The 72089-nt window shown below is 36.2% G+C and overlaps 1 protein-coding gene across 4 annotated transcripts; it reads left to right on the top strand.

The window, feature by feature from the left end:
• Positions 1-11781: 11781 nt before the first annotated feature.
• Positions 11782-34224, top strand: LOC149843041 (chromatin modification-related protein EAF1 B-like). 4 transcript variants are annotated; one of them, XM_089999555.1, is made up of 22 exons: positions 11782-12690; positions 12815-13050; positions 13147-13201; positions 13296-13393; positions 13473-14886; positions 14964-15083; positions 15310-15573; positions 16610-16798; positions 18219-18299; positions 18638-18701; positions 18782-19362; positions 19437-19490; positions 21099-21156; positions 21231-21427; positions 23564-23617; positions 23707-23787; positions 23963-24100; positions 24248-24364; positions 30126-30226; positions 30308-30523; positions 30609-31008; positions 32043-34224. In XM_089999555.1, the coding sequence occupies exons 2-22, from the start codon at positions 12962-12964 to the stop codon at positions 33807-33809; spliced, it is 6138 nt and encodes a 2045-aa protein (XP_089855681.1). In that variant the 5' UTR covers positions 11782-12690; positions 12815-12961; the 3' UTR covers positions 33810-34224. The 4 variants fall into 4 exon arrangements, with proteins under 4 accessions (XP_089855681.1, XP_089855684.1, XP_089855682.1 ...); XM_089999558.1 differs by having other exon boundaries at positions 12390-12690; positions 12944-13050; XM_089999556.1 differs by having other exon boundaries at positions 12390-12690; positions 12853-13050.
• The last annotated feature ends 37865 nt before the right edge of the window (positions 34225-72089 follow it).

Genomic DNA, 72089 nt, shown 5'->3' with positions numbered 1-72089 from the left:
TAAAATTGGGTTTTTAAAACATTTTCTCATGAAATCATGCATATTTTAGTACGAAATACATCCAAAAATATATGCATGATCAGTTATCCGTGTGTCCTAGATGATAGATCCTCAAATACTACAGTTAGTCTAAGATGCATCATAATTTTTCTTCTGCCTTAACGGTGATTTCTCTTGATCACGAACCACCCACTCTGGGTCTACTACAGTCAATCATCGATGTTTAAAATATCTAAGAATAATGTACCCCCAGAATGTAAAACCCAAGATTTTTCCTTGATAATTAAAATAAATAAATGATGAATTATTGGTACATTTATGACTATAAATGTGAATTCTTGATTTTCTTGATTTTGATTAATTATGAACCTTTGTCTAAAGTTATGAAAAATATTTCAAGAATAATTGAAAAAGCTAAATTATAAAGACTAAATAAGTTTGTATGGTTTTGGATCTTAGACTTCGATTTTGGATCCAAAATCGCCATTTGGATCCAATATGGATCATAGGTGTTTTTTGGATTGGATTCAATTTAAAATACTAGTTGGATCCAATGGTTATGGATTGGACCCTCATAAAGGATGTCATATGTGGACCCCATTTGGATCCAGGAATCCATATGAATTAAAATATTATCTAGTTTTTATTAAGACAAATAATTAAATAAATATATAAAAGTGATAATTAAGATTCTTAATTAGAAAGTTTATTTAAATCACTAATTGAGAGATTTAAGAGGGTGGAACATCACACACCTCTTGAAGAGCTAATAATTGTTAGAATTGTTAATGGTTAGTTGTTGAATAATCAAACCTAAAAATCTTACTTAAATAAAATTAGAAAAAAATTAAATAACTAGAGAGGTAGGAGTCTAGAAGTTAGATTTTTTTCTAGAAAGGACTCATCTCTCCCTCCACACAAATTTGGAGAGGGCGAATCTTCAACAATGTTGTTAGAGTGGTGATTTTCTAACGATGCCACTAGGGTGGTGAATCCCTAACAATGTCATATGAGTAACAATTCTCTTTATTTTGGTGTGTTAGAGTGGTGATTCTCTAACGATAGTCGTCTAGAATGGTGACTTTCTAGCGATAGCGGCCTTGTATGGTGTCACTTGAGGTTGTTCAAGGAACATGCTTATATGTAGTGTTGCTGCATGATTAAGTTGTGACGTATTTTGCTTGAATTGTGTGTAGTGCGCCCAATGATTTTTGAATGATTACTGCGATTATCATTTAGCGAGCATGGTTGTCAGACCTATCGATTAATTATTATGTCTTTTTGTCAAGATAGATGACTTGGAAGACCAAATACAACGATATTATGGGCACTGTGAGCAACCTTGCAGAGGTTGTGCAACAACAAGTGGTTGCAATGCAATAGATGGGTGTGAACCTTCAACGCATAGACCAAGGTGGGCAGAACATAAGTACGGTTACCTATAAGCGTTTCATAGAATTGGATCCTTCTGCTTTTGAGGGTAAGACGAACCTTGAAGCTGCAGAGTCATGGATACGTGAGATAGAGCGTATTTTTCGTGTTTTGGATGTCCCCGAGGAACTGAAGGTGAACTTTGGTACCTATCGTTTGAAAGACCACGCTGAGAAGTGGTGGGACACGATCTCATCAGTTAAATTCAAAGACAAGAATGTTACGTGGGATGAATTTATTAAAGTTTTTAACTCGGCGTATTTTCCTAAGCATGAACGAAGTAAGAAGATGCAAGAATTTCTGGATCTGCAACATGGGACAACGACCCTGTCCGACTATAATTATACATTATATATATGTATATGTATAACTATATGCGAAAACCTCATAATTAACACAAGTCATTTACCATCACTAAATCACATCATACATTGCATTTTCTCAGAAAAATCTCGGGTTCTATAGAATCATTTTTCAGAAAATCTCTTTCTCTCTCTCTCTCTCTCTCTCTCTTCTTTTCTCTTTTTGCTTTTCTTTTTCCTCTTTTCTTAAAAATGTCTAGGAGGTCTGGAGTAGGGTGTGCAGCCATTAAACCTGCACAAACTTTGGTGGTTGTGGTGGTATAGAGATCAAACTTTCTTATTTCTTCTTTGCCTAAAAAATCTATCAGCTTTTTAAGTAAGCTTTACGTAGTAGATGGTTTTTACGTAATTAAGCATGCATATATGAGTTGTTTTTATTTTTTGTAGCATATCTACATGTCTAAACCTTTATACACATTTTTCTTTAGGAAGAAAGTGTTGGTTGGAATTGCCAAAGATGAATCATGAGTTTTTTATAATAATGATTTTGTAAAAAACATGCCTAAATAGGTTTCTTTGTTGGTTCCTATTAGATTCAGTCAGAACTTGATTATTATTGGTGACATTCATAAGCAAAAGTGATAGAACCTTGAGGATATAAGATTTGGTATACAGGAATAAATAGGAATAGGAATGGAGTAGGGATTGTTATTAGTCGAGAGTTTATAGATAATGTAGTTGAGGTCGGTAGGAAGGGTGATAGGATTTTACTTATTAAATTAGTATTAGGTACGAATATTATTAATATTATTAGTGTTTATGCACCTCAAGTAGGTTTAGATGATTCCATTAAGCATCAATTTTGGGAAAATTTAGATGGAGTAGTACAAGGGATATCTTATGGAGAAAAGCTTTTCATTGGCGGTGACCTTAATGGACATGTAGGCATTAGTAGGGATGGATTTGAGAGTATCCATGGAGGCTCTGGTATAGGAGAAAGAAATGAAAGTGGATAAAGGATTTTAGATTTTGGTTTGTCCTATGATATGATCTTAGCAAACACTTAGTTTAGGGAGAGGGAGCCTCATCTAGTAACATTTAAAAGTGGGGTTAATACGAGTCAGATACATTTTTTCTTACTTAGAAAGAGAGATGGGGGTTGTTGCATCGATTGTAAGGTTATACCGGGAGAAAGTGTAGCTACATAACATAGAGTCTTAATTTTAGATCTTAGAATTAGAAAATGTCGTAAAAGGGATAGACATAGGTTAGATCCTAGAATTAAGTGGTGGGTATTGAAAGGAGCTAAACAAGGAATGTTTATAGAGCAGGTAGTTAAGGAAGTTGATTGATGTCTCAAGAAGGATTCAAAATCAATGTGGAATAAGATAGTGGGTGGCATGAGAAAGGTTGCTAATGAGGTATTGTGTGAGTCTAAAGGCGGTGCACTGCTAGGTAATGATACACCATGGTGGAACGAGGATGTCAAATTAGCTATTAAGGTTAAAAAAGAGTGTTATATAAATCTAAGAGTCGTGATAATGAGAATTTGGAGAAGTATATGATAGCAAAGATGGAAGCTAAAAAAAGTAGTCTGAAATGTGTGGGATAAGATATATAAGGAGGTTTATGACAAGTTGGATACCAAAGAGGGTGAGAAGAATATTTATAGGCTTGCAAAGATGAGAGATAGGAAATTGAGGGATCTGGGTATGGTTAGATGTATCAAAGATAAAGCACAAAGGGTTTTAGTCAAAGATAAAGAGATTAAGGAGAGATGAAAATATTATTTTGATAAGCTATTTAATGGAAGTCATGCTCAGAATTTTGGAGACTTCTCCATTCTTTTTCATGAGATGAATTGTGACTTTATGCACAAGATTCAAAAGAAAGAAATTGCAGAGGCTTTGAAGAAAATGAAATCAAGAAGGGCAGTTGGCCCAGATGGTATACCTATCGAGGCTTGAAAATGCTTGGGTGAGAAAGGTTTTGAATGATTGACAAATCTTTTTAACAAGATTTGGCAGACAAATAAGATGCCTAATGAGTGGAGGAAGAGTACTTTGGTGCCTATATATAAGAATAAGGGTGATATACAAGATTGCACAAACTATCGTGGTATAAAACTCATGAGTCATACTATGAAACTTTGGGTGAGGGTGATTGAGTATAGGTTGAGGAAGGTTGTCATAATATCGGAGAATCAATTTGGTTTTATGCATGGAAGATCAACTATGGAAGCTATACATCTTCTTAGACAACTTATTGAGAGATATAGAGAGATGAACAAAGATTTGCATATGGTTTTTATTGATTTGGAGAAGGCATACGATAGAGTACCTAGGGATGTTCTCTGGTAGACAATGATGAAAAAAGGTGTTTCTCTCAAGTACATTAGTATAATTAAAGATATGTACGAAGGAGTAGTAACCAATGTCCGCACTTGTGGAGGGGTGACAACCAATTTTTCTATAATGGTTGGGTTACATCAAGGATCTACATTAAGCTCTTTCCTATTTGCTATAATGATGGATGAGCTTACGAGATCAATTCAAGAAAATGTGTCGTGGTGTATGTTGTTTGCTGATGATATTATTTTGATTGATGAGTCTAGAGTTGGGGTTAATGCTAAGTTAGAATTATGGAAACAGACATTGGAAGCAAGAGGTTTTAAGTTGAGTAAGAGTAAGACATAATATATGGAATGTCACAACGAAGTAGTGATGGGAGTGTAGTGAAGCTTGGTGAGCAAGAAATACTGGTGGATGACTGTTTCAAATATTTGGGATCTATCATTCAAAAGTATGGAGAAATTGATGGAGATGTAAATCATAGGATAAAGGTTGGGTGGATGAAATGGAAAAGTGTAACTGGAGTGTTGTGCGATCGTAGAATGCCATTGCGGTTAAAGGAAAAGTTTTATAGGACGACAATTAGGTCTGCTTTACTATATTGTACTGAATGTGGGGCTACCAAGAGACATCATATTCAAAAAATGAGTGTAGCTGAGATGTGTATGCTTACATGGATATGTGGAAATACAATAAAAGCTAAGATTCAAAACGAGGAAATACGTAAGAAGGTAGGAGTTGCATCCATTGAAAATAAAATGAGAGAGAATCGTTTATGGTGGTTTGGACATATTCGGCGAAGGCCTAATGATGCTCCAGTTAGAAGGATGGAGAAATGGGAAAATATATTAGTTAAAATAGGTCAGGTAGGCCTAGGAAGACTTGGATGGAGATGATAGGAAAGGATATAAATGCTTTGAACCTCACCGAGGACATGGCATTGGATAGAAATGATTGGAGGAGAAGGATTCATGTGGAAGACCCAGAATGATTTTCTTTGTTGGTTCATATCGTCGACCCCAATTGTTTTGGGATGAAGGCGTAGTTGTTGTTGTTGTTGTTGTATTCATAAGTTAACCCCGATTCTATCTGATTAAATCTAAAATATTGAGATTTTCAAGGTTCTATGGTCTCAAAAAGATTTTTAACAAAATCGTTTTATGAGAAACCTAAGTTTGAGATGTCTGATAAGTTATTCTCGACCAGTTTTGGAAATAAATTGATATCTCTTCGAATATCAGTCCAAAAAATCTAAATAAAAATGCTAGACTAATCTACATATCTTGCTCTTGATTTTAGAATCTTATTTTACCTAATTTTGATTCGTATTAAGGAATAAACATCTATTTTAACAGAGCTTTAGTTTCTTACTCTGGTTACATGACTGTTTTGACCTAACTCTGATAAAAGTTAGAAACGCCCAAGCCAAACTACTCTGAATATTTTATAAAAAATTTGGGTGAAGTCTAACATATAATGAGACTGTGTAAAAAGTGGTTTTCCAAAAATGTTTTGTATAAATTCTAATCAAAACATTAATCTGATAAAAATCATATTGTTTATAGATTCTGGATTGAAACTCTGTCAGAATAGGGTACTGTAAAAGTTTTTAATTATTTTTGTACTCGTTATTTTTTAGATCAGTTTATTAGGTTGTGTTCTTGACAGGTACATGCAACCACAATAAAAATATAGTAATTTTATATATGGTTTGTTATTTCTGATAGATTTTATAAAAATAGGTCATCAAAGATCCAAATTTCTCTAACGACTTATGCTTGTGATTAATTAGTACATGTGTTTGGATCTTGTGGTTTTAATATTTTTTGATATATACTGCATATTATCAGTGTTAATAGACCATATTGAATCATAAACAAAGGGTTAAACATTTAGAAAGATCTGAGTTTGAAGTTATGCAAGTTGTAATTGAAAGATACGATCAAATCTTGATTGTCTTGTAAATCAACTATATGATTGATTCTAAAAGAGAGTACCTTTATTTATATGATTATGTTCAAATTATTTAACTTGTTTAATATCCGAATTTATGCTTGACTTAATGAAGATTTAATGATTTGTGTTTGAGAGAATTAAAACCCTGATTTATTAGAAATTGATTTAGGGTTTTGAGCTCTTTCTTGAATTTTGATTATTCCAAATGGATATGTTGTTGAAATGTGATTTTTCCAAGTTATGTACACCATAAATTGAATTAAGTTATGTACATTTATATTGTTTAAGTAAGGCTATAATTGAACATAATTAAAAATATATGTCTTTTTGATTTGGTCATATGGGGGTCTAGCTCGAGAAAATTAACTTATGTGTTTTTAGTTATAGGTTAGTTGTAGTGGAATCATTGATTCAATCTGTTATCATGAATATTTTAATTAGGTCTGATATGATTTAAATATTTAAAAAAATAAAGACATTAATTAGAGTCATGTCGATTTGCTCGGTGAGGGTTTACGGGAGCTCTTATCGTGAAAGTTAGGTTTATAGATTTAATTATGTTTTGATATTTTCTCTAAACTTTTTACAAATTTGGTTATGAATCATATCATATTTGATATAAATATTTATGATAGAGATAAAAATGGATTAAATTGTAATTAGTAAGATAAGGTTATGGTGTAAGGATACCCATTTCTAAGAAAAAGGCTTCTACACAAATTATATTTGAGATTTATGAGTAAATTCATTTATGACAACTTAAATGTGTTTATTTTCATGATAAATTGAGCATGATCACGATTCTATTTATAAATCACGGAAAAAGATGAATATGGACATGTTGATTGTATTGTTAATTGACAACATGTTTTGGTTGTGTAGTTTCAGGCTGCTCTAGCCACAAGATCTAAATAATTTGACATTGAAGTTAGAACTGTGGTTCTCAGATTGATTCATATTTATGATATTGATGCATGCTTATTTCTGAATATTGAAATTACATGATAGTGTATGAGTAAATTGTTAAATAGCATGTTGACATGATTATTTTCTTAGGATAATGCATGTTATGCTTTATAATGCAGTATTTGTGAAATGCATGCAGGATGATATAAATCTCATATAGTTGCATGGGCACTTTAGGTGATCGATAAGATAATAATTTATGGTTTCAAAGATGGGAACAATGAGATGACAATGCATTAGCCTAAATGGTAGATGCATTTTCTTATAGCCTAATTAATAAATATAATTTTGTGATATATTTCTTGGTATGCCTTTACAACGGTATGCTGAACTAGAATGACTGGTGGTCTACCTTAGAGAGAGTAGGCAGTATAAAACTTTTTGAGCCTTATTATTTCTTATTATGCTGCGATGAGCAATACCGTGATGGTCGCCCAGAGAATTTAAGTGTACCATGATTGTCTCTTATATCTCAGGCAGGCATGTCTCTGGTACTTCTGCAGAAGTGAGTGATCATGATCATCGTTATGTCACGAAGCCACGCCCTCAGGTAGATTCTCTTTGAGCATGCCGCTACCTCTCACGACCTGACTTCGCTCTTGGGGGAGATGACTTAGTCAACTATTTGGAAAATTAAAATATGTGGTATAAGAAACACCTGAGTAGTCTAATATGTTTCGTGTTGGTCTTACGCATACACGATAGACATTTGGTAATCAAGTGAAACATAAAATACTTGTTCACTTTACTTTTCTGCATTTTTATTTATGTTCATATGATTATGTGGACTCATGCATATTATTAAAGGTCTTGGTTTCAATTATAATGCAATTATGTATGCTTGAAATTGTTATATTATGCTTGTATACATTTGTAGAATGATGAATGCATGAATCCTATTGTTTAATCGTTTATCTGCCTATTAGATGTTGGATGTAGTTCTTTGGTGATTAATGCTTATTATGCAAACTTTATGTATTGTATCTTGTATTAGCCTTGTGAATCTTACTGAGACTCTTCAAAGTCTCTTGCTTTCAAAATAAAATATTTTCTAGGTAATATGTGATCCGTCAAGTGAGTGCATGATGCTGAAGGGGGGTGTGAGGGTTGATAATTTTGAGATCCCAGGGGCTACTTATCTTATTTTATTTCAAAATCCATTGACTATTTAATTGTTTATTTTTAAACAATGGCTTGAATGGTTTAATATTCAATGGGACTATTTTATATTTCAATTAATTTTCGCTTATAGGTGATTGCATGATAATGTTTTTAAAATATAATGTGTCTGAGAGATTTAACCAAAAAGTTAATTTATTAAATTGATTTGAAGATTAATATTTTTTGTTGTATTTGCTTACATAAATAATAACTTAAGGATTTTGTCATTTGTATGTTTTATTCTCAAACTTTGTTCTAATGAGCTATTAAATATTGGTGTATACGTAGACCGACTCTTTAGAGCTTATTTCGGTTAAGACAATGCCAATAATGAAAGGCTTAAAGTAATTAATTTTTTTTTATATAATTGTTTAATCAAAATTGTTAACAGTGGTTTCGTACTGGATCTGGTACTAGGAGGTTAAGACACGCTCGCACTTGTACTCAAGTGGGTCGTCTAGTACTTGGTATGATTGAAACATGTCCGTTGGTGAGACTGTTATATTTTTACATATTAGAAAAGAAAAAATAAATCAATAATATGTTAACCTTGAAAAAAAATCTTTATATTTTTAGGTAGAAATTTGTCGGACCGTTACACAAAATGCTTTAACTATCTACAATTGTTTCCCCCACATACCAGGGTGAATGGTTAATTATCGAAAGAAGGACCTTTTGAATCATAGCTTAAAATGAAAATATGCTCTAATAGTGCAAACAATACTGTTATGTATTGTCATACTTTTTGTAGAAATGCTCTATGAAGTACATATGAGTTGTCTAAATATGTTTTAATATTCCAATTATTGGAATTGGTATAGACTTACCAAACTCTCAGGAGTCTGACCCTTTAATGAGGTTTTCTTTAGGTATAGGACAATGAATGTTGCAGTGCAAGCGAGACATCAAGGACTAGCACTCTTCGAAGGATCCAGGATCTAACTTGGGATTTTGTTTATAACACCTTGTTTATCAAGTTTTGTGTTTTAAATATTTTATATATTTTTGTCAAAGATGATGTAAATAATATTTTGGTTTTTGCTGTGATAAATGCTTAGTGTTATTTCACCCCTATGGATCACCGAAATTTGTCAAAATCCAGACACAACATAAAATCATTTTTCGCTGTCAATATTTTTTTTTTAATTTTTGATAAATTTTAGGGCTTTACAAGTGCAACTTATTTTTTGTTCACAGAATAATTATATGCGATTCCATTTTTTTGAAGAACCATCAGTCATGTATTACACATAATGAAATAGATTTTGAGATTTTTACTGAGGTTAACTGGTATGTCTAACACAAGCTTAAAAAAAACCTGAGTTAAAACTCGTTTTCAGCACATAATTAAAATTCACGCGATACAAGTTATTTTTGTTCTTTGACAGACTACTTTCCAGAAATTACAGGTTCTTAAATGATATTAAGTGATTTTTAATTTCTAAACCATAAAAAATTAACATACATGATTTTTATCATGTGTTCTTCAATATATAAACTGACTCACATAAAACTTCCAATTATAAATCATGAATAATTTAGGAGCAATGAATTTTACAAAAGCGTGCAGCCTACACAGATTTTTTGTCAAAAAAAAAAACTGTGTCAACTTGCAAATGTCATATCTCTCAATCAGTAACTCATTTGAGATCAATTTTTTCTCTAGAATTGCTTTCATATGTCTAGAACATTTCTCTAAAATTTTAAAATATATAGGTACACCAATTTGAATAACCATTTTTTTTAAGACTAGTCAAAATAAAAATCTATGACAAAATATAGTTTTCAAGAAAACACTTCAAGAACTCTACGTATTTTATTGAAAATACAAAAAATATGCATCGATTGATTTTTATTCATAATCACACATCATATTCATGCATATAAACATGTAAATAAAAAAACAACATATTATTTAACGTTTTTACATAAGAATATGTTTTTCTCAAAAATTATTTTCAATTTTTTTTTTTAGTTTTTTTAATTTGGGATAATCCAAAATTCCAAACCTAAAATGTTTCTAGTATGCTAAACACACAAAAGAATACTAGATTTGAATTTGGGATAATCCAAAATTCCAAACCTCAAATCTACATAGTACAATTTCGCATAGTTTCACAAAGATTGATGCAAAACCCATACATGAATTCAACCATGGTTCTAAACCATGGATTTGAATTAAGATATGGATTCACATAAATCAATCCCAGATCTGAACCTATTTGTATAGATTTTTCATATATTTTTTTTCAAAAATCCAAGTTTTACAACTTTACGTCTTTGAAACAAATTTTTGAAAATCACACAAGATCAAACGAATGCTATAAATCCAAAAAAATATCAAATATATGTCAAAACTCAAATCTCAAACTAAGGTTGAATACCAAAATATAATAGAATACAACTAGGGCATTGACTTAGATTGGATCAATCACCGAACTCCGGCCTCTACGTTTATAAGGTAGGATTGATCAAGCTGTAATGATCAAAACTTTGATCCGAAGGCCACAATGGATTGCACCTTTGTTTTTTGGCACTAAAAAATGGAGTGTCTGCAAGTAGAGCTATGTGCAGCAAAGGAGAAGCCCAAGAGAAAATGTGAATAGGGTGGCAAAAGAGGGAAATAAGGAAGAAAGGAAAATAAAGAGAGATAGTTGTGGGTGGGAGGTTGTATACTTATAGAGTCTTAACCCTAAATTTACTAAGGAATAATAGGTTTTAGTAGTTACCTAATCCAATACTCAATTGCTAAAATCTCTTCTAAGTTTTTCTCTTAAAAAATGTGTGGGATGGAGAGGAAGTTAGAAATTCACAAGTTTTTCACAACTTTTCCTAAGTGGACTTCTATTTCGTTTGAAAAGTCCTAATCAATTTGTTTTTTCACATAATATGAAAACTAATTAATTGATTGACTTTAGAACAAAGTAGAACTTTTAGATAATTAGGAGGGGCCCACATAGGCGGCATTTCACCCTATCACAAACTAATGCAAACTATTTTTTGATTATATTTTCAAATTAAGTCCAAATTAATTTCACATTCAAATCTAAATTCAATTTAAATTAAATCTCTAATTCAAATTCACATTGTAATTCAAATTAAAATTGAAACTTAAATTTAAATTAAAATTACAATTAAATCTTAATTGAAATTCAAATCTAAATTGAAAATAAAATCTCAAAATTAAGCTTGGCGATTCCTTGAGGTCGAGGGGTAAGCCCTAGGAGTTTTACATGGACAGAGTAAGTATGGCAGGCGGAGCTAGCACGGCTAGCCCTCAGCGCTTGGTAAAAATAGAAAGAAAGACTTGACCCAAGAGGAAAAAAAAGGGAGGTGTCTCCAATGATGACCAATCCGATCCTTCCTCAACTTGGCTCGGCGTTAAACAATAAACATAACTTTACCAAGTTTTTACGTACTCGGCTCTAAAAAATCGAGCCTAGTCCTGAGTCCGGTAAGTACGGTCTCGTGCCTCCCCGAGCCGTTGAGGGTCCGACCAGAGCCCAGCTCGCGTCCCACGCTTGCCCGCCACCAGATCTGGGTTGGTGTACTGAAAGACCAGCCGGGTCCGATCTGGTACCAGTTATATATATACAGTATCCATCATAGCTCATAAGGTCCAAATTTTGGGTCCAAACCTGATCCAACTTTTCTGCGCGATCTCTCTCTCTCTCTCTGCTAGGGCACGATTTAGGGCTACGATTTCCTAACCAGAGAGCTCTCGACATCCATAGAAACGATGAATTGAGGAGAAACAATCAATCGACTCTCCCTCTTCTTCCGTTTCCCTCTTTGTTCTAGCTTCTCCACCGCTCTGCGGTTTTCTCGTTCCTTTTTTTTTGTGGTTTCCGGGGACGGGGACAAGCAGTTGAGGAGGTGCCTGAGTTGCTCTTCTTCGTCTTTTGTTCCTTGTTTCCTTCGATTCGTCGTTAGGGTTTCCTCTGTTTCTGTCCGTGGGCAGCATTCCTTCGTGTAGCGCGAGAGATCCCTCGTTTAGGGTTTCGAAGGGCGTAGCCCGTTATAGGGCTTTGGAATTAGGGTTAGGGTTTTTACGTTTCTCTGTGATCTGCGGTCGAACGCCGCTGTTCGCGCGGTTCTTTGGCGCGAGCAGGGTCGTCGCTGTGTACAATTGGCTCAATTGATCGTGTGGTGTGTGGCTGAATTCGAGGGAGCCGGCGGTCGGCACGGCATGGAATGGGGATAGGGTTAGGGTTGGGCGAATTTCGCTGCATGGAGTGTGTTGAAGCCGCGCTCCGGCTCGTTCATTGGTTTCCGATTCGAGTTGCAGCAGACTGCACGCTGTAGAGTTGCCCCCGGTGTTGACAGAGTGAGCGAGAGCTTGTGTTTGGCTCTCGACCGGTTCGGGTGGTAGGGGTTCGGTCGGCTTTCGCTGGAATTTTCGGATTTCATGCTGTAAGTAAGAAGATTGAAGTCTCGCCCTGCGTGAACTGCGCAAGTTAGACGTGACTTGCAGTGTGCAAAGGTGGTACTTTGGGATAAGGCGCCTGTGGATTCCTCTTTCGGTACGTGTAGTTCGCTGTTTTTTTGTTTTCTTCGTATTTCTCTCTTGAGTTTGAGTTTGAACAAGATTCCCTGCGTTGATAATTCCTCTCTTGGTTTGACATTGCATGCCACTCGTGATCCTAGCAAACTGAGTCGTTTTGGGGCGTGTAACTGTTAGCCAGGTCTGTAGCACAATGCACGTAAAATGGTTGATTTAGGATATGAGAATTTGAATGTCCAAGCTGCGAGGAATTGACTCTATCGGAGGGCCAGGGATGAACTGAGGTTCCCATGGGAGGGGGCGGGGACAACGGTGTAACTGTTGACAGCAAAGCCTCTCCACGGTGCACGGCCATTGAAAAGACTCAGGCGGAGCTAAGGTAGTGCTGGTTTCTCTTCGATGTCAAAAGCTTTGGTTCTTTTTCTTTCGATAAGTCGCTGTTAATGGCATCTATTGATTTAACTGGTCGATTCAGGCAGGAATACGATGTCCGTGAGGAACGAAGAAGGGAACTGGAATTTCTTGAGAAGGTATGACAATGGTGGTTGGTGTTGTCTGCTTTCAAGATCGTATAGGCTCCTAATTTGTATTTGAGACAAATGATACCAATTTTGCTTTTGGCAGGGAGGCAATCCGTTGGATTTCAAATTTGGGCCTTCCGCCGCTGTTAGTTTGCAGTCTACTTCACTTACTGATCAACCAGCTGAGAACTGTTTGACAAGGTAACTGCAGTTACTTTAAGCATTACGGGGGAAGTGTTTTGCAATAGCAGTTATGGGTGTTTGTCTCTCTTATCTGCAGTGAAGCAAAAGGTAGCTTCGCGTTGGTAGCCTCATCGAATGGAGACTCAGCAGAGAGCAGTGGAAGGCCTGGCACTTGTCTTGGTAGGGAACCACACAGTGCTGACAATCTTTTGTTTTTTGATGGGGAGAATGATGTCCTGGTTGGTGAGAGGAATGACATACGATCCAATAAAAGGGGAAAGCTTCCAGTTACAGGACAGTATTCTCGGACTGGCTCCAGCCCTAATGCAAAAGAAGGGGATGATTTGTTGGTTGTAGGCATAAAAAGGCAAGCTTATGCTCGGAGAAACAGGTCGAGATCTAGCCGTGATGTCATTCGTGCTTCCTCTGCTGATTTGGTTCAAACTGGTGCCGTTAATGGAAACTCTACTTTGGCATCAGCCCAAGATTTGAAGGTTGAAAAATCCCCTGTGGTTCAACCCCTAAAGGATAAAGAGAATAATGCTTGTTCTGTTAGCAATTCAAAGCCTTCAAATCGAAACATCAATGGATTCTCAAAAAATCTTGCCTCCAGTGGTCGGTCAGACATGGGGGTGGACACTGTGCAGAATCAGGAGGCTCCTGATCTTCCAATAAATGTAGGCCGGGAAAATGTGACAAACATTTTAGACTCTGAAAAGTCCCCTGAACAAGTGATATTTCATGATTATCAAGAAGCCTTTCCTGAGAAAGAACCTGGTGCAATGGGTTCTGCAGAATCCATCTCTGTTGATGAAGGGAAAGTTGGATCATCACTTGAACCCAGTGAAGCGAAGACTGCTTCTCCTATTGGGAAGGCGGAGAATGTTGCAAGTGTTTGTGAAGGATCTGGTGTTTCACCTATGGATGAACATGGTGGAGCAAATGGAGAGAAAAAATCCTCTGGTTTGATCTTTGCCAATGACAAATCCTCAGCGATAAAAGGGGACAGTGATTCTAATGCTGTTGCAGAAAATCAACCTATCATGGCAGAAAATTATTTACTTACAAATTCTGTCAGTCATAAGGAAGGTCTTAAATGTGATCCTGTTGATCTGGATGAGAAAAATCTTCAATCGGTTCAGGCAGATCTTATGGATGTTGATGTTCAAGTTAAAGTTGAGGAGGAAGTATGTGATAGTAGACCCGGCCTGCAGAGCAGTGAGAAACCTGTCAGTGATGGTGATGCAGGGAAATCAGTCTGTCTTCCTGGTAAGGGTGCTGAAAAGCTGGATAATCACTCCAATGATAGTTCCAACTCAAGAAGGGAAAGCTCAAATTCTGAGGTCAGACCTCCTTGCACTTCTGTACCTTCCAGCTCTGCACCTCCTGGGGTTATTCTTGCTGAGGAGCGTTCAGCAGCTGTTATAGTGCTTGATAATGGAAGCAGTAAAAAAGAGCTGGAAAAGAAAATGCATCAAGACATTAATTCGGAAGAGTCCCAGGCCATAAAGGTAAAGTCTGAAACTCTTCTACCCATGTCAACTGCAGTTGTTTTTAGGCATGAAGTAACTGGAAAGTTGATAGACAGGCTACATTAAAGAGGACCGGGGAGTTGTCAACAGATTATACATTTCTAATGGAAAGGAGGAAGTCTCACTGGGATTATGTTCTTGAGGAAATGGCATGGTTAGCGAATGACTTCATGCAGGTTGTTTTTTTTCAGGGATGGCAGTTGCAGTTTTCTTCTTTATGGTTGGATTTGTATTGTGTAATTTTTTGCTTATTTTCAGCATTTCCACTTAGTTTTTTCTGTAAAGTATGGTTGCTTCCATATAACACCTTTTCGATCTGTAATCTGCAACTTTCATCATTGTTTTCTCATGCATTGAACATTCTTAAGATAACTGATTGCTTTTTTCTCATGCATTGATTAGGAGCGTATTTGGAAGATAGCTGCTGCAGCCCAAGTTTGCCGTTGGGTTGCTTTTAGAAATCCTACAGTTGGACAGATGAGAAAAGTAGCTCGCTCATTGGCAATTGCAGTCATGGATTTCTGGCAGTCTGCTAAAGAAGTACTTAAAGATGATAAATCAACTAGCACCTTGCATGAAGGAAGTGATGCATCCATTAATGGATCACTCAACAATGTTCGCAGCTTGACAATTGAAGGCTGTATTGGAGGAAAAAAACTTGCTCAGGTGTTTTCTGCTTTTTCTTTTTCCTCTTGTAACACTTCCCTTCTTCTGTCTTACTAATTTCTATTGTTTGTTCATCGCATACATCCTCTAAAGCGTTACTTTCCCTTTCTTGCTCATTTGCATTTTACTAACTAAGCTTTTGTTTCATGTAATGATGATGAAATTCTCAATGAACTGATTATGTGAAAAATTAACTAAATCGAGGCTGCTCAAAGCAAGCCTTCTCTGTATTTTTGTCTAGGATACGAGACATTCACATGATGTTCCTGAACCTCAACTGTCACAGCGTACCAACTGATATGTGAAGTTTGAGATTTTTCAATACTTAAACAAGTCTCATCGTGTGGCTAGATCCAACCTGAACTGCTTCTTTCCTGCCACCACTTGCTTTACTTAAACTCAATATATTTGGTTAAAACTAGACTGAAGCTGCTGAGACAGCAATAGTAGAATGCCTGATCTGATGCTAAGTCAAATATGTCAACCCTTGCAACTTGCAATAATTATAGGCATTAGGAACATGGGAGCTATCAGATGCCTCAACCATAAAAGTGGCAGATGCTTGACTCATTGCATTTTTTGTTTTGAATATGAGTGGAGGCAATCATAGTTATTTTAGAAAACTCTGTGCATGGCAAAGGCTGAATAGCAAAATTAAAGGCTTACTCAAATTAAGGGATCCGTTCAAGAAAATTGCCAATAAAGTTGTTGACATTGATGACTTGTGCATCCATAATCCCCAAAACACCACACCCACCCGCCACCCCCAAACTAATTTTTCTACATATCAGAATGCCAAGCACAGTGAATTTGGTGCCAGTTATGTTCATATACTTTTGGATTTTGTTATCATTTTTATGCATCTTCATTTTATTGTCTTGTTCCGTTCAAGAAAATTGCCAATAAAGTTCTCTCTGTTCAGCTATCAGGAGTATGCTCACAAGATTAGATTGTCTTGCTGCATACTTGTGCTATTAAGCTTTGTAATCTTCAGTAATGAAGTTTAGAGTTAGGCTTACATTGGCAGCATTGTCAGGAATATATCAAGCACCCTGATGCAAATTATGCCAAAAAAAGATCACGACTTCCTGTTTTGCGTTATGCTGTGAGATTTCTAAAGCATGATCGACCCAATGATCACACTATTCAAGCTGAAGCACCAGGGACTCCTGAAAGAGTGGATGCTGGAGCACTGGAAGCTCCATTAGATAATCGGTTCTTGGAGGTGCAAGATCTAGTCTTCTATTCTTTTTCCTCTCTTATCATATTTCATTTGAATATGTTTCTGCTGATAAATTTTGTTGTTCTGTTGATAAGTAGCTGGTTCACACTGATGATCTATGTGTCTTCAAAATTGACTTTAGGTTATGAAGCTCTTTTGGTCTATGCATTGTTACCAATGTTGTAAAAAGTAAGGTGTACTGGAAGGGTCTAAAACAGAGTTACCTGAAGCTTCTTAGATAGGTGGGAAGCTCGCTTTGAAAGCACGATACTCCACGCTTCCGAAACTTGATGAAAACCTCAATTCCCCCACACTTCTCCTATGCTTTCCACATGCTTCATCTATTCTTCTTATATGTTCTCCTACTCAACTTTTCATGTTTTTTATGTGTTTTCTCTCACTCTTCTCACTCACTTTCATGTGTTTTCTCTAAATTGGTAGTCATCATTTTTAGATTTTGTTAAAATTTTAATTCTTACACTAAAAAAATCATGAAATTTAATATTAGTCGCTTTATTTTAGTTTTTATTTGTGTTTCATTTTGATTCCCATTCAATTCTTATATTTTTTTTAATATTCCTCGCTTCCCGCTTCCTATACATTTTAAGATACATCGCTTCTCGCTTCCGCTTCCCATATCATTTCCCGCTTTCGCTTCCTAGTCTGGCAACCTTGGTCTAAAACATAGATTTGTCATGCTATATCATATCATATCATAAGATACACTAAAAACTAAAATAAGAAAACTGCAACTAATGAAAATCAAAAAATAAGAAAAACACATACAAGCAATAAAGCTATAATATCAAGTGAACCTAGACATAGAACATGAATAATTGAACAGATATGTAACAACTAACAGATAATACTTGACATGAACAATAAAATCAGCCATAATTAGCAAACATAGTGTAAGAAACAAATGAGTCCACGTATAGAACTGTAAATAATTAAATATGAATGGAATGCTACATCAAGTACTGGAATCCTGTTGCATATCTCATTTTGAGTATTTTACGTTCAAACTTTACTTTGATTCTCTTCCCTCCCTCATTTGTCTGAAAAGGAAAGGCAGACAAAAGAGAAACATGTTTGCATTGTTTCTGTTTTGTCCTACAAAATGTGTCCAACTATTATTATCTTTTTCGTTTTAATTCAATCTAAAACCCCACAAATTGAGGTTGTAGCTTTGACTTTACACTAGACTTTGCAGCATGGTCATGTACCTGGTTAGGTGATAGTAGTTTGGAGTTTTATTTTATTTATCATCAGGGTGAATTGTTTTGTTGACCTCTTGTTCCTGATCATGAAATCTAGAAGCAAATCCCCTGCGCTTGCAAACCTGTTTAATTTAAGTAGTGGTTTCTAATACACTTTGAAAACAGATTTGAAAGCTTTTGATGTTTGCTGGATTTCTTGGCAGGCAAATCTTTTTTACAAAGTTCCTCCTGTTGCAATGGATACTTATCGGAAGTCTGTTGAATCTCTTTGGGCATCAAAGGAGGTAATCATATGATTTTTGTTTCCTGCATATCTATTTCAAGTACTAGCAAATTTAGATAATCTTAGTTGGCTTTGCGGTGGATGTTATTTTATTTCTGAATGTTGACACAATGCAGTTTCTTGTTATCTTTCAATGCGTATTAGATGAATTGGTTGTTAATAAATTTCATAAATTTTGTCTAATTTGAATTTTGTTTGAGCATTTGAGACGATTTCCTCATTAGTCGGATGTCTGAGCTATGCTGACTGCAAACAGAGTAGATATGGATTAGAAAAGAAGGCTGAAATACATGTCAATTTGTCATAAACTAATAAACACTAACTTTCTTTTCTTATCAGAAATCTGACACTGTCATTAATCGCGAGGACTGTCACACATCTTCTTTGGTTGATCCTGCAACAGGTAGTGAGGATGTCTTATACAATTTTCCCTAATTTTCTGCTTAGATTTTTTCTTGATCATGTTCCATTCGGATTTTGCAGCTCAAGAGATGGCATATGAAGGGGATAGCTGTGAAACAGGCAGCAGGTATTTATCTGGTGCTTTTGAAGGTAGAAAGTTGTCTAAATTTGCTTCAAAGAAAAGGAAAAGCTTGCACAAGTCACATGTTGCAAGGGCATATGAAACAAAACCAATGTCTGTTATGGGCTTCAGTAATTGCATGGATGGAAGGTTTGAGATCCGAACAACACCAGTTACTGGAAAAAGGGATTCCAGTAATCTGAATGTTGGCTCTATCCCAACAAAACGCATTCGAACAGCTGCAAGGCAACGTGTTGTTAGCCCATTTACCTCTGGGACTATTGGAGGGATGCATATGGTGAACAAAAATGATACTTCAAGTGGAGATACAAGTTCCTGTCAAGATGAACTTAGTTCATTACAGATTGGTTCTCAGCCTAAGAAAAGCATGGAAGTTGAATCAACAGGTGAATTTGTAAAGCAAATGCCTTTGGAGACAGCTGAAGTTTCCACTAAGTCTAAAAAGAAGAAGGCGAAGCCTATTGGTTATAGGAACTTTTTGACTTCAGCTGAACCCGCAGGGTTCAGCACTTCAGGAAAAGTATGATTGTTGTCTCTGAGATTTGGGTTAGTTATTTTCTCATGTTAGAGATGCTGACTGGAGTTATTGTTCAGGGTTCTGAGCATGAACAGAGATGGCAGCCTGATCAAGTTAACCAGAATGAGCAGGTTATGTTGATCTTCATTTCTATGTTAGAATTCGGGGTGCTTCCTATTAGTGCTTGAGAGCTGTTTTCGATTAAACTCTGATCTTTCACATCAGTTGTTCTGCAGTTTATGTGGTGAATTTGTTTACAAATGAACTACTGTTCTCTCTAGGGAATTGGGATACATGATTATTAGATTTTAAGTGAAATTATTTCTTAGAATGAAATGTGACTTCATTGGAGTAATATGATCCCCTTTTTAGTATCTTTATGGTATCAGTTGGTAGTTTGTTGAGTTCAAAAGTTCCTTTAACTTATGCTATTTTTATGTCTATATGTTTTTTTCCTTCATTATGTTGCCCTTTTCTTTGTATGACTGTATCAAGGAGTTGCTTATTTGCTTTACCTAATAACGTTTTGAAATTTATCCAACATTATTAGTGTCATTAGCACCAGGGCAATTATGAGATGTTTGTCTTTATAAAATCACATTCTCTGGCTGAAAATTGATCCATGAGGCAAGCCAGGCCTGGCTGAATAAATCATTGAATGATTACAGGGTCCTATCCAATTCAGCAGAATTAAGATGATGATGGTTTACAATCACATTATGGAGGAAACACATGTATATTGTGATAGTAGATATTAAACAGTTATATATAGATTACCCAGGTATATTCTCTATGGGTTGCAAAATGTGCTGTTTTGCATGGATAATGGCATGGATGTTGTCGTCTGCAGTGAGCTTGCGAAGTCGTACTTCTGGTTCCTATTTATTTGAACAGTGTCACACAGCATAATAATATTATAGCTCCCCTTATGTATACTTAATTCTTATTCTCTCCAAACCAGTGGAACCCAATTGAAATTATTTACATGCATGTGTGAACCATCTTCTGTTCTGCTTTACTTGTTGTTGCAGCTTTTCCTACTCTTTTCTGTTATGGGGATAAGGGCTTTATTTTGCTATATAAGACTTCCTGCTCTAATGAGAATTTTGACCAGAATGAAAACAAGGTGACTGGGAGGAAGAAGCAAATGGAATTTCCTCTTGTTTGTTCTGTAGCCGAAGAGGAAGTCCTTATTTAATCGAGTCAGCCTACAGGAATTGTCAGTGGGGTCCTAGAAATTGTTGGCTATACTTGTTAAGAGTCCAATATTTGAGCGTCCAATGTTTCTAGTGAGTGTTAATAATCAGGGAGATAAATTAGGTAAGCTTGGGGTATTAGGCTGTAAATGTGATTGAGGGGATTTTTTCCTGTTTTTTTTGTAGTTTAAAACATTATTCATCAAAATGTTGTTCCATGTGATTAATTGCTAGGATTTCTTAGAACTGAGGACAGTGATAACGTTTACAAATTCTCCTCAACACTTCACTTCATATCATTTGATAAGGTGAGGACAATCAATCCTAGATAGTGATGTTGGTGATTGTGATTCATGTGTTCGCAGCCGCACACACACACATACAAAGTTTGTGTTTCTCTAGGCCATAGACTACGCTTATTGCTCCTTCATACATCTCACATTTGAATGATCTCTATGCCATTGTGTTGAATTCTGCAGAGTGCATCTATTTTTTAAATCTTTATTTCATGCACTTAATAATAAACTTTTGCATGGGTTGCAGAAGGATCAGTTTAAGAAGAGAGTGGAAAGTCATTATATAGAAGCCAATGGAAACAATAGTAAGTGTTGTTAACTTGTCCAGCAGACATCTCTCTCTCATATAAACTCTTATGTTCCTTTGTTTTTCCCCAAGGTTTTCATGCACAACATGCTGCAAGGAGGCCTAAAGTCTTGAAACAGTTGCCTGATACTTCTCCGGAGGCTACAAGTCCATTGACTGGTTCCATACCCTCTCCTGCTGCCTCACAAATGAGTAATATAGCAAACCCGAATAAGCTGATAAGAATGATTGCCAACCGTGAGCGTGGTAGGAAAAATAAAGTGTTAAAGGTATGTCTTTCAACTTTATTCTGTTGATGGAAGTTGTTACTAGTGTGTTCGGTATTAATACAAGTGATCTCTTTTGCTATTTCTTTCAACATCTTCATGCTCAATTATAAAATATAAAAGTTTTTCATTAGCATTTTCAATAGTCTTAGAGAGAATTAACTTGATTCTCTTGTTTTGTTGAGTGCGGACCATGAAACAATGATCCTAACTCAACCAATCCTAGGCTATGTCACATGGGTGCGGGTGCGGGTGCGACACGGGTGCGGCGCAATTTTAAAAATTTTGGACACGGGGACTCGGCTATATATATATATTTAAAATATATATATATATATATATATCCAGTGTGTGCATATGTCTATATAAATTTTGGACTCGGCTCGTGACTCTTCCAAGTTGTCTCAGATCCTCAACTAACTGAGTTAAAATAGTAGTATAACTGGGTTAGAACTTAGAACCAAACTAGGCTGAGTTTATCATTGACTCAGCCGAGTCTTAGCTACCATGGGAATAAAACATCATCAAGGTATTAATTAAAAGCATTAACTAAAAGCATGTTCTGGTAAATGCATTAAATATCTTTTGCTAAAATTCATAACATTAATTAAAAGCATTAAAAGCTTTTAATTTTTCAAAGCTAGATTTGAAAAAGAGAGAGAGAGAGAGAGATCTCGGTGGATGAGAAAGTGTTGCTACTCGTGGATGAGAATTTATTAGCTTTTATAAGAGAGAGAACTTGGTGGATGAAAAGTGTTGGTACTCGTGGATGAGAATTTATTAGCTTTTAAGATTGAGAGAGAGAATTAAATGATAATATTTAAGAATAATTTTTTTTTCTGGGCCTAATGTTTAAGACTCATGCTATATATATATTTTTAAAAAATATATAAAAAGTTCTTTTTTTTTTTATTTTTTGTACTAAAAATGGACATTTTTGGACTCGGTCAATGTTGACCGAGTCCAAAATTAAGACGGACTCGGCCTGGACTCGTTGACCGAGTCCGACTCGGCGTTGACCGAGTCCAGGCCGTGTCCGAGGCCGCACCCGTGTCCGCACCCGTGTCGGGGCGTGTCGACTCGGGTGCGGCACCTCCCTAGCCGAGTCCGTGTGACATAGATCCTAGGTTGACTAGTGGGGGCACGAGTCAGTTGGTTCTCTGTCGATACCTCTCAATCAATCACTGTTGGTTCACAGCTTAAACAAGCAAAAATGGGATCAATGACCCGATTGGGGCCTGATTCGGGTTTTGTTTGCCAGTTCTGTCTGTCCCTTGTGATGAGGTGAATCTTACACCAATGGATTATCATTTTGTTTGGGGGAAGTTAAATAAAACCATGATTTATTGGTGAAAATGTTCCAATAACAGATATATTCAGAATACTGGGATAAAATCAACTGATATGTGAAAACTCACACAAGCTTCAGTACTGTCTGCATTTGAGGAGTAGAGTCCTATGTTACTAAGGAGTTGGCAGTTTAATGATATATGTTTGATGTTGCAGATTTCCGTTTTTTCCCCTCCGTTGAATATTTATACATTGTATTTTTTATCCATAGTTGGGTAACATTCCAAAACCTCTTAGTCATATTAAAAACATTCATTTATGAAGTTAAATTTGAATGCATTTATTCCTGCATTTTGATTGGGTTTGCCAAATTAGGCAGTAATTAAGTCACATATTAGTAAATGGTGCAGATAGTGTCCTATTGTACTAAAGGATGGTAGTTTAGTGATGTATGTTTGATGTTGCATATTTCTTTTTCCCCCTCAGTTGAATAGTTGTATTTTGTATATTTGAATCCATAGTTATGTACTATTCAATGATGTATAATTTTATTAAAAAGCTGCAAATGAAGCCAAATCTGAATGTACTATTTCCTGAATTTCAACCTGACCTTCATTAATATAATAATGTTTGTCAGTGATGAAATTAGAAAGCAAGTTGATGCATTGCCAAGATGACTTTAATTTGTACAGTTTATTCTAACTATTATATTCTTCTGCTGTTTCTATGTTTGTCATTAGTAGTTGCTCATGTAGACAAGTAGCCTGTGTAATTTATATTTTACATATGCATTCTAATTCAGGAAATGAACTGAATCAGTATATTGCTCTTTGCTCTTGTTCTTTGTAGATATCTGCAGCGCAGACCGGAGAAGGAATGCCATGGACACTTTTTGAAGATCAGGTTGCCATGCTTTGTAAAGTTTTTTTACTTTTATATTAGATGAATTTAAACTGAGTTTTTTGCTTAATACTGTGAATTATATGTTGCAGGCACTTGTTGTTCTTGTGCATGATATGGGTCCAAACTGGGAACTAGTAAGCGATGCTATAAATAGTACATTGCAATTCAAGGTGAAACTGAATTTATTTATGTGTCTTTCTGGTATCAGATTTGTTCTTGCTGAATATGTTTCAAATCATGTTACAGCTATTTGTTGGAGAGTTTCTCATATGTTTGGTTTGAAACATTGAATTGAGCAAGAAACTAATACTTCTTTGTACATTATGTGCAAATTCAAAATTTTAGTGTATATTCCGGAAACCTAAGGAATGCAAGGAGCGTCACAAAGCCTTAATGGACAAGAATACTGGGGATGGTGCTGATAGTGCGGAGGATTCTGGATCTTCTCAGCCATATCCATCTACCTTACCTGGAATTCCAAAGGCATATTTTTGCTAACTTTTGATCTTGATCTGAGCAACATTGGGTTCATATTACTTCTTTCATCTTGCTTGAATTTGTTTTGATGCATCATGTTCTATACTCATTAAAAACTTAAGGCTATGTTCTGGTTGTTTTGTTTTCAATCAGGGTAGTGCCAGACAGTTGTTTAAGCGCTTGCAGGAGCCAATGGAAGATGACATACTGAAGGCTCATTTTGAGAAAATCATCCTGATTGGACAAAAGCAGAATTGTTATAAACCAAAGGTGCAGGACATATATCTGTTCGTTACTTCCTGAAATTTTGGACTTCCTGCTTTGTTCTATGTAAGCCTTAGTTGCAAATGCTCTCATGAACTTTGACTTTGTGAAAAATTCTAATACGAGACATCTTGTGTCCCATTTATTTTACTTTTTTTGGTAATCGTTGATTCACACCTGTTGTATTCTATAGTGCTTTTGAAGTTGTATTTTTGTTAAATCCTCTAGTAGTTTGCTGTTGGTTCATGGGATCCGAGTCAAGGTTATGAGAAATGTTGCATAAATAACAGTGATCACACTGAATCAATCTAATTCAGCTTATCCATTTAGATTGATAAAAGAACCTGATGTGTCCAGATGGTTGGTCCAAATAAGAAAAATGATATATTAGATATATTTTACTGTCGTAGCAAGCAGGATTATCCAATCTAGCTTGAAAATTCGGAGAGCTCATTTCTTGCATTTTATAACTGGCATTTAAGTTGCTGTAGTGTCTGCATTGATTTCTCTGCTATTTTGTCTTCGTTCCGAAATACTGGAATATGGCCTTCAGGCAAGGTTGTACTGATTGAATCATGGGTAGTTGATCAGATATACTTTTGATCTTGTTCAGATATTCTGAGAGGTACTTTCTTCCTCTTGTAATTTGACAATTCATCCATTTACTACATCATGTTCACTTGTAACACCTGTGCATATGAATTAGTTTTCCACAAATGCAAACCTGTAGAAATATCAGTAGCTTGAGTAAGGATATCCTCAAAGAATTTAATGGATCCACCCAATTAAACCTTGATCCTTTGCTACCTACTCAACTTAGTTGTCAAATGCGCTAGGCGGAGCCTAGGCAGTGAGCCCCTAAAAAGACTAGGCGAGGCCTAGGCGGACTAGGTGGTACCCCAAATAAAAAAAATTAAAAAACATACAAAATATGTAAACAAACTACTAAAATTAATAACAAACATGAATACAACATAAAATCAATCAACAATAAGCAATAGACAAATAATATGTTGTCGAGAAAAGGGTAGTACCAGATTTTCCACAAACATACTATTTAGATTTATATCATTCAACTGGGCAATATATGATTTCAACAATGAAACAAACATTTTTTGCAAACATACCAAAGGGTATCTCACCTCATAGTTGCACAATCGTGCATATAATATTTCAGCAAATTCCTTTTATCATTTTAATGCACATCACAAATGAGCATTTTACCTGATGATAAATATAAAAGCTCACCTGGCAAACAAGTTCATGTTTACATGGTAGTAAGATAAAACTTTGAAGAACATTTCCTTTTTGTTTAGTTTCACCAAGGCTGACATTGATTAACATATTACATAGCTTCTACAATTAATTTCATCATTCTTTCTCACAGAAAAGTGCTATAATTTGCATGGATTGCCAACATCAGAGATTCCTACCATGATCAATATTAACCAGCAAGTTTTATTTTTGAGAAGGAATCTCTGAGGGATAGCTGGAGCCAAAATGCAATTTATTCAAAAAGTGAATTCGTCTATCTTCCATACTTGCATAGTCCCCCTAGTATAAGAGCAGTACGTGATCTCTCATGCTACAGAATTGAATTTCACATGATTTCATAGTCAAACATGAAAGAAAAATCCACTAAATTTAGTGATCACTCTGCTCCTTGAATATGATTTCGACTATGTTGGGTATGGGTACGAAGGGTATGACACAACAATTTCAAAAAATGAGGATACGGGGACACAACTATATATATATATATATATATATATATATATATATATATATAGAGAGAGAGAGAGAGAGAGAGAGAGAGAGAGAGAGAGAGAGAGAGAGAGAGAGAGAGAGAGAGAGAGAGAGAGAGTCATTTTTTTGAGCTTCGTTGAAAAAAAATTGGTTTTATAGCTTTGTTGACAATCCAAACCTGGTCAACGAAACCAACTTGGTCTAACCAAGTTATAAAAGGGGAAGGGTGTAGTCTCTCTCTGTCTCTTGTGTGTGCTCGCTCTCTCGGTTTCTCTCTCTACATCTCCCTCGTGTGAGGCCCACTTCATATCTGAACCCATAGCTAGGGCCGGTAAATGACTTGAATGAGAGGGGGAAGACGAGAGAGAGGGAGACCGAGAGAGGAATCAAGAGAGAGGGGGGGGGGGGGAGACAAAAGCAAGAGGGGAGAGAGAGAGTCAAGGGCTTCGGGAGAGCAGAGAGTCGAGGGTCTTGGGTCTATGTTAGACTCGACCCGTGGCATATCCGCACTACGCCTAGGGATGGCAGTGGACCGGGGTGGTGGACAAGGTCTCCACCCCAAATCTGTCTCAAAATTTTGCTCTTCAGCCCCGCCTCCATCCCCGCACGGGTTTTGATTTTAACCTCCATCCCCGTTACATTCCCCATTTCATGTCCTCCATCCCCGATTCAAACAGGGCGAGATGGGACGGGGTCCTGTTTCCCCGATCCTTCCGCAGTTGTCACCTTTCACCGTTAGAGGAAGGAGATGAATGAGATGAGAGAAATGGGAGCTCTCACGGCTCGTTAGAGGTAGAGAGGAGAGATTCGAGAAACGGGTTTATGTTAGGGTTAGGAAAATATATATATATATATATGTATGTATGTATGTATATATATATATATGTATGTATGTATAATATGTATAAGGGTATGATAGTAATTTTTTTAACGGAGATCGGGTATGGGGCGGGGCAAGAGTAAGTCCATCCCAGCACGAGTTTTGATTTTAACCTCCATTCCCCGTTTTATGTCCTTCCTCCACGGTCCAAATGGGGCGAGGCATGGCGGGGCCCCGTTTTCCCCCAATCCGCTGCCATCCCTAACTGCTCCCGATACCTGCCCCCTTGTTGACATGGGTTCGGCAGCCGAAACAGCGTGTCGTGGTTACATAGGATTTCAAGATCTTTAGTGCTCAAAAACACATTTGACAACAAATGACCGTAGTTGGAAAAATCAATGAGTCAACTCATGACTCACCTGAGATGGCTTGGATCAGGCCCTAACCGAAATCCATATGACTCGGTTAGGACCAAACTTGACCGAGTCAGCCAAGAAACGGCCAAGTTTACCATTGACTCGACGGAGTCTTGCTTACCTTTTCATGAGGTGCATTTAAACTAACATATTTTATTTAAACCACCAACTAAAAGCATTTTAAAGCTTCTTAATTTTCCAAAGCTGATTTTGAAAAAATGTTTTTCTACTCTTAACACTTTTCAAAGCTAAACTAACATATTTTATTTAAAACCACTAACTAAAAGCATTTAAAGCTTCTTAATTTTCCAAAGCTGATTTTGAAAAATGTTTTTCTACTCTTAACACTTTTCGAAGCTAAGCTTTTTGGTAATTGGTGGATGAGAACTTTATTATCATTCAATGGAAAGAGAGAGAAAGAGAATTAAATGATAATAAAGAGAGATCTTAATGAAAATAACATTATTTTAATGCATCTTAAATAATTATCATGCAATTACTTATCTATGTTTTTTGAAAATTTATATGTAGAGCATAAATATCTTAAGTAAATTTATATTTTGTCAAATATATCATGATATTTTGGCAAATATCATTTCATTGTACAATTTAAAATAATGAACTGACATATTTTATTTTTTCTGTGATATTTTGAAAATATTGCCATTATTTGTCACTATAATTTTTTTAAGTTACGTGTATTATTATATGTAATAAATCACACATATGTTAATTTAAATTTTCTTGTACTATAAAAATATATACTATATATTTTTAATAAATTAAATAAAAAACCTTGACTCTCCCGAGTTGCCGAGGGGTTGCCACATGGTCTCAAACTTGTGGATAGGGCGATATCCCCCTATCCTGAGTTCAAGTCCCCATGTGGGCACCCCCTTCCGGAATTAAGGCGAAGCCAGGTGTCTCCCTGGGGATCGAGGGGTGCACTATGGTTTTACACCATTGGGGAAGTGATCGTAGGTATGGCAGGCATAGTCCAGTGCGACCAGGTCTCTTACTCCAGGGGTGTTTTCAACGTTCCTCATAGAAAAAAAAATCAAGGAATAGTTCAGGTTTTAAAGGAGTATAAAGAACACCTCAGCAAAGTCCAACCACGAGGAAATTAGAGAGTGGGAAATAGACCTGAAACTAAAGTACCAGTTTTCTTGTTTCGGTCAGCCATAAAATTTGATGCCAGGGGTAATGGCATTCACTGATTTTCATACTAGCCACTAGGAGTATCTTTTGTAGGTGCTCGTTGTGAATGATGACTTTCAATATTGATTCCAGGATAAATGTTAAGAGATATAACAATTAGTCTATTCTACAGTTTGCAGAATGTATTGAATCATTTATGAAAATCATAAGCAGAGTTTCATCAATACTGACTGTTACACCAGTATCATAGTGACAAATATCAAGATATTTCTGAAAACTTCATGATAAAACGTGACATTTTGGTCGAAGTAGTAAAATCACAACGTATTGAGAATATCATATACCTATCATTAAAAACATATTTTTACAAATTTATCATAACAATGTTCAATCCTATTCACAATATCTCAAGAAAAGAACTCCCATCTTATCCCTTCCCTAAATAAGATATACGAAGCTCCCTGACCACATTGATGGATCAGATCTCCCACCTGAAACTATTGTTAAAAATTGCAAATATTGAAGTCACTTTTAGATCTTATACAGTAATGACGTCCGCTTTTGAGTAGCTTAGTTGTCAAAAGCTGCGCCTAGGCTGGCTAGGGGCAGGGCCATCGCCTAGGCTTATGGGTCTAGGCAGTTGGGCCTTATTTTTTTATCTAAGCTGTCCCCATCTAAGCCGTAGGGACATAGTTGTCATGTTTTTTAAAATGTTTTCTCTTTTTCTTCTTCCTTCCGCCCCAAAAGCTTTCTTTTTTTATTTTCTCTTTTTTCTTCTTTTGTTTTTCTTTTTTACCTTTTTTTTCTTCTTCCTCCTTTCACCCTTCTACTTAGTTGTCAAAGGCGGAGCCTAGGCGGCCTAGCCAAGGTAGTCTCTCGGTCTGATGTGCAGATGCACACACATATATATGTTTTCTGTGTAAATATATATAATTATATATATTAACATATCATAAACATATATTATAAATTTACAATATTATGTGTTTATATTATATATATACATATCTGTGTACTTAATTCATATATAATCTATAAGCGTATGAGTTATTTGACTGTTTTTATGTAATATAATTGCTTTACAGTGTCTTACTCTCTAAAGTGTGTTTTTTTTTTCAAATATGTTTTTGGTGTCTCCCCACCAAAAGAAAAAAAAGAATTGGTAAAGTTTTATTTGTCGTGGGCCTGCACCACTTATCTCAGTCGATGGATACCTTCTTGTTGTGTCTTGTCTTCCCTTAATAGTGACGATCTTACTAATCTGACTGACTGCTCTGGGAGTGGTGTTTTTTTCTTCTGTCGGCATCATTTTTATTATTTTAAGTATGTTGGACGGGGTGCTATGTGGTTGTGGCAGTTTCCATCATTATTATGTGTCTTTTCTATTCCAGCCAGCTGTTGAATTTGTTGGTTCCATTTTGGTTTGTGGTAGATGCATAAAATTAAAATAGTGTATCACAAATTCATTGATTGTTTAATCATCATATGTATTCTTTAGTATTTTATGCATCTATCCATCTTTAGTTCATTTTGTTGTGTATTTTCTGCTTGATATTGTAGTCACAATCTTTAATGAAAAAAGCATTGCTATTCATAGTTAACAATTTCTTCTTTCCCTCTCCTGCAGTCTGATAATCAAGAACAGAAACAACCCACTCCAACTCACTCCTCGCATGCTGTTGCCCTTTCCCAAACATGCACCACCAACTTAATTGGAGCTACACTGACGTATGGTGTGGTATTTTTTTGCATTAAATTTGGCATCTGCATTTTTCACGTAATAATTTTATCTTATTTGATATATTGAAGGCCATTTGATCTTTGTGATACAACTACATCAAGCCCAGATGCACTCTCCCCGAGCTATCATGTTTCTCATTCCACTGGCCTACCATTGTCAAATCATCAAGGAGCTATAGCACCCATGCAGTCCACCTCTATGGGCCACATGCTGCAAGGACCTAGTGGTGTTGTCCTAGGAAATACTGTTCCATCACCACTTGGACCACTTAATCAAACTGCAAGGTGCCATAATCTTATAGTCATTTTTATGTCATGAATTTGCTTTGAAAGTACATGGCTGACTTCTTGAATGCATGCATTCTTATAGGGATGTTCAGAGGTATGCTGTGGCGAAGCCAATGGGCCTATCTTTGGATGAGCAGCATAGAATGCAACAGTTCAATCAAATGGTTTCCAACAGAAACATTCAGCAGCCTGGTTTAGCTGTTAATGCGGGCCTGCAAGCTGCTGGTGAGCGTGTCCGTATGATGCCTGGTGGAAATGGTGTAGGAATGATAGCTGGTATGAACAGAGGCATGCCAATTCCAAGACCAGGGTATCAGGGAATGGGTTCACCAGGAATGCTAAGCATGGTATCTTCAGTAACAAGCAGCGTGCTTGCCTCTGGTGGCATGGGAGTGGCAAACCCTGTGAATATTTACTCAGGAGTTGTGCCTAGTCATGGAAATACAGTTCCAAGACCACGAGAAGCTTTGCAGATGATACGGGTGAGTCTTTTTTGTAGTTGTGGCAACTCTTTTATCTTATTCCATTTCTGTAACAAGTTTAATTTAAATCCCAGCTGCTGGAATTGTAAGGTGGTGGCACTGATTGGACTAATACACAAACACACACACACGGCTGACAAGGAATTGTACTTAATAAATCTTTAATTAATGTTGTGCTCTCCTGGCAGATTTTAAAACACCATAGTGCCTTGTATCAATTGCCACTATCGAGGGCATTTAGTATTTTATTTGAGGTACACGCATTTATCTGCATGGGAATGACACCTAACAAGGACTCTCACCGGAATTGGGATCCCATTAGAAAGGCAGTATCAATGTTAATCCCCGGTACTTCTATAAATTTCTGAGCCTGTTACAGAATGGGAATACACTACAGCCATCATTCTCAGAAGTTCTAGTGATATCAAGGCTTTCAGGGAAACAACAAAGCAATCTTAAATTTTCTGGAGGCCATATAATTCCAAAGAAATAGCTTAAAAAGGTGCTGTCTTTTGCACCCTTTGTTATTTGTATGGTTATAAAATGGCCTTTGGGGAACATTTACAACCTGATCCTCCCAAAATTGTTTTCTACTTTATGGTGGCCCAAAACTTGCACGTGGAAAGTTGGGTTTGGATGTACTGCTAATGAAAGGAACAGAATAAAACTGGAAGCGTGAGTTTGGATTTACTGGTAACAGAAAGAACAGCAAGGGAACAAAACCTGCGAACATTAATCTATTATTGTTATTAATAATTGTTTCAGAGGCCATGCACACTTACATTATCTTTTTACTATTTTTTATTAAAGCGAAAATTTGTTCCCTTAGAGGCTTATTAGAGCTAGGTGGTTGAACAAAAATTCTTTGCTGGTTCTATTCATAGATAAAGAACAAACGTGAAACAGTGATTTTGGATTGATGATCAAATAGAATTCTGGGTCATGTTCTCTACGATTATTTGCTTAATTGATACCTGCAGGTTGTTATGGTTCTTTGTCTACTGTCATCACACATTCTTTGTTCACCATTGCAGCCTGGTCAACCTTCAGAGGATCAACGACAGATGCTAATGCATGAGCTTCAGTTTCAAGTTGCTCAAGGGAATGGACAGGCCATGGCTTCTTTCAATAGTCTGAGCACACCTTTTCCAAATCAGATGGTCTCTCCACCTGTTCAGGCATTTCCTGTTCAGCATCCTCAGGCCCATCAGGTCTCACAACAGTCGCATGGGATCAACAGTGCTCATCACTCTCAGATGCAGAACTCAAATGGTAACACCCAACAGCAGGCGTACATGTACCGTTTGGCTAAAGATCGGCAATACCAGCAAAGACTTTTACAACAGCAGCAGCAACAGCAGCTTCACCATCAACATTTTGCTCAAAACATGCCTCATGCACAACAGCCACAACATGCCGTGTCAACTCTTCCGAATGGGCCTCAGCAGCAGCATCACCAACAGCAGCAACAGCAACATTCTTTACATGTTAATCAGCAGCAGACTGCAGCCCAGGCAATTGCAGTATCTCCTAGTATGCAGCAACCTGTCAACTCAGCCTCTTTATCCATGAATCCGATCACTTTACAAGGCACACAGAAACAGCATATTGTTCTACCTCATGCAGCATCTGTACCAAATCCTCAAGCTGGAGGTGTTGGAACGCCGAATCAGGTGATAAAGCATCGACAAAGGCAACAGATGCAGCAACAGCATAGACAGCAGGCTAGGCAGCAGTCACAAGCACAGCAAGCTAAGCTTCTCAAAGGATTAGGAAGGGGTAATGTCATGATGGCTCCTCTTCCTGTAGATGGGTCTTACCCAAGTGGTCCTCCAGCTGTTCCAGGGAATCAGCTGGTTGATAAAGGTGATCAGCTCATGCATATGATGCATGGTCAGCTGTTATTGCCCGGTGCTGTTTCAGGACAATCTCAGTCTGGTAAACAGATGCTTAGTGGGGCTGCGGGGTATCAAAATCAGGCAAATGTTTATCTTTCTCAACCATCACCAGCACAGACCCAGCAGCAGTTGTATCCTCGCTCAGTTACTCCATCTAGGCAATCATCACAGCTGTCATCCAGCAATACAACAATCCCAAGCCATATCTCTGCCTCACATAATCACAGATTACCAACTTCACAGCACATGGCAGTTGTTACTCAGCAACCCGTTAGTTCTGCTTCAGTTGCCATTTCTGCTAATTCTTCTCCAGTGTCATCTCCTTCTCTGCAGCAACAACAACCTGAGCAACAGCAGCAACAGAGACACATGATTCAACCCCAACAGCATATTCAGAGAAGGTTGCAGAACCGGCAAGTAGCCTCTGATGCTGTTATGCAGTCTATGGATCAATCTGCCTCACAGAATGTAAACAACCAATTTGAAACAGGCCCATCTACGAATACCCCATCGTGTACAGATTCTGCTCCTGTCATCTCGGCTGTTTCATCTGTCAGCGTTCCTCCAACTCAGTGGATGCCAGAACAGTTGTATGAGACTACTTCTCCTACCTCGACCACTCACATGGCAACAATTGTTACTCCACCCCAGGCAAACTCCACTGGATCAGAACTACTACCCCTTTCTGGTGGCTCTGGATTGCCACAAAGGCAGTATTCAGGTGGCATTTCAATCAACGGACACAATGTTGGTAATCAGTGGCAGCAGCAGCCACCACCTCAGCAGCAATCGCCACCCCCGGCTCCACAACAGAGCAGAGGTACAGTCCAAAGTGCATCTCAGCCACACCCTAATAGTTTAGGTGGTCTTTACGTCAGTCTTCCAAGTTCTGGACCACCTTGAGGAGGCTTCTGTTGCGACAAAGTTTCCAGCAGCCAATATTACTACCGCTGTTCAGGCTTTGTCAATGCATGCCTATGTATCAGTAATGTACAGGTAAAGTGAAATTCTGTTGATGATTTGATTATATGGGTGGCTGGCCTGTGGGATGGCTTTTGGATGGGAAAGATGGATGGTCTACATGATGTCCTGCTGATCAAATTTTGCCGGGCACCCGGAGCTGGTAAAGCCTGTTCATGGAGGTGGAGAGCCTACAGCTGTATCCGAAACTAGCGAGAGGTGTGGCTCGTAATCCAGGCTACACCTGCTCATTGTTAACGGCATGTCTCATTCATTCTTTGTATGCTAATCGAGCCTTTTGTAGAGTTTTGTACAGGGGACATGCATCCCATTATTAATATCTGTATTGAAGCCCAAATTGGATCCCTTTCCCCCATGTCTTCCAATGGTTACCAGAGAGAGAGAGAGAGAGAGAGAGAGAGAGAGAGAGAGAGAGAGAGAGAGATCTGGGGCTTCGTGGATGACTCTGGTTGTCCTTGAGCTAATGTCTTTGTTTGAATTGCTTTTAATTAGGGTAGCAGCCATAGCCAAGCGTCAGTGGCTATTTGGTTTTTCTTTTTCTGTTGAATGTGCTGGCTGCCCATTCGTACTCTTTCCCCTACTGATCGCCTTTTCCTTGTATTGGGATGAATAGCTTTTCATGCCTGATTCAGATCTGGTCAGGGAGCTGTATGGAACATTTGCATCTTTCAAGGAATTAATACCTTTGTAGCCCCTCTGATTCACAGGCACGAGCTACTTACAAATGAACCTCGTAGCTCCCTTTTTATTGCGGAATTGCGTATAAGATGGTTCAAACCAAGATCGTTGAAAATGCTTGGATCTTGGTTCAAGAGCGATATGCTTCCTGCATATCCTGATGCAGCCCATGGGGTTTATTAGTATCTTTGGTAGCTCCACTCATCCAATTGCTCTCAGTTGGCTATATGCTGGTAGATGGAGACCTCCCCCTCAAGATTGGCTTAAACTCTCTATTTGCAGTTTTTGTAGGCAATGGTGGAGTGTGGTCTTCTCAGTACATAGTCATACATCTCACAATCTATATATAGATTAGTTTACAGCTGAAAATGACCAGGTTTTCAGGGAATGGGATTTATGGTTTCCGATTTTGAATCTCATCCCTCCCACCTCAAAGATCATGGTTGAGACATCCCGTAGGGGCATTGCGTGCATCATGTAGGCGATATTACAAGGTAAATGCTTCATCTCACTTGCACAACCAGACCCTTATGAGGCAGATATCCAACTTTCGTGACTTTCAATGCTCCAGGGTTCCTAAAGGAACCAATTATGTAGCACATAATCTGGCCAAGCTAGGTGCTTTCCCGAAGAGCTCGCATTTGGAACAGCAATCCATTCCGATATGTAATCTTTTGTACTGGTAGGAGTCTGCCTAATACCAGGGAAATTTGGGGCTACCGGATGCACTCACATATATGTGCAGGTGCGGTGATGCAACACTTTAAAAAAGCTTTATTGCGGTGACGATATATATATATATATATATCATATCATCAATTCATCATGCATAAATTCATGTAATAAACCAAATTAACAATTTACAGTTGGTATTCCTCATCATTAAAAATAACACCACACTGGTGTGGAGGTGCGGATATATATATATATATATATATATATATATATATATATATATATATATATATATATATATATATATATATAACTGGACTTGGTTAGGGTTAACTGAATCTACTTTTGGATAGAAATGAACCTCATCTGGCACAAAGGAAGCCATGTCAAGTGTCACACTTAGAAAAGTCGGTTTTGCATAGTAGATGCATGTATCCTCAAGTAGTAGTGTGATCTTTTCATGGTATCTGAGAGCCACTTTGATTTCCAAGTTTGGATCCATAAATCTCAGTCATCTTTACCATTCTTTACTCTTCTTGATTTCCATGTCTTTTTGATTTTTTGTTTGCCCGGATTGCATTCCCTCCTCTTAGTTCTTTCCATCTTTCTTGCTTTTTCTCCTTTATCCCTACCCTATTTTTAGCTTCATCTCTCCTTTTTCTCTTTTTTCTTCTTGTACTTCTTTTTCCTTTTCCTTCTTTCTTCCCTGCATTAGCCAATTGCTCTGCCAAAGTCAGCCAACTGATTTTTGATGTCATCCGGCAGCATGCAGCCCCTTCTTTCCTTCTTTATCTTACTCAAAAACTGACATTATCTCTCAATGTTAGATACTTAATCATCGGAATCTGAACCTAATTTTCCTAAGCTACCTTATCTCAAGGTTGATAAATTTAACCCCTTCTAATTAGCATTCATCCATAATGTTTTCCTAGTTTTCACATGATCAACGTTCCTAGTTTTCCTTTCTCAGATTTTAGTGATGCTTTATGCTTCTAGATGTACATGATCTGTTCATTCTTCTCATGCAAGGAAAAAAAAAAAACTATATGCTTGGCCATCAGCCATGTTTTCGGTTATCATGAATTCCAAATGAGAAATCCCCCATCTCTGTGGAATAAAATCAGTCCCACCATAAACATCATAGCTTTCAACGGCATTAAAATTGATCTCCGCTCTTCTCCTCAGCAGCATACCGATAACGAACATTACAAGGATCAATACCTAGAATGCTTGTTCGGTAACGTTACACGTAACCTAAAACTCACAGCCATATATAAGGCATGAAGAATAGGCATAGATGACAAAATTTGTGCGTCAACAGAGTAAATTGTGCAAAATATGGTAGTAGGGCATTAGAACAAACTCGCATTGAATACAGCTAGAGGTGCAACAAACCAATAATGTTCCATCCTCGGTAGCGAAAAAACATATTCGAAGACATCAACACTCGAACCGCATCGCACCAACGGACATGGATGAAGATCAAACCAGCATTTAGACATTTACCAACACCGCTACACAGACAATAACGAAATAAACCCTTTCTATCCTTTGTGTTGGTGAACGCATTAAACCCTCGCATCATCTGGCGATAAATAACAAAACCGTACTTCCAATACCATTAACTGAAAGGGAGGACTCCTCAACATTCCATATTTCTCGATGAATAACATGCAACAATACAACCCATCCCTACCTCAGCTAAGCAGGTTATATGTCCCCCAAGACGCACTGTTTGCTACAGGGCATGTTCGGGGGTCCTAATGAGTGCCATGTATATAAGCTCTTGTGGCTCGTATCCCCGTGTGTGTCAGCATCACTTAGCATCGGAGTCCAGTGCAGTTGCAAAGACTTAAGTACCCTTTCTCACCATTTCCGCCAAAAAACGACGGTTCGAAAAAAGAACAAAAGTGTCCTCCATCTAGAAAACTGAAATGATGGTTCGAGATCCTCCATCTAGAAAAGTGAAACGCCGGTTTGAGAATAATGTTAACTCTTCAAAGTCCAAACGTTCCGAATTTGTCCTAAGCAGTAAACTTTTGCACCATATGTTGTAACAAGAGCTCATTTTGCTGTCGTCTGCTCCCACCAGACCCTCCTTTGTCGTCGTCTGCTTCCACTAGAGCACCCTTTACCATCGTCTGCTGTCATCGGAGCACCATTTGCCATCGTTTGCTGCCGTCGGAGCAACCTTTGCCGTCGTTTGCTGCCGTCGGAGCAACCTTTGCCATCGTCTGTTGCTGTCAGAGCATCTTTTGTCATCGTCTACGCAGTGACAACATCGTTGCCACCATCGACTGCGTCTACCTTCTGGGTGTTTCTCCTCCACTGTCGGATTACCAAAACTCGTATCGTTTCGGTGAGTTTCGTGTAAGGTTTCGTTATGCAAACAAATTGATTTGTAAATTTGAATGCTAAATCTTACAACTGGTTTTACTATTTATGTTAAATAACACCTATTTTCATACTGAAATAAATCAATTTGTACCTATCCACCTTCTGGGCATCGAAAAACAATTAGCATGATTTGTTCTTATGAAGCAACAATGATTTATATGTTTAAAACAATAACGATTTAATGAAATTACCATGATTTGTACTTAAGTTTGATAAATCGTACAACAATGTTTACGTATGAAGCCCAAACGTTACAACAATATGTACTTATGAAGGTTGCGATTTCTACAACGATTTGTAAGTTTGAAGTATCAACGATTTATACGTTTAAAGTAGTAGCGATGTGTATTTATGAAGTTACATCGATTTGTACTTGAGTTTGCTAAATCTTACAACGATGTTTACTTATAAAGCTAAATATTGCAACGATTTGTAATGTTGGTGATTGTTTAATGAATGAGATAATTTATAATATTATATACTTGGGGAGGCAGTTGTAACATATAATAATGCGGTTAAATTTATGTGTTGTGCAGGTTAGCAATGTCTAAAGCTCGTCAGGCAAGAAATTCTATGCCGTTCGATTTCATGAGTTACTGAAATGATTCGCCAGTCCCATCTATATGAGTGCTATGAAAGATACCAAAATATAATGAAGATTGAGAATGATAAAGAAATGGACAAAGTGTTGGAATTGTATTATGCAAAGCAATATCCATGAGATATTGAGGCTGAAAATCAAAGAAAGCATGAGGAAGAACTAAAAATGAAGAAGGAGAAGAAGAATGACGAAGAGAAGGAAAAACAAAGGAAGAAGGAGGAGGAGAATGAAAGGCAAAGGCAAATGAAAAAGGAGGAGGAGAGGGAGAGGGAAAGGCAAAGGAAGAAGGAGGAGGAGGAGGAGGAGGAGGAGAGGGAAAGACAAAGGAAGAAGGAGGAGGAGGAAGAGAAGGAAAGGCAATTGAAGAAGAAGAAGAAGGAGGAAGATAATGAAAGACAAATGATGAAGATGGAAGAGAAAGAGAAGGAAGGGCAGATGAAGGAGAAGGAGAAGGAGGACGAGGAAGAGAAGGAAAGGCAAATGAATGAGAAGGACAAGAAAGATAAGGAAAGAGAAAGGAAGAAGTAGGAGGATGAAAAGAAAGAAAGAGAAAAGAAAAAGGAAGAGGAGGAAGAGAAGGAAAGGGAAAGGAAGAAGCAAGAGGAAAAAAAAGAAAGAGAAAGGAAAAAGCAAGAGGAGGAAGATAAGAAAATGAAAAGAAAGAAAAAAATTGAAAAGAAGAGTAGGGAGCCGAAGGAGCGAAGAAAGGCAGAGGATGGAGGGAGAAGATGAAGAGGAGAAAAGTGTGACCAAGGTACATAAATCGATCCTGTCTGTCATAATTTACTATGATAGTTATTATAGCGATTAATGTGATAGCAATTACTGTGAACGATTTACTGTGACTGCGATTACTGTGAACGATTTACTGTTATAGGTATGATTATGTATAGTGATTACTGTGATAGCAATTATTGTGAATGATTTACTGCTATAGGTATGATTATGTATAACGAATACTATGTATAACGAGTGTGCAACAATTATTATTTATAGCGATTACTGTGTACAACGACGTGTAGAAATACAAATGTGACTAATTTTGATTTGATACAAATAATATGCTATTTTATGTTACAGGGAGGTCACAAGAGAAGTAGAGAATCAAGTGAAAAACTCAGAGGGCGGTGTCAATGTCCTTTAGTTCTGTCATGGTATAAACAACTGAGTGAATATCAGAAGGATTAATTCTGAGATATGCACTTTGGCGGCCTTCTGGACCAACATTCTTTTGAAACGTGTTGGAACACCATGACCCACCTGGTGAATAAGTGGAATAATAAGACGAACACATTCCAGTTTGATTCTTTTGAGATCGCCATGACCCTAGAAGATATGGTGCGGATTACGTGCCTTAAGTGCCATAAAAGTGCTGTCCTATTACAGGATTCAAACTATAATGCAAGGGATAAGTGCACGATCCTCGTAGGAATGTCGATGAAGGACTAGGGTCAATGTATTTATGGTGAAAGCAATTCCACATCGATAAAAGTTTCTTCTTTCCGTAATAAATGAAAATACCGGTCTACTACATGTGCATCTGAACGGGCTGACCAATAGTTGCACAACTTCTTTTTTTATTTTTTTGGACTTACTTTATTTTGTGATTTATCTGGTTCAAGAATAAGTTACCTGTGGCTGCAATTCTTGGAAGACTTAGATAAAATCGATAACTATGCATGGGGTGCTGCTATGCTCACACACTTATACAGTCAAATTTACCGTCCGAGTAATGGTACAAAAACCATCGCAGGGTTTTGGCCATTTGTTTAGGTAATTCTTTATTACATATTTTGTAGTTGTAGACTAAGATAGTTGATGGTTATAGTCTTACTAATATACATGATTTTGTAGGCCTGGTTGTGGAAGCATATTGTCGCCTTGCATCCTCAGTGTGACCCTGCAATTTATAGTTTTTCAAAGATCGACCGGTGGGCTAGAATAAATGTAAAGCAAGATAATGCTAAGTTTATTTTAGATGGTCTGCAATTAAATGAGGTAAATGATTTAAAATTGTTTATAATCATTTCAGTATTTATCATTTATTAGTATAAATCATTGAAATGTTTAGCATTCTTAAGTAATCATCACTGTAGGATTTTCACTTCGTTAGTATAAATCGTTCTAATGTTTAACATTCTTAATTAATGATCGTTACGAGATTTTGTATTCCGTAGTACAAATCATTATCGCTTTAGTATTTAACTTTCATTAGTGTAAATCATTATAATCGTTAGCATTCTTAAGTAATGATTGTTGCAGGATTTTGTATTCCTTAGTACAAATTGTTATCTCATGTAAATCGTTGTAATCGTTAGCTTCTTAAGTAATGATCATTGCAAGATTATTTCTTCATTAGTACAAAACGTTATCGTTTTAGCATTTACCATTTGTTATTATAAATCATTGTAATATCTAGCATTCATTAGTGTAAATCATTTTAATACAAAGCGCTCATTAGTAACAGTCATTTTAATATATTTAGCACTCGTTATTATAAATCGTTTTAATATTTAGCATTCATTAGCATGAATAATTATGTCTATACCTAAACCATAATATTCAATATACAGGTTGTGTAGAGACCGTATAGAGATGAGAAGAACGATGACTAAGAGATTGTTGCTTAGGCTGCGAGACTGTCTGGCTGCGATATTTGACTGTTTAGCAATTATGAAACCGAGTTGCAGCATGGTAGTCGAGTTCTCCTACAAGCTGACTTGGAGCAATCTACCCCAAAACAGCCTGTGGAAGTGAGAAGGAAAATAAAAAGTGATGGAGCCAGGAACGTGAATTGGCACGTTGCTTTAGGGAACAATTGGATAGCTGAAACAAAGGAGGTGTTCGTGCCATAGCGTATGATTACACTACAAGAAATCTATAGATTAGAGACGGTCATAATCCGTCGCTAATCCATCGCTGAACAGTTTAGCGACGGATAACTTTCATCACAATTTCCTACTCGCTAATTAGCGACAAAACATATTTGTCGCTACTTTCGTCGTTAATTTGTGATGAATTAGTAAATGTCATGATTCATCGGGAGGCCATCGTTAATCTGCAAAGATTTGGTTTTATAACAGATACACATCCATCGCTATTTTAGAGATGAAATTATGATGGATTTCAATTTGTCGCAAAAAATTAATTTTTTTTTTAAAAAATTGTTTAAAATATAAATATCGAGAAATTTTTTCTTGTTATACAATTTCTATATCTTGTGTATAAAAAACAAAGTACACATAAAAAATACATATATAAAGCAACTGAAACAAATTTAACACAAGATACAAGGTGAAAAAATTTATCGATCCACTATAATCCTCGTTAAATTCTAATTATTTACAAGTGAACATATATAAAGAGTTTCTTTTGAAACAACAAGAAGGTACAACAAATTCAACACATGAATCTAATCATCTCCAAGATTCTGAGCATTATCCTCTTCATTGTCTGGATCTGCCCCTTCATCCATGCCTCCATCAGCTCATCTATGTTGATTATCTCCAGCATCCTACAAGAGAACCGAAAGGTTAGTATTGATAAACAAAATATAATGAAATAAATTATATGAAATGCACTTAATCAAAGGCAATCAAAGTAACATGAATGAATTACACATAGACTAGCTAGCAATAACGTGAAGTACATTAACAAAATTCAAATATGTGTTATAAGACAGTAAAAAAACTTTCACAATGATGTAATCATGCTCATGTGATGAAATCATGTATATATATGTGTTCTAATGTTGTAAAAAAACTTTCATAGTGATTCAATCATGCATATATGTGTTATAAGACAGACAAACAACTTTTATAGTGGCGAAATCATGCTTATATGTGTTCTAATGTTGTCAAAAAACTCTGATAGCGATTCAATCATGCATATATGTGTTCTAAGGTTGTAAAAAAACTTTCATAATGATGAAATCATGCTAATATGTGTTCTAAGGTTGTCGAAAAACTTTCATAGTGATTCAATCATGCATATATGTGTTATAAGACATTAAAAAAAACTTTCATAATGATGAAATCATGCTCATATATGATGAAATCATGCATATACTAGCTTGAAATCTAATGACATGAAACAAATGACATGAAACTTTTATTGCTGCAGTGGTGCATCTATCCCACCAGATGCTTTTATTGCTGCAGTCTTCATATTGTGTAGCATATCTGCAAATCGACTGACAACCACCTTCTGCCATACCTGCCTCGCATCCTGCTCCTCCTTTGCAGTCGCAAAGCGATTCAAAGCCTATAAATAATTTCAGAAAGTTAGTACACGTGACTATAACAAAAAATTAAATATGAAACACATTAGCTATGATAAACGATTGTATACCATAAATGAGGACCACAATCTGTCCAACACCTCCTTCAGGTACTCTTTCCATTGAGCGACCGATCCTGGAAGATACTGAACTAGTGACTGCCTAATTTCTCATAATACTTCTTGTGGTTCGAACCTCGCGCTGCACATGAATTGATACACATTAACTATCGCTATACACTATTTATAAGGTAAGTATTGGATAAGTGAAAATGAAATACTTACGATCGATTATCGATATATACTATTTGAACGAGTCATCGTGTATCAGACTAAGAAGACCCTGCATCTGGCGTTGTCTCGTGACATGTATGAATAGCTGGTGTAGGTGAGTCATGTGCAGGCGAAACATCATCTTTAGAAAAATGAGTTAGAAATTAACATAATGCACATTTAAACTAATTAAGTATATAATTAGTTAAATGATATACCTATCGAAGCAGCCCGTGAAGATGAAGGTTGAGACTAACAACCACTAAGTGCTCGACCACTGTGACCTCCATGAACCATATTCTAACAAATAAAAATTTTATTTGGATCAGTTACACAACTCTATATCTTCATGGATATATATAATCAAATAAAAAATAACTTCATGCAATACATTTAAATCATTGCAATATATTACAATATATTTAAATCATTCACATCAAACATTGTAATACATTCAAACATAAGATATGACATCACTTGCTAATCATGGATAACTTATCCTTAACTTGAAATACAATTGGATCAGTTACACAACTCTATATCTTCATGGATACATAATCAAATAAAGAATAACTCCATTGTACTGACACTTGCCGTTGTAAATTCAATAAAACTGTCAACACCATCTATATATTCAAGCGATACCTCATTGCCAACTATACTACTGTATATCCATTCACGGTTTGCATCCATTTTGTCCTATATTGTTACGGATATTATCCTAACTAGTTAATAGAGAATCATAAGAATGCTATGATGAAGAAAATATCTAATTTATCATGCATTGTTGGATATATATATCACAAAGATATTTAGAAAGATGAAATCACATTCATAAATACTATACATTCAATTTAAGCATGTTTTCATAATACATTTTTACATGGAGGGCATAATTAATTCGAAAATAACTTTATGCAAACATGGATACATGATACACGATACACAATATACAATACACACACACACACATACACACACACACACACACACACACATATATATATATATCACAAAGATATTTAGAAAGATGAAATCACATTCATAAACACGATACATTCAATTTAAGCATGTTTTCAAAATACAATTTCACATGGAGGACATATTTAATTTGAAAAAAACTTCATGCAAGCATGGATACACGATACACGACACACACACACACACACACACACACACACACACACACACACATATATATATATATATATATCACAAACATATTTAGAAAGATGAAATCATATTCATAAATACGATACATTCAATTTAAGCATATTTTCATAATACAATTTTACATGGAGGGCATAATTAATTCGAAAATAACTTCATGCAAGCAAGGATACAATCACGTTAAACATTGCAATACATTCAATCATTCATATCACAATAATGTCAAACATGTACCTGCAACAAACACAATCCAATATCCTGCTAACTACTACCATGACTAGCATGGACTCCGAATTACAAAAATAAGAAAACTTCTATTTTCATACATTCAAATCATGCTCAGCATGATCTCTAAACTCCAACAAAGCAGTCCTAGATATCCACAACTAAGTGAGTGTGTGAACAGAAAAGCGTTGCATCTAGGAAAGCAAATAACATGTGATGCGCTTGCATCACTTACTCACCACAGGTATTTACTCGATTTGCTTTTGCCTTTGCATTTTTTTCTTGTTTCTTTTTGCATTATATTTTTAGCCGCATGCAATGCTTATCACTAAGCACCAAGCAATTAACTCAGCTACGTACCTACAATGCACATTTATATATTGCAATGCACATTTATATACAGCGAAGAGGGACGAGGGCGATAGTGAGAGGGGAGGCGCAGTCAGGGCTGAACCCCTCCCTTATAACCCAAGTAACAAGGAGGGGGTCTCAGCTCCTCCCTTACAATGAAGAAGAAATGGGAGGGGGTTGAGCCCCTCCCTCAAAACCCAAGAAAAAAAAAGATAGGAAGGGAAATCAACCCCTCCCTGGCGAAAAAGAAGGAACGGGTGGGGCAAGGGCCTTGCCCCCACATGTCGGAAACACCCAGACAGTAGAGGCAAAGCCCTTGCCGGCCGAAAGGAACGAGAGAGGTGCCCAAAGCCTCTGTCGAACAGAAGGAACGAGGGAGGTGTCTCCCCTACCGATCAAAAAAATTGGCAGGGGTGCTCCTGCTTGCCGGTCGAAAAAGGGAGACAAGCTGGGGCGTAGACCCTACTTGTCGGCCAAAAAAAATAGAGGACAGACAACCTCTACCTATCGGCTGAAAAAAGGAGACGAAGAGGAAGGGGCTATGCCTGTCGGCCGACGGCAGGTAGCCAGATGCAGAGATGGTTGGCGGAGGCAAAGGGACCGACTGGCGGAGGGAGGGAGAGAGAGAGAGAGAGAGAGAGAGAGAGAGAGAGAGAGAGAGAGAGAGAGAGAGAGAGAGAGAGAGAGAGAGAGAGAGAGAGAGCTGAGGGGGATTGGAAGGTGGAGGGTGTTGCCAGCGGCAGATAGAAGGGAGCACCGATGAAGCTCAAAGAAGGGAAAGGGAGCAACGACATGGTGACCTCTGGTGAGGTGAGCAGTGGGGCTCAGGGAAGGGAGCAATGACGGGGTGGATTCTGGATGGACTATCGACGGAAGGTAGCTGGATGCAGGGAGGGTCGACAGAGGCAAAGGGGCCGTCGTCTGCTAAGGGGCCGACCAACGGAGGCAAAGGTGGAGGGTTAGGGTTCGAACTTGATTTGGGGGAAATCAGAGAGAGAGGAGAGAGAGAAAGAATTTCATGCCTTAGACATGCTTATATCAAAAAACAGCGACAAAAAAGTTTTGTGTCAAAATCCGTTGCTAAGTAGCGACTTTCGTAGTGACAGAAAAATTCTGTCGCTAATCCGTCACTACGTTGCAACGGAGCTTGACACAAAACTTTTTTGTTGCTAATCTGTTGCTAATTAGCGATGGAGTTTGAGACAGAATGTTTCTCTCACTAAGTCTGCATCAAATTTCAATTTTAGCGATGACTGCTTTTCTCTTGCTAATCTGTCGTAACTTTGCGACAAAAATAATCCGTCGCTAATTAATGTTTTTCTTATAGTGTTATAAAAAATGACAATATGACCCCAACTATTTTAAAAAATATTGAGAACCCATGCATCGAATATTGGAGATTAAGCATAAGGAACGTGAAAATGTTGGGAACCCATGCGTCCCTCCTGTCCCCCATCATGTCATCTCCCAACATAGAAAACACATCTATCATGTTTCTTCAGCTACAACAATGATTTTCTCAGTTGCAGTACATGATGAGGAGCAAACACAACTCACAAAAAAGAAGGTAGTCTCTGCCACAAGGTTTGAGATACTGGAGAAGGAGAATACGGAGTTATGGAAGAGGTGAGGAATTTGGGGAGACAAATAAGGTCATTGGTAGAGCTGATTACCAGTGGTTTTAATAAGATCGTGGGAGCCAAGAGGCCACCGAGGAAAGAAAGTCCACCAAGAAAAAGAAAGAGATGATTTGTATGTCAAAGTCCAACTAAGTTGTCAAGTGCCACTGAATAAATATTATATGATTTTTTATCTCGATATTTATTTGTTGTAATTCTATAATTCTTTATTGTAATTCTATAATTTTTTGTTGTAAATCGTAGCAAATCGATTTCACTGTAACGATACGATACTTGTTATAGTGATTTGCTTGATACCGATTGTCCTCTCGTGAATTAATTTTACAAGCTTTGTATATATGAACATGTCCTACCGCGATTTACACAATGACTGATTCATAAAAGGCGAAAAAGAAAAACAATAAACAAATTGACATGATGTTTAGACTTAGTAAACTATAAATCGAGTTAACTTCAACGATACAATACAACCACATTCATTTACAAAATATATGAGTATTTAGTTACAATACATGTCTATCATCATTAAAAAAAATATATATCATCATCAACATCATCCCCACATCCAAATAGTTATGTGCTTCAAGTGCAATCCAGCTTGCTTTCAGGCAGAACTGAAGTATATCGAATGTATGGATTGCAACTGTAATGCCCCGGATTTCCAAAACAAAGCTAAGTTAAAATTTTCATGAATTTCTTTTTTTTTTCTTTGCATCGAAACTTAGAAAAACATTTAGCAGCGGAATCAGACGATAATGAGTCGTCAGTTTTAGAAAACCCTGGGCACATTACAGGTATGTGGCCAAGCAACTCATTGACCACTAAAGTGTTCCGTTTTATCGAAAACCACATGTTTATTACAACACCACTACTTGAAAAAGCATTATAGGTTCAATAAAAGAAAGCAGTACAACTCTGTCTAGAGAAACCCTGGAACTCGATGCTGCCTTGCTCCGCATATCGCAACACAGGTCCAACACCTGAAATCTCCATTAAATGGGGTAAGAACCACTGATGGTCTGGTAAGCAAGCAATCACATATCCATTCAACTCAAGTAAGTGCATTGACCACTCAGGGTCGCAGTTCACAATAACGACGCTCAAGCCTCCATGACTTAGCGTATATCGCAAGAGCCTCCTCAGGGCTATGAGTTGAACATCCGCTCAAGTCTTCATGACTTAGCGTAATCCTTTTCAGGGCTGTGATTTGAATAACTGCTCAAGTCTCCACAACTTAACCTTAACCTCTTCCGGGCCTCAAAGGGATGTTTAGCTCAAGTCTTTATACTTGGCACATCCGTATCCTATGCATTTAAGGACAACTCCTCGAGCTTCGTTTAGTCATGCAGATACAACACGGGTCTTTGCCCAGTCGGTCCAGTCGTATACCGATCATGACACCTTCACAAAGATTATGCAGGACTGACTCAATAACGTCCATCCACACATACATTCAAGCATCGCTAAACCTAGAGCTAATGCATTGTTTCGATATTTAACCTCTTCCACCATTGGTACGCATGCGAAGCAATTGTCCGAGCCTCAATTCGACATTCTGGGGGTTGATTATTCTATATATTTTAGATACCTCAGAGGCCTGTTGACCCTATCCATAGTAGGGCAGTGTGTTTCAACCGGGAGAACCCTACTAGGCCCATATCCGGATGCATTCTCTACTTGCAGTAGTTGAGTTCAATCCTTAGATCTTAAGGATAACCACGACTCCAAAACCCATGAGTGATTGAGGCCATCGTGGACTCTATCAGGTCCAAAGTAAATACATGTCACTAAAGGTTGTACCATCACTGTCATTTCACAGTGAGCATTATTCCTGAAGGGGCATGCCAGTCTTATAATTACTTGGTCAGATATTGCATGCCATTTAGGCACTCAACACAGTCATTAACTAAGGGGGATACCCCTAACACGATTTTCAACCGCGGGGTATATGTGACCTTAAGTCTTATTTATATACATGTTGAACACCGCTCTCGGCACTGCGACTATCACGAGCATCACACCTCTTTCGGGTGGAAACAATACACTCTGGCTCTACGACCCTTACGAGTCTGGTTGTGTAACCGTTCTCAATGAGCATGCATATGACTCAATCTAAATAGATCGGTTGCTCGACGTATTTTTTACGCAATGAGTCTAAACCTAGTCAAGGCGCAACCTCTACTCTGGCTCAGCAACCCTTACGAGCAAGGTGCGCTGATGTCTTCTTTTAAATCATTGTAATTTTGAAAAGATTTTTAAATGAAAAATATGTGAAAACCAGACATCAAATAATAAAAACCGGTTCTCACTAGTGGATGAGACCGGGTCGAACTCAGGGAACGGGAATATTTCGTATTCAAGTACACAAATCTAAACTAATCTTTATTGCTGAATTATTGAAATGTAAAAATGTTCAAGAAATGTAAAATCAACTAACTATTACAACAAATGAATACCCTTAGCAGAGGGCGTAAAGTGCAATATTTACAAACCCAATCAAATTCCTAATTCTAAACTAAAAAATAAAAAAAAACTTTATTCTTCGTACTTCGCATCATGTAATCGCTTCTGCTCCAGTTCTGTGCTATCCTGCACAATTCAAATGAACACGAGCAGTACAAGATATAGAAGAAATAACATGTATACTAGACAAGGAATTAGAAAATGACTGCTACAAGAATAAAAGCAAACATGAAATGACTTAAAAGAAAACAACTAAGATAATAAGGAACTAATGAACAACAGGAATTTATTACTGAATTGAATCAAACAAGAATCTCAGAATGAACAAAACGAATTACATAAGAAAGGTAACTAATTATGTTGAAAACAGGAAAGTACAAAAACATGAAATTACAAGAAATGAAATAGACACAAATTCGATATTGACAAATAGGAAATACAATCAATTAAAAACATGAAATTCAATCAAATGAAAACAAGAAGACAATACTATAAAACAAACAAAAGACATCATTAAAGAAATCAGAAAATGCAAACTAGAAATTCAAAACAGCAAAACAAAAAAACAATGAAACGAATGCTTAACTAAAAAAAAAAAGGAATTGGACTTATGAGAAAACATGAAATATAAACTAAAAAAAACAGGAATCGGAAATGTAAGAAATAGGAATTACATACTTCAGAAAATAACATGTGATAAAAGAAAAAAAAACAAAGGAAAAAAAACTGAATGAATAAAGAGCAAAACGAATTTCATTACAGGATATTAAAGCATAAAAAAAAAAACAGAAAATAAATGTGATGCTTATCAAACACTAAACAAAAATTAGGCAAATCGACAAAACAAAAAAAATTGACCTATAAACAAAAAAAAAATTGAGAATATATTTTTTTTTATTTTCGTTTTTCAGTTTTTTTTATTATTTTTCTTTGTTTTACAGAAATAGCAGCAATCAAGAAAAGAATCCGAAGAAAAAGTAGTAGGAGCTGAGGAAGAAGAAGAAAAAGAAGAATCCGAAGAAGAAGAAGAAGATATCGGAAAAAGAAGAGGAAGAAGAAGAACCAGATCAGAAGAAGAAGAGAAAGAAGATCTGAATAGGAAGAAGAAGATTGGAAATCGGAGGAAGAAGAAGAAGAAGAAGAAAAAGAATTTGGAAGAAGAAGAGGAAGAAGAAGAAGATGAACTTACCGTAGCCGGAAGGATTAGGGGAAGAAGTGGCCGGCCTCCTCCCGTACGCCGCCACCGGACTGAGATGCCACCATCGGTGAAAGAAATCAGAGGAATAGTGAAAAGGGAAAGAAGAGGGAAGAAAAACCGATGGTGGAGAAGGGAAAGAAGAGAGGTAAGAGAGGGAAAAGGGGTTTTGGCGTAGGAAGGGGGAGACAAGTTATTTTTTCGTTTTTTTCTTGGTTTTAAAGAAGCAAACCTTTCAAACCGGCTGGAACCGATTTGAAACCGATTTTTTTTTTCAGTTTTTAAAAAAACCGCAAACCGGTTCCAACCGGTTTGCTATTATTTTTTTTTCAGTTTTTTTTTTTTAAAATAAAAAACCAAACCGTGTAAACCGGTTTATTAAAATTTTTTTCAAAAAGTTACAAACAAAACTTTTTTTATTTATTTATAAAGCAACTAAAAATAAAACTATTCTACTAATTTTTTCTTCTTTTCTAAAAAAACAAACACTTAAAATGAATATAGAATTATTTTTCTCCAATTTTTATTTTTTATTTTTATTTTTATTGAAAACTAAAACTAAAATACTATGTTAATATCAAACATTAAAATATGTACTAAAATATACAAATAAAGCTATTTTTCATACATTTTCTATTTTGAAATCATTTTAACTCATTTAACGAAAACTAGCATAAACTTGGGTTTTTAAAACATTTTTTTCATAAAATCATGCATATTTTAATGTTAAATCACCTTGAAATATATGCATGATCAAATACCCCCATGCTTATGTTTTGCTAGTCCTCGAGCAAACTAAAAAATGCATGAAATGAAAACTATCACCTAACTCACTTTCGTAGGAATCACGGTTGCATTTAGCTCATGCAAGAAGCCCTTTCAACCCCTGGGTTACCCCAGTGGACGAGTAAGGTCTCGTGAGGGTTTGCAGTGATGCTACCCACAAACATCTCTGTCATGTATGCATAATATTACACATCCTCACAAGTAGTAGATAATCAAAGACTTTATTTTCACGAATATTTCCTTTTATTTCAAAATCAAAATATAATTAGATTCTTTTATATACCACCACAGAAAAAGAATTTCTTTCACTTTTCTAAATATCACAATTATTTATGTTTTATTCTTAGAAAATCCAATAAAAACAAGTTATTATTTACTTATCCTCACTCATATGTTTTCTACACAGGTTTTCTCAACCACACTTCTAAGCACTGAACTTTTTTCTCTTTTTCAGCTCTTTTCTCTATTTTTTCATTTTTTCACGCTTTTTCTTTTTGCGCACTTATTCTTCTCTTATAGCTTGCGTGTGGTCTGCTTTTATGCCTTGTGCAATGTCAATACCTTATATACTTTTTCAATGCATACCAAAAGATATCAACTAAGACATAAAAGTGACTTCCTTCATTCACCCTTATAACATGAGAGTCAAACATTTCAACTTGTATCTGTTCTCAGTCACCCTTATAACATGAGAGTCAAACATTTCAACTTGTATCTGTTCTCAGTTACTTAGGATCACGAAGTTTTCCACTCTCCTTTTCGAAAATGGAATTAAAAGTTTCAACTTACATCTAAGTTCCATCTACTAAGGATTGTGGAATTATCCAAACAACCTAACACATGCTTCTTTTTCTTTTGAGCTCATTTTTTACACTTTTGTTCATTTGCTTAGTTTTTCAAAAATGGAACTGTGTATATTCATATTTATGATTCAAAATAAATTCTAACATGTATCTATCATCATTTCTTTGAAATCCGCATAAACAACCATAATTTTTAGATCCATGTCAGAAAAAATTTTCGTGGGGCTTAAAAATCCTCTAAAAATATAAGATTTGAAATAACATTCATATAAGTTCAAACTCTTTCTTTAAAAATCTACTTTTCATGAGAGATGTGTAAACATGTGCAAGAACGTAAACAGAAATATCAAGGTGTGCACTCTACACCCTCCCCCATGCTTGAATGACACTGTCCCAGTGGCACTCTCCCATGCTTATATGAAACTAAGTGAATGCACATGAGAGAAATAAATGAGGGAAAAGAGTAGAATAACCTGACATGAATTAAAAATACACGTCCTATGAATGGAATGAATGCAATGTATACATGACAAAACATAAAACTCATGAATGAAACAAAAAGAACATGAAAAACTCATGAAGAAAACAAAAAAAAATAAAAACAAAATAAACTCTATAAATTCTAAGCAAATCTAATACTATACAAGATATGGGTTGCCTCCCATAAAGCATTAAGTTTCACGTCCCCAGCCAGACGGATCCCTGGAAAAACCTTCATCGTCCATGAGATCAATGGACATGAAGTCAGGCTCAATGAGGCTCTATGAAGAAAAGAGTGTCATCTGTGACACTATGCACTATGTTTCCATCCCGTCTACCTCTAACTGTAGTATCATGACTCTCTTGACATGAAGAACTGAGATTAGTCTCATGTGAGAGACTGGTCAGGAAATGAGAGTCTAGGACCGACCGAGTATCAATGAATGCTACTTCAGACAAGTGGTGAATATGATCTGGCTTGACTTGGTCAAGCACCTTCTGCATTTGTACCTCTTGCTTACTAAAAATAGGTGATCCTAAAGGTTGAGAAAATGGGGCTTTATATGATGAAAATGTATGCTGTGAGTAAGGCCCCTTCTGTTGAGGTATCATGAAGATCGACTCGTCAGTAGAAATGATATGAGGTTCATGAATCGATTCCTGAGTGGAGTGACACGCCTTCCCATTCTGAAGGGATGTAACAGATTTGACTTGCTCATGATGTGAATCGGTGGGTTGCAAGTCAAATGACATGGAATCCTCTCCCTTTGAGACAACAGACTGACTATGAAGGTTCCCCTGGCTTTGCCTACTCAATGTCTGAGCTAACTGTCCCATTTGAGTCTCTAGCTTGGCTATTGACTGCGTATGGGAACAAAGAGTGGCCTTGATATTAGAAAAGGCTTCTAACATCTTCTCTTGAAATGATGAACTTGGAATGGGCTCCTGCGGAGAAGGTAGACAATAATGGGGATGAACCTATGGAAATATAGGATGCGAGTAACCTTGTGAAGGGTTAGTGGGTCTATACTGTGTCTGGGAGGGTTTATGGGATGGGGAAATAGACTGGTTTCGCCAACCTGGGTTATATGATGATGTAAATGAATCAGGCATGGGTTTAGCGAAACCTTGGGCAACATTCACCTTCTCCTGAACGAATTCAGGATATAATGGTGCTGCCGGACAATCTGAAACACAATGTGCAGGGCTAGCACATAGCTCGCACACTCTTTGTGTTGGACTTCTCGAAGAATTTGCTAGGAATTGATCTAACTTCCTAGTCAACTGGTCAACCTTGGTATGCAATTCTAACTCACACCCAACTTCGGAAATCCCTATTTTCCTAGGACCACTATACACAGGTGTAGTCCTATCTAGCCGTGAAGACAAGGTATGATGCATCGTGTTTTCATTCAAGGTCTCAAATAAAGACCACGCCTCGTCCTCACTCTTGAGCATAAAAGTGCCCCCACAAGACGAATCAACCATTTGACGGTGCTTTTCAGTAAGCCCGTCATAGAAATACTGCACCAACTGCCAACGAGGCACCTGGTGATGGGGACACTTACGGAGAAGATCTTTCAATCTCTCCTAAGACTCATGAAATTGTTCTCCCTCAATTTGAGAAAAACTGGTTATAGCTTTACGAAACTGGTTCATCTTACCAATTGGGAAATATTTTTTTAAAAATTCTTTTTGCATTCCTTCCCAAGTAGTAATACGAACCGTCTCAAGAGATTTTAGCCAGTGCTTGGCTTTATCTTTGAGAGAGAACGGAAACAAAGTCAACCTCATAGCGTCGTCTCCAAAGTTATTGACTCGCACAGTCGAGCAAATCTCAAGGAATTCGTCGAGATGACGATATGGGTCCTCATTGCTAAGGCCATAAAACGAAGGTAGCATTTGAATCACACTGGCCTTAATCTCAAAATGGCTTGCTCCTACATCAGGTCTCGTGATGCAGGAGGCGGGAGTATACGTATTTGGCATGAAGTACTCCCTCAAAGGACGGATCAATTGATGATCGTCACCCATTGCGTACACCTTAGAGTAGACCGGTGTAGCACACGTCCTAACTTTGGGTTTTCTACCTAACTAACGCACTAAGCGGCCAAACCATGCAAACCACAAAGCGAGTAAACTAAAAACAACAAAAACTAAACAAACACCACGCAATTACACATAATAGAGATTATGCATAAGAAATATAAAATCTATGTGTACGGTACCAATTGTACACAGTCACATCTAAGGGGATCCTAATAGGTGGGCTGTGCAGAAAAGTAAGCTCGTCTCTAAGATATGCACATACGTGGTTCTAAACCTAAATGCAACACAAACACTAGGCAATAAAGTGAATACTAATATTACGCTGTTCCCCGGCAACGACGCCAAAAATTTGATGTCTTCTTTTAAATCATTGTAATTTTGAAAAGATTTTTAAATGAAAAACATGTGAAAACCAGACATCAAATAATAAAAACCGGTTCTCACTAGTGGATGAGACCGGGTCGAACTTAGGGAACGAGAATATTTCGTATTCAAGTACACAAATCTAAACTAATCTTTATTGCCGAATTATTGAAATGTAAAAATGTTCAAGAAATGTAAAATCAACTAACTATTACAACAAATGAATACCCTTCGCAGAGGGCATAAAGTGCAATATTTACGAACCCAATCAAATTCCTAATTCTAAACTAAAAAGTAAAAAGAAACTTTATTCTTCGTACTTCATGTCATGTAATCGCTTCTGCTCCAGTCCTGTGCTATCCTGCACAATTCAAATGAACACGAGCAGTACAAGATATAGAAGAAATAACATGTATACTAGACAAGGAATTAGAAAATGACTGCTACAAGAATAAAAGCAAACATGAAATGACTTAAAAGAAAACAACTAAGATAATAAGGAACTAATGAACAACAGGAATTTACACAGAATTTATTACAGAATTGAATCAAACAGGAATCTCAGAATGAACAAAACAAATTACATAAGAAAGGTAACTAATTATGTTGAAAACAGGAAAGTACAAAAACATGAAATTACAAGAAATGAAATAGACACAAATTCGATATTGACAAACAGGAAATACAATCAATTAAAAACATGAAATTCAATCAAATGAAAACAAGAAGACAATACTATAAAACAAACAAAAGACATCATTAAAGAAATCAGAAAATGCAAACTAGAAATTCAAAACAGCAAAACAAAAAAACAATGAAACAAATGCTTAACTAAAAAAAAACAGGAATTGGACTTATGAGAAAACATGAAATATAAACTAAAAAAAACAGGAATCGGAAATGTAAGAAACAAGAATTACATACTTTAGAAAATAACATGTGATAAAAGAAAAAAAAAACAGAGGGAAAAAAAACTGAATGAATAAAGAGCAAAACGAATTTCATTACAGGATATTAAAGCATAAAAAAAAACAGAAAATAAATGTGATGCTTATCAAACACTAAACAAAAATTAGGCAAATCGACAAAACAGAAAAAATTGACCTATGAACAAAAAAAGAATATATATTTTTTTATTTTCGTTTTTCAGTTTTTTTTTCTTCGTTTTACAAAAATAGCAACAATCAAGAAAAGAATCCGAAGAAAAAGTAGAAGGAGCTGAGGAAGAAGAAGAAAAAGAAGAATCCGAAGAAGAAGAAGAAGATATCGGAAGAAGAAGAGGAAGAAGAAGAACCAGATCAGAAGAAGAAGAGAAGGAAGATCTGAATAGGAAGAAGAAGATTGGAAATCAGAGGAAGAAGAAGAAGAAGAAGAAAAAGAATTTGGAAGAAGAAGAGGAGGAAGAAGAAGAAGAAGAAGAAGAAGAAGAAGAAGAAGAAGAAGAAGAAGAAGAAGAAGAAGAAGAAGAAGAAGAAGAAGATGAACTTACCGTAGCCGGAAGGATTAGGGGAAGAAGTGGCGGGCCTCCTCCCGTACACCGCCATCGGACTGAGATGCCTCCACCGGTGAAAGAAATCAGAGGAATAGTGAGAAGGGAAAGAAGAGGGAAGAAAAAACGATGGTGGAGAAGGGAAAGAAGAGAGGTAAGAGAGGGAAAAGGGGTTTTGGCGCAGGAAGGGGGAGACAAGTTATTTTTTCATTTTTTTCTTGGTTTTAAAGAAGCAAACCTTTCAAACCGGTTTGAAACCGATTTTTTTTTTCAGTTTTTAAAAAAACCGCAAACCGGTTCCAGCCGGTTTGCTATTATTTTTTTTTCAGTTTTTTTTTTAAAAATAAAAAACCAAACTGTGTAAACCGGTTTATTAGAATTTTTTTCAAAAAGTTACAAACAAAACTTTTTTTTTATTTATAAAGCAACTAAAAATAAAACTATTCTACTAATTTTTTCTTCTTTTCTAAAAAAACAAACACTTAAAATGAATATAGAATTATTTTTCTCCAATTTTTATTTTTTTATTTTTATTTTTATTGAAAACTAAAACTAAAATACTATGTTAATATCAAACATTAAAATATGTACTAAAATATACAAATAAAGCTATTTTTCATACATTTTCTATTTTGAAATCATTTTAACTCATTTAACGAAAACTAGCATAAACTTGGGTTTGTAAAACATTTTTTTTCATAAAATCATGCATATTTTAATGTTAAAACACCTTAAAATATATGCATGATCATGCCCTTATAGGTATTTGGGAGACAAGACATTATGGCACCGTTCCAACAACGGACATCATTATGCCGTTTAACTGGTTTCGGCAGCTCTTTTGCCAACCATTTCGTCAGCACCTCTCTTGCTTTATCGGCAGTGGTGCGACGATCTTTTCTACGTTGTAGAAAGCATTCCATGAACTGGGTAGCACTTCGCTATATGACGGAGTATCCTGCTATGTTCTTCTGAGCTATTTCTAGCTTCTTCAAAATTTTTAGCAGCATTTCCTCTCTTTGACAGAGAAAGCGTCCATTTTTTTTATCCATTTCAGCGGCATCTCCCCTCTTTGGCGAGAAATCGCTACGCTTAACTTAGGAAATGGATGCGCATCGTTGTGCGTACCTTGCACCCATCAAGGTTGTTTGAAACCTTGGGCCATAGCCAGACCATACGTAAATGACTTAGTATTTACGAAAAAAGCGTTTTGCCAAAAAGCGAAGCCTTTCCAATAAGGGCTTCATTGGTCAAGCAAAATCTTGAACGAGGAGCGGTAAGGGAATCACATTGGCGATTTGGAGTTGATCTCCATTTGAACGCTCATTTACACATCATATATGTAATATAAGTAGAAGCCTATGCTTTATATGGCAGCGACGTAAATGAAATGCATATACATATTGTTCAGAGTGTGTAACTAAACGAAATATTCTACATATATATTTACAGAAAGCAGGAGCCTTGGCGTCTTTCAACGCGACGACGTAATGTAAATGCATAATCGGAAGTGCATTAATCGGAATTTGCAAAATGTAGAGAGCCTTGGCATCATACAACGTGACGACAAAGGTAAATTACAAGACCTTGCTGATATAAGATGCGACGATAGTCACCAGACGATATATACACAAAGTTTGGCATCCAACGAGAGTTACGAGGTGAGCGGGTGAACACCGAAGTGTCTCGAAGGGCTCAACCAAGAAATAGGGTAAGATACCACTTTTAAGAAAGCATATATTATGTATTCAACATATATATCCGACGATAGTTACGAGGCGAGCAGTTGAACACCGAAGTGTCCCAAAGGGTTCAACCAAGAACTAGAGTCAGATACTACTTCAAAAAGTATATGCTATATACAAACAAGAAAATACTTAAAAGAGATGGACCAACGAAGCAAACTTACTTCAAATCGTGGAGGAAACGGCTCCGGGTTGCTCTTTCTGCTTCAAGCCTTCCTTCGAGAGGTCAGACTAGGTCACATGAGGTCGACCTAGTTGAGAAAGAGGTAGAGTAGGTCAGGTTGCTCAACCTAAGTGGTTTGAACTAAACTAGGTTTGGTTCAAGTCAATTGGGTTCAGCAAGTTCGAACTCAACTCAAGTAGGCTAAGTCTGGGCTAAGAAAACCAAACCAGAATCCGGACCAAAATGGACCTTGACTTTGACTTCAAACCAAACCAAGTTCAAGTCAAGTCAACTGGGTTTGAACTAGGTCAAGTAGGTTCAGACTAGGTCAGGTGAGCTTAGACCAGGTCAGGCAGGCTCAGGTGGGCTAGGCTAGGTAGAGGAGGTTTGGAAAATGAGGAAAGAGAGAGGAGGTTGATTTTTATGAGAAGAGAGAGAGAGAGAGAGCTCCCCTATTTATAGTTTTTCAAAAGGCATATTCCATGAAATATGCTTTTTAAAAAGGAATATCCTATAGAATATGTTGTGGAATATTCCTTAGAATATTTTGAGAATATTCTGAGAATATTCTAGATATTTTCTGAAGAATATTTTTGTGGGTCCCACAAAAATGTTGTTTTTTTCGGTGATTTTTTTTTGAAAAATTCTGAGTATGCTATTCTCTTCGTATTGACATAACTAAGAAAGTTGGCTTGAGAAAATTTCTTGATTTCGTTCAGGTAAGAAGTTATGGCTTCCAGAGTGTTTGAGCATATATTCGTAAAGTGACAAATATCCTAAGTATAACTGGCTCACAGAAATCGATTAAATTCGCTTTACGGTGAAAATGCTATTTTTCACTTGAAAATGCCTCAAGAATTTATTCAGAGTTTGAACTGAAAAATTGTGGGTCTTACAACAACAGGCAGAGAAGATACAACCCGCACGACTGACACCTTCAGTTTACTGAGTGACATTCGCTAGTCACTGGGAATGATAGAAGGCAAATCTATCTACCAATGGAGGTCCTTATCTCTTTACAAGTTTTTTTTGCAGCACATTTGTACCTCTTGATTATGCATAGAATTGTTCCCATGTGTTCCTCCTAACCTATAAGAGCTGCTTGACTTTTCCAATGCATAGACTTTTACCAAGATATGCAGTTGCCCTTTGACATCCACTTCTACCAAATATCTTAACATCAAAATCCAAATTATCATTATACTTGAACAACAAAAATTCTTCGAATTGCAAGAAATGACATGCGACAAATGCTGACCAACCATTCTTGAGAAACATGGAACCATCTTTAGCGTGCACTTTCACAAACCAAGGGCTGCCTGTATGGTTGTTTAAGGTGACATTAGCACATTTATCTAACTTGATACGCCTTGCAAAGGTTGGAGGAATGTACTGCAAAAGTAAATGGTCTTTCAGGTCATGCATTTATCACTAGCTAGGGGAGAATTTAATACTTAATCAAATGATTCCAAAAGTTCTCAAATTCTCATCCCAGATAGAACCCCACGTAGAATAATAAAAGAAAATGAGTATTTAGTTACAATACATCATGGAAAGCTATTTATGGGAGGATATTTATGTCTAACACATATCTATCTTTTAGAGACTCTCATTTTTATAGAAGAGATCACCAAAACATCTATATCGTTCATCATCTAGTTCATTTCCTGCTGCAAAATGATTTTATGTGCAATTGAGGATACATCATCTCCAAGAAAATGAACTCATTAGTAATGGCAACCCACTGCACTATTTTTTCATGAAGTATATCCAAGATTAGGCAGATATTTTTCCAACTGCAAAGTATGGTTTGCGTACAATGGAGGTACCAACAGTAGAAATAGATTAAATAGATGGACATCAACATCACCCCCTGTCTATCATGCAGAATATCTGTGCTTACTTCGGTATGGCGGCAACGATTGAAGATAATTATGGTCGTTATATTCTACGTAAGCTTCGATATACTTTACGATAAATACACCACAATTGTATGTGTCGTGAATATATCGATGTATACACAGAAGATAACAACCATAATCATCATCGAAGATTATATAGATCTTTTCTCATGGCGTGAAACAACTACATTATCGACATCAAACCCCATCTATCAAGCATAGGTAAAAAGAACACAAAAGAACAAAGAAGAAAGAAAAATACAAAGAAGAAGAAGAAGAAGAAGTAGAAGAAGAAGAAGGCGGAGGAGAAAAAAAGAAGAAGTTACGCTGCCGCAGAAAAGATGAAGAGAGGTTAAATAGATTAGGGTTTTAGACCTGGACAACGGGTCAGGTCATGTCGGTTAGGGTTTTACATAGATTAGGGTTTTTACCCACGTGTACACAAATCGACACAATGTTTAAACTTAGTAAATTATAAATCGATTTACAACTTGATATAACTATTTAAGTAAAAGTTGAAAATCACTATCACTGTTTTATAAAAGGTGTTCTATCATGATCTTTACAACAACGGACATAAAGCAAAAATAATTTTTTCTATCGCGATTTTCATTTACGAGCTTTGTCTATGTGAACGATATCCTATCATGATTTACACAATGCTATACTAGTAAAAACTCGTTATTATAAATCATCATCTCGCGTTTAACACTCATAAATAAAAATTGTGATTTACACAATAATGCTATATTAGTAAGAATCGAGATTAGGGTTTGTTGTCCTATCGCGATTTGCTTTTATGAGCATTTTTTATGTGAACGATATGTCGTATCACAATTTACACAATGATTGATTCATAAAAAGCAGAAAGTAAAAAAAAATTACAAATCGACATGATGTTTAGACTTAGTAAACTATAAATCAAGGTAACTTCACAAATACAAATCGACATCATTCACAAAGACAAACAAAGACATATCGTTGTCGCGGTAACTTCATAACTACAAATCGATGTGATTTACAACCACATTCATTTACAAAATATATGAGTGTTTAGTTACAATACATCATGACCAATGGTTTAGCTTATATACAATACATGACCATCATCATTAAAGAAAACAAACATCATCATATGCCCAATCGCGATTAGGGTGTAGGATTTTAAGGGTTTAGGCTTTAGGGTTTAGGATTCAAGGTTTGGGGTTTTCGGTTTAGGGTTTAGGATTTAAGGTTTTAGGGGTTTAGGGTTTAGGGTATAAGATTTAGGTTTTTTGGTTTTATGTTGTAAGGATTGGGGTTTAGGGTTTATTGTTTAGGGCTTAGGGTTTAGGGTTTTAGGGTTTAGGGTTTAGGTTTAGGGTTTTAGGGGTTTAGGGTTCAAGATTTAGGTTTTTGGGTTTTATGTTGTAGGGATTGAGGTTTAGGGTTTAGGGTGTAGGGTTTAGGGTTTAGGGTTTAGGATTTAGGATTTAGGGTTTTGGGTTTTGGGTTTTATGTTTTAGGGATTGGGGTTTAGGATTGACGAGCTTTGTCTATGTGAACGATATATCCTATCACGATTTACACAATGACTGATTAATAAAAGGCAAAAAACTAAAACAATAAAAAAATTGAGACGATGTTTAGAATAGATAAAGTAAAAATCGAGGTTACTTTATAAATACAAATCGATTTACAACTTGATACTGATTTAAGTCACAGTTGCAAATCAATTTCACTATAATGATTTGTCCTATCACGATTTGCTTTGATGAGCTTTATCTATGTTAACGATTTTCCTATCGCGATTTACACAATGACTGCTAAAAGACAAAAAAGAGGAAGAAAAAATAAATCGACACGATGTTTATTGGTAATGTGAATGATTTATCCTATCATGATTTGCTATTACGAGCTTTGTCAATGTGAATGATATTTCAAGAAAAATAATAAATAAATTGACATGATGTTTAGACTTAGTAAACTACAAATCGAGACTTAGTTGTAGATTGATTTCACTGTAACAATACGTGCTATCGCGATTTGCTTGATACGTCCTATCGCATTGACAAGTTTTGTAAAAGGCAGATGAAATGATGCACAATACAATTTATTTGCTCACGCTTTTTGAAAACTAATGGTATTTTTTAAAAACTGATGGTATTTTTTGAAAACTGTCTGTATGTGAAACGATATTTCCTTTATATATGAATGACACATCACACAAGTTCAGGAGGGTGTCACTTCGCTTTGCTTCATGATTAAGGAACAGACAAACTGATGTTTCCTTTATAATTGATATTTTCGTGAATCAAATATATAACTTGCTTCATCGCAAAGGGGGTATCGATGTCGAGGAAGGAGACAAGGAATGAGACAAGGAATGGGACAACAACAACTACATGGCCAAAGATCCCGAGGAAGGAGATGACGACAACTACATAACCAGTGATGGCAAATCAGGTGTATATTGTCTAAACCTCATGATGAGTTCTTCAAAATTTGTCTCTTTTATGGTATATATTCGATTTGTGTTGTGTACTGTAGAAAAGAATTTCAATATCATTTATTGAATATTATGCTAATGTTAATGGAACTTCCACAAAAAATGGTGCCCAAAAACTCGACAAAGAGCTCCAAGATAACATCATTCGGCTGCAATACGAATTTACAGAAGAAAACACTATCATTAATTTTGTACGTATGAAAGCACTATAAGTTATATATTACGTATGCCATGGGTATGTATGTTAACACATGCATATTTGTTGGAAACAGACTATATCCGATTTTATCATGTATATTCAAAGCAACGTAACAACCAATACTAGATGCATCGTCACCCCTTATTTCATGGTATATCGGTTCTCTTATATGTTTATTTTCTTTTTTGATTTACTTTTGTTGCTTTGTGTATTAACCTTACTATTATCACTGTTTCGTTCAATAGAGTTTTGTCCACTGATTGCCATACTCCATTGGATTTCAAGATAGACTATCATACTGGGGTAACGATGATCACTGTGGAGACTTTTGGTCAAGTGAAAAGGTAAGTGAAGAAACTTTTTGTCGAAGGTTTAGGCATAACAGTCCTAAAATGATTTATACTATCAATTTGTAAGATATTGTATCGATTTGCAGATATTGATTCCTACACTTTGGCAAACTGCTCAGCATTGGGTCTTATACGTGATGGATTTACGGAAAAAATAAATATGGTTCTACAACTCATTGGACTTTTACACTGGTGTACAATGTGACATTTTGCATTTGGTAAGTTTTCATCTATAAGGGTATCGTATCATGTACGGTGTCTCAAAATTTAGTTGCTTCTGCATTAACCAGAGGTGGGATTTGTCAAAGACATTTTGGGTGTCAATATTGGTGAGTGAAGGTTTCACTCAGCACACAATGCTCCTTTACAAAATAATGGCGTCAATTGTAGCGTATTTATAATGAAGTATATTGAAGCAATATACAATGGATGAGAACCTGATTTCGACGCTGTATGCTCTTTATTATTCTCTATTATTGGGGACTTAATTTATATATTGGTGTCATATTACATTTTTGTTGTAGGATGATATACCTGAATTCTGCACAGAACTATGTAAAGAATTGACTGAGTTTCTAATTACGAAAGAGAAAAAAGCTCAACTGACAAGAATACCTAGAAGGCAACGAACAACGCGACCCACCCAAGAGTAATATGATGTACATAGACTTCTAACAGATTTTATAGACTGTACAACCAAATTTTGTATACAAATTTTGTAAGACTGTGTATACAAATTATGTAAATCTCTCTGAGTTGAAATAAATAAAATTTCAATTTTACAAAACACGCCAATAAGTTGGACTATTATTTATAGCAAAGGCAAATCGTTGTTATGTTCGCCCTTCGTAAATGAAAAACGTAAAAGCGATTAGCGTTGTGTATAGTGGAAACAAACTCTTTTCTGTAACATGACATTCTATAAGTGTATAAATCTATTTTAATCAGTGTAGCACATAAATGCCACTGAACAAATCATTGTAATGATCGGCCTTCATAAATTAAAATCGAACAAGCGTTTATATAAGGCTGAAACAATTTGTACAAACATTGATAAACGACTGAAATGCTTTGCAAAAACATTGACTGTGCACTTTTTACTGCGATTTATACTCATGCATAGTGCAATTTTTATCCAGTTATGGCCGACATAGATGTCATTATGTAAATTGTTATACCATCACGATTTACACAATGATGTCTATCTTTTAGACAATGAGCTTTGTCTAAGTGAATGACACATACCATCACTATTTACACAATGATGTATGAAGGCTACGTGCTATCACGATTTGCTTTTACGGGCTATGTCTATGTCAATGATATTTTCTAATCGCTTTTACGGGCGATTGGAGTTGAGGGTTTAGGGTTTAAGGTTTACTTCAATGATACAAATCGAGTTAACTTCTTAAATACAAATCGATTTTGTTCACAAAGATAAATAAATACATATCATTCTCGCCATAACTTTGTAACTACAAATCTACATGATTTACAACCACATTCATATACAAAAAATATTAGTATTTAGTTACAATACATCATGACCAATGGTTTGGCTTAAATACAATACATGACCATCATCATCAAAGAAAACATATATCATCATTAGTATGAAACCCACTTCCAAAATAGTGATGTGCTTCTAATGCAATCCAGGTGAGGGAATGTGGAAAGCTATTTATGGGAGGACATTTCTGTCAAACACATATATATCTTTTAGAGACTCCCATTTTTACATAAAAGATCATCAAAACATCCATATCGCTCATCATCGAGTTCATTTCCTACTACAAAGCAATTCTATGTGCAACTGAGGATATATCCTCTCCAAGAAAATGAGCTCATTAGTAATGGCAACCCACTGCACCATTTTTCTCGAACTGAGGTTGATTCTTAGAGACTCAAGCAATTGTGCACTCTTGAGAATATGCTTCACAAACTTCAGCTCAGGCACTGTCCTCCTTGAAGGAGCTGATGAGTTACATGATAAATCACTTTTACATATTTGTCATGAAGTATATCGAAGATTGGGCAAATATTTTTCCAATTGTAAAGTATGGTTTGCAAACAATGGAGGGTCCGACAGTAGAAATAGATCAAATAGATGAACATCAACATCACCCCCTGTCTATCATGCAGAATATCTGTGCTTGCTTCGGTATGGCGGCAACAATTGAAGATGATTATGGTCATTATATTCTGTGTAAGCTTCGATATACTTCACGACAAATACACTACAGTTGTATGTGTCATGAATATAGCGATGTATACACAAAAGATAACCACCATAATCATTATCGAAGATTATACAAATCTTTTCTTACGGTGTGAAATAACTACATTATCAACATTAAACCCCATCTATCAAGCACAGGTAGAAGGAACATAGAACAACAAAGAAGAAATAAAAATACTAGAAAGAAGAAGAAGAAGAAGAAGAAGAAGAAGAAGAAGATGAAGGTGAAGGAGAAAAAAGAAGAAGAAGAAGAAGAAGAAGAAGAAGAAGAAGAAGAAGTTGCTCTGCAGCAGAAAAGAGGAAGAGAGGTTAAATAGATTAGGGTTTTAGACCTGGACAACGGGTTGGGTCAGGTCGGGTAGGGTTTTATATATAGATCTATATTAGGGTTTTATATTTTGTAGGGTTTTATGCACGTGTATATAAATCGACAAGATGTTAGACTTAGTAAAGTACAAATCAATTTAAGTAACAGTTGCAAACCGTTATGAGTAAATCACGATATTACATATCGATATCATTCACATAGACAAATAAAGACATATCGTTGTTGTAGTTACTTCATAAATATAATTAGACATCCTGATAATTACCTACTAGTGAAGATATCTATTTTTTTATGATGATGGTCATGTATTTCATCTAAGCCAAACCATTGTGGTTAGGTAAAAAAAGATTAGGTTTTTTCGTAAATGATTGCGGTTGTAAATCACATTAATTTGTAGTTTTAAAGTTACCGCGACAACGCTATGTCTTTTTTAGTCTTTGTGAATGCAATCGATTTGTATTTATGAAGTTACAGTGACAACAATATGTCTTTGTGAACGAAATTGATTTGTATTTATAAAGTTACTTCGATTTGTATCGTTGAATTATTCTCAGTTTGTACTTTACTAAGTCTATAATTGTGTGGCTTTATTCATTGTTTTTCTTTTCAACCATTTATTAATCAGTCATTTTGGCCATTGGTCATGATGTATTGTAAATAGATACTAATATTTTTGGTAAATGAATGTGGTTGTAAATAACGTCGATTTGTATTTAAAAAGCTACTGTGACAACGTTATATCTTTGTTTGTATTTATGAATGATATCGATATATAATATCATGATTTACTCATCGATTTGTAACTGTTACTAAAATATTGTTTCTGTATAAAATATAAATCGGTATCATGCTGTAAATTACTTAAAATTACCTTAATTTTTTCCCTTGAATTTCATATCGATTTGTATTTATGGGTTTAGGTGGGAGAGTGATTGGATTGGGTTGTACAACGATGTGTATATTTGAAGGCTAGATGAGACAACGATTTGTCCGTGCACTTTTATCGTGATTTGTACTCATGCACATTGCGATTTTTATAGAATTGTGGCTGACATAGACGTCATTATGCAAATCGCGATATGACACTATATGGTATAACATCTTACAAATCGATACTAGAAAACACATAATATCTTACAAATCGATATACATATCGCATAATATATTACAAATCGATAAAAAAACTTAGCATAATAGCTTACAAATCGACACTGCAAAACATATAATATCTTACAAATCGATATACATATTACAAAATATATTACAAATTGATACAGAAATTCAGCATAATAACTTATAAATCGATATTAACAAACAAAACAATATCTCACAAATTGGTAGTATGTTACTAGACCCACAATTTGCGATACATTGCATATACTGAGTGAATAGACGATACCGGATGGGATAGAGGTCCTTCCTTGCATATGTAAACAAGCATTCTTATCAATAGGTCACACGACTGTAGCATATTTGTCATGAAGTATATCGAAGATTAGGCAGATATTTTTCTAAGTACGAAGTTTGGTTTTTGCATAACAATTCAACTACAGTATATGTATAACGATTTGTATATGTGAAGGCTAGATGAGACAACAATTTTTACTAATTGTATAAGCACTAAGCAACAACGATTTACCTATAGTATCAAAATTGTAGCTCTGTAGGCTAGATGAGACAACAAATTATACATGTGAATGATACATATTATAATGATTTATACATATGAAAGATACATTATTAAACAAAATTCACACACCATCCCTGTGTTTCATAGTTTTTTGGATGAAGCCATTTTCATGAACGATGATCCACAAAAATATTAACAATTTTAATTTTTGTGGCTCACAATTAATGAAAATGGCTTCATCCAAAAACTCTTTATTAATAAGACCATCCAGTGTATAAGTATATTCACCTCCTGTTTTGTTAAACTCTTAACAAATCCGACAATGTGGAAATTGGGCTACACAAAGAGGCATAACAACTAACTTTATGGTAAGACTTAAACAAAATTCACAAGCGATTTCTATGTTCCATAGCTCGCTTTTGAATTGATCTGAGCCTTTCATGAAAAAAAATAATATAAGACACTACATTAAGTTTCACAAGAAATGCAAACATCCTACCAACATTGATTACATACCAAAAGACTTGTAAAACTGAAGCTATCATTTCGAAAAAACTGGTCGGGAGGATTGAAGGTTACAACATTGTAGGGCACGTCTGTAAGGCATTGCTGCATGTTAAAAATTACACAAGTTAGATATTGATAAGCTGCACGTAATGCAATTTACATGGGAAACAATATAATGTATTACATACCTGTTCATGCGAAGGGCTTGATAGCTTTTGCTTAGAGGTTGGTTGTTTCTTAGACCTTTTCTTGCCAACCAATTCCAGTGCACTCTTTGTCCTCCGACGACTGCGATCAGAGGCAAGTTTTCTTTTGATACCATTCGCTAGGTAAAATTTTCCATCATAATCTACAATGTTCACTCCTGACTTGTTGAAGATGATGTCTACGCTTCGGCGCAACTTCTCATGAGTGTCAAGAAAAGCATGATTTTCACCTCCGTTGTTCACTCCCATTTTCTTGGACTAGTCTTCATAAGCTGCAACAGACTGATGGTGAATTAATTGCACATTTTCAAGTAACTCCCTTGGCACTTTTCTCATGCATATATAGGCTTTTTCACTTTTTGATGCCAAATCTGCAATATGCATAAGTGACCTACATAGTTGTTGGTAATGGAAGGCTATGTGGCACTTCTCATCATCACCAGATTAACTGACATTATTTGTATCCAACAATTCAATCTTTGCTTGTCTCATCCATCTTCACATTAAATATGACTCTGATATTTTTTGTATCTTCTCTTGATTAAGTGCCTTCAATGCATAATGACATAAAATACCTTTGAATTCATATATTTTGCATGTATATTCAACTGTTTCATTGTTAACATTGTATGTAACATGTGTTTCTTGCCTTTTCGGATGCCCTTTGCCCTCCCATACAATATGGTATTTGTGCATATTCTTGGTTTACAAGCACCCTTCTATCTTGCAATTCATGACCTGTATAACCTCCTTCTTAATCCATTCAAATACAGTTAGTGTATACAGATCTGCAAGTTGCATCAATATTTTAATGCCCAAAGTTACAAGGCATGTATTGAAGCATTTTATATCTTGTTCAAGCTCATCCTGTCTAAGACCGTCTATAAATAATTCATATTATTTCATGAAGCGAAATATTGTTAAACATGAATACAAGGTTTTCTATAGTGTGGCATGCATAGATTCAACTCTTTGTGTGCTTATCATACCTGCACAAAAGTATTGTCTTCCATATGCCAATGCCTACTTATCTTTGTCTGCATATAAATTTTATAACAACACACAGTCTTCAAGGTCATACACCTGAATCATTTCCTCCCAATAAGACATAAAGGTGACCTCGTCTACGCTCTCAAGTATACACCTTGTAAACTTTTTGTCAAACCTTGTCTTCTGATTAAATATGTGTCTTATGTTCTTTGTTGCATTTTAAAAGATATGCCATAAACATAAGCAATAATGTGCATCTGACCATACATGAGACACTGCAGCCACAATTGTGTGATCACCATCTGTAAGTACAACTTCAGATTGCTTCCCATTCATTGCCTGTGTAAATACTCTGAACAACCACTCAAAGCTTTTCTTGGTCAGGTCATACAAAAAAGCGCTGCCTAATATACAAATCTGTGAGTGATGGTTCAATCGAACAAACTGCGCAAACGACCACTATTCAGTATTAATCTTCATTGTTGTATAAAAAACAAGCACATTATTGAAGCATTCATAATCTACTATTGACTTTGAATCTGTCCAAAATATATTCACAACATATCCATCTTCATCCAGTTACATTGCACTAAAGAAACCAGGGTCATTGCTTGATTTCTTCTGTAAGTAATCAACCAAAGAACATATTTCTCCATTCTTCGTGTTATCTGTTATCTTCATTCTCTAGTGGTTTCTTAGATCCATAGGTTTGAATGGCACATTCTCGCGACCACCATTTATGTGCATGCATAAATTGTATGTCTTCCTTGGTGCAATGTTGGCGCTATCAGCTATTTCAGCAAATGCAACATGCACTTTAGTTACTTTACGATGTGACCTTAACATAGGAGTCATAAATGACACTGCTAAATCATGGTTATGATCATTGATTAAAGTATGAACTACATATTTCTCATTCGAAAGTCTTCTTAACACCATTCTCGCTGGACATCCATATCTTGAATCTGGCTTGCTCTTTGTTGGATTTCCACTTGACTTCTTCTAACCTTCCTTAGAACAAACATATGTCTTTTCACCTGGACACCCTATGCATTTTTTGACCAAGAATACCTTCTAACACTGAAGCCAAATTTTAAGGCATAATCATTGTAAAATTTATATGCAACTTCCTCATTATTAAACTGCATTCCTTCTACTGGAACAAAGTCAAGTTTACTATCATGTACATTTACCGTGCCTGCACCTTTATCAAGTGTACTGTCAAGATCGTCTACCTCATTATCGAATTGCATTTCTTTTGCTGGAACATTCAAGTCAAGAGTAAATCCAATGCCTGCACCCTTCTTATCATTTGCATGATTAGTATACATGCTCACTTTTCCATAACTTTCCAATGAATTTGTGATAGATCATCTTCAATGCAACCAGGTGATAAGCTCAACATTGTCATAAGAAATATATCATTTTGCAATAAACTAATACCGATAAGGTTAAGCAAGTCAAAGAAACGATTGAATGAATCACATTATAAAAGCAACAATAATTTCTTATTTGCTTATACTATGCATCAAGTTGTTACTTACCATGCCAATAAAAGAAACGATTTGTCATATATGTGTGTTGACGATAATAATTCATGTGACCACAATTTAATTATATCTACAATGCTGTGAAGTGATTTCAATAGAAATCACTAAATGAGCAACAATTTGAATATGAAAATCTCCACCACAAGTGCACAACAATGTATTTCCGCACATACAAGTTTTAAAATTCTTTCTACAAATATCTTACAAATTGATACTAGAAAATACATAATATCTTACAAATCAATATACATATCACATAATATATTACAAATCAATACAATAATTCAGCATAATAGCTTACAAATCGACACTGCAAAACACATAATATCTTACAAATCAATATACATATCGCAAAATATATTATAAATTGATACGAAAATTCAGCATAATAGCTTACAAATTGACACTACAAAACACATAATATCTTATAAATCAATATACATATCGCAAAACATATTTCAAATCGATACAAAAATTCAGCATAATAGTTTACAAATCGATATTAACAAATAAAACAATATCTCACAAATCGGTAGTATGTTACAATAACTGCGATTTGTGATACATTACATATACTGAGTGAATGGACGATACCAGATGGGGTTGAGGCCCTTCCTCGCATCTGTAAACAAGCATTCTTGTCAATAGGTCCCATCGTTTTACAAATATCTTTCATTTTCCAATCGTTGAAAGAACAAGATCCACCTATAATAACAAAACAACACCTTAATGGCACTCACGATGACATACGTTGTTTAACAATAGCATGATGACATGGAAAGGTACTCACGATGCCTTAATGGCACTTGTTGGAATGTTTGTGCATCATTGCTTTCTTCCATATTGTCTAAGAACAACGAAAAAGAAGAGGAGACTGTAAAAAGAGATGGTCGACAAATGCCCCTATGACGCCCACCAATGCCCCTATGACGCCCACCAATGATCGAACCAGTCGATCGATTTATAGTTATCTCCATAAAGTAGGAACGAACACAGGAATATTTTGTAACACAAGGCAGGAACGAGAAGACGGCAATGTGTTGTAACACAAGCTAAAAACCAAGGCGGAAACCTAGACTCGAGACAACAACAAATGTTGCTCCAGCCGCATCAGACAACGGTAAAGGGTGTGTCGTCAAAAAGAGCTCCTATTATAGCAGATAGTGCAAAAGTTTACTACTTAGGGCAAAAATGGAACATTTGGACTTTAAAGAGTTAACATCATCCTCGACTTTTTTGGATGGAGGACATTTTTGTCCTTTTCTCAAACCGTCGTTTCCCTTTTTTTGAATGAAGGATATTTTTGTCCTTTTCTCGAACCATCGTTTCATGGCAAGAATAGCAAGAAAGGGTACTTATGTCTTTGCAACCACACCAAACTCCGATGCTAAGTGATGCTGACACACACAAGGATACGAGCTCCACGTGGTTATATACGTGGTGCTCATTCAAACCCCCAAACACGCACTGTAGCAAACAATGTATCTTCGGGGGAGAACACATGTTGGGTACTGTTGATTCTGCATGGCGACTGCATAAAGAGAAGACAGTCGCATGAAAGGATACCATGAAGAGAAGGGATGGAGAACATCCCCGGGAACCCATTGTGACTCTCTTGGAAACACGAGGTTGTGGAAGGGCGAAGCAGGTTATATGTCCCCCCCCCCCCAAAAAAAATGTAGGTGCATGTTCAAGGGTCTGAATGAGAGCCATATATATAAGCATGTGGGGCACATATCCCTGTGTGTGTCAGCATCACTTAGCATCAAAGTTTGGTGCAATTGCAAAGACTTAAGTACCCTTTCACGCCATTCTTGCCATGAAATGATGGTTTAAGAAAAGGACAAAAATGTCCTCTATCTAGAAAAGTGAAATGATAGTTCGAGATCCTCCATCTAGAAAAGTGAAACGCCAGTTTGAGATCCTCCATCTAGAAAAGTGAAACATCGGTTCAAAAAAAGGATAAAAATGTCCTCCATCCAAAAAAGGG

The sequence above is a fragment of the Nuphar pumila genome, chromosome 3 (genome assembly GCF_984573655.1).
Source record: "Nuphar pumila chromosome 3, dmNupPumi1.hap1.1, whole genome shotgun sequence".
NCBI lineage: Eukaryota > Viridiplantae > Streptophyta > Magnoliopsida > Nymphaeales > Nymphaeaceae > Nuphar > Nuphar pumila.
Note: the sequence above shows the minus strand (reverse complement) of the source record. Positions and strands in the feature narration are given on the sequence as shown.

Excerpts from the sequence above, each read along its gene's own strand:
- LOC149843041 (XM_089999555.1), top strand. The coding sequence starts at position 12,962 with ATGGGAGGGGGCGGGGACAACGGTGTAACTGTTGACAGCAAAGCCTCT. Across the intron at positions 21,157-21,230 it reads AGAAGCCAATGGAAACAATA|GTTTTCATGCACAACATGCT; the intron begins GTAAGTGTTGTT and ends TTTTTCCCCAAG. Across the intron at positions 24,365-30,125 it reads AGAATTGTTATAAACCAAAG|TCTGATAATCAAGAACAGAA; the intron begins GTGCAGGACATA and ends CCTCTCCTGCAG.